This window comes from Phragmites australis, chromosome 1, assembly GCF_958298935.1.
Source record: "Phragmites australis chromosome 1, lpPhrAust1.1, whole genome shotgun sequence".
Lineage (NCBI taxonomy): Eukaryota > Viridiplantae > Streptophyta > Magnoliopsida > Poales > Poaceae > Phragmites > Phragmites australis.
The window spans coordinates 42,197,165-42,259,696 of record NC_084921.1 but is presented as its reverse complement, the minus strand read 5'-3'; the positions used below and the strand labels follow the sequence as shown (position 1 = coordinate 42,259,696).

General features: G+C 41.3%; 3 protein-coding genes and 2 pseudogenes across 3 annotated transcripts; 1 reads left to right on the top strand and 4 right to left on the bottom strand.

Moving 5' to 3' along the window:
* Window positions 1-17,674: 17,674 nt before the first annotated feature.
* Window positions 17,675-19,609, bottom strand: LOC133889599 (protein NUCLEAR FUSION DEFECTIVE 6, mitochondrial-like). Its single transcript, XM_062330060.1, has 3 exons — window positions 19,381-19,609; window positions 19,177-19,301; window positions 17,675-17,950 (listed from the first exon to the last, which is right to left on the bottom strand). The coding sequence occupies exons 1-3, from the start codon at window positions 19,545-19,547 to the stop codon at window positions 17,931-17,933; spliced, it is 312 nt and encodes a 103-aa protein (XP_062186044.1). The 5' UTR covers window positions 19,548-19,609; the 3' UTR covers window positions 17,675-17,930.
* Window positions 19,610-31,311: 11,702 nt separating this feature from the next.
* On the bottom strand, window positions 31,312-35,295 carry LOC133919983 (uncharacterized). The gene is made up of 2 exons (XM_062364592.1): window positions 35,008-35,295; window positions 31,312-34,659 (listed from the first exon to the last, which is right to left on the bottom strand). The coding sequence occupies exons 1-2, from the start codon at window positions 35,124-35,126 to the stop codon at window positions 31,593-31,595; spliced, it is 3,186 nt and encodes a 1,061-aa protein (XP_062220576.1). The 5' UTR covers window positions 35,127-35,295; the 3' UTR covers window positions 31,312-31,592.
* Window positions 35,296-35,439: 144 nt separating this feature from the next.
* On the top strand, window positions 35,440-40,444 carry LOC133919979 (protein farnesyltransferase subunit beta-like). The gene is made up of 14 exons (XM_062364578.1): window positions 35,440-35,766; window positions 36,156-36,242; window positions 36,338-36,443; window positions 37,196-37,231; window positions 37,750-37,832; window positions 37,913-37,966; window positions 38,070-38,121; window positions 38,193-38,257; window positions 38,370-38,426; window positions 38,501-38,573; window positions 38,825-38,911; window positions 38,983-39,124; window positions 39,862-39,965; window positions 40,109-40,444. The coding sequence occupies exons 1-14, from the start codon at window positions 35,495-35,497 to the stop codon at window positions 40,352-40,354; spliced, it is 1,464 nt and encodes a 487-aa protein (XP_062220562.1). The 5' UTR covers window positions 35,440-35,494; the 3' UTR covers window positions 40,355-40,444.
* Window positions 40,445-42,983: 2,539 nt separating this feature from the next.
* LOC133885010 (aluminum-activated malate transporter 4-like) lies at window positions 42,984-48,914 on the bottom strand (annotated as a pseudogene).
* A 680-nt stretch (window positions 48,915-49,594) lies between these two features.
* Window positions 49,595-57,936, bottom strand: LOC133919969 (polynucleotide 3'-phosphatase ZDP-like; annotated as a pseudogene).
* Window positions 57,937-62,532: the final 4,596 nt, after the last annotated feature.

Sequence of the window (62,532 nt, the reverse complement as noted above, 5' to 3'; positions counted from 1 at the left end):
TGTTGATTTCTCCATGATACTACAAAAGATACATCTAGCAACACTTGTTAGTATCATAATTACAACCCATAGGATATCCTCCTAAATGTGTGCATACAAGTTTTGAGTACTTGCGAGACATATGCACTTGTTATTAATAACAATGGGAAGGGTACCCTATGGATTGATTCATGGCACATAAAATATATCAATTGTGAAACTAATACCATGAAAAAAATCCTACAACTAATAAACCATATAGGTTGCTCATAAGAAACAGAGAAACACAAGCAACCTACCCTATGAGAATGTACACTAGGCATTGCAATAAATTAAAATAAGCATATGCAATCCTAGACAAGGCAAATGAGCTGCAACAATTGAAATATTTTGCATCTAGCTCCATTATCTTTTTACCTTTAGATGGGGATTTGGGGTATAGGATGATCATGATCTTCATTAAAACGCTCAATCTTATATACTTGACTTCTTTGCATGAACTTTCACTTCATTTTATGAGCCAAGTCTCTAAATCCCATAGCCATCTCGGGCTTTAAGTTTTCTTTGAAACTCAAACCGATTGAGACCCCTTCATATTGGTGATGACTTCATGCACCCAAATGGCTTGGTTTCACCCCCAATTCTTTCTCTCAACCATATGTGTAACCACCTTGCCATTGTTCTTCTTCTTGAGCTTGTAGTAGTTGCTCTTGGTCTTGGTTTTGTAGTTGGGCTTGGTGTAGATGTTGGAGGTCTTGTTGTAGAGGTTCATTGCTTTCTTCTTCTCGTTGGTCTCTTTCTTGACTTGCTTGCATTGGAATGACTTATGGCTTTCGAGATGATATTTGAAACATATCACGGTGGACCCCTCCGTAATCTTCTTCACCATGGTAGCATGGTTAACTTGAGGAGGTATGACACGATTCTTGTCATTTAAGCTTGCCAAGTACTTCTTGAGCTTTTCGACTTCTTGCTTGAGCTTATTATTTTCTTCCGAAATGAGGTCATTAGATAGTTCTACAAGAACATTCTCAACACATATCTCATTGCAAAGGGGTAAGATAGATAGATCAATTAAATCATCACAAGAAGTGCAAGCATCTACCTTAGGATGGAAATTAAATAGAGTGGCCCTTAGTTTGAGATTCAATACATTCAAATTTTGCCTTAAGCTCTTAATGCTTGTTTAGCAAATTGAATTTTCTCAATAATTGCTCATAATTAGAAAAAAAGGTAACATGAATACCATCGAGGGCATTGTGTTTCTTAAGTTCCTTAGATTGTTTCTTAAGAGCTCTTTGTTGCTCATTGATCAAATGAATTAGGATCTACCCATTTATACCCGATGCTGACTTGCTAGGAGGGAGAATTCTCATCAAATTCATCATCATTTATATTATTATTCATACCTTTGTCCATAAGATACTCGTGTGATGACTTGCGTGATGATGACCTTGAGGAAGGGCTTCTCTTAGAGGAGTAGGTGGCAAAGCTCTCATCACTTGAGCTTAAATCTTCATCTTCACTCACTCATCTTCCCATGCTTACAAATGCTTTGACTTTTCTCCTTATCTCTCTCTTGCTCTTGGTCTTCTTCTCCTTTTGATGCGATCAATAGTTTTGACCAAGTTTTTTATGGAGATTCGATGATCAATCTTGGTATTGATCTTCTTGATGTTCTTCTCCACTTGAGAGATGATCTTAGCGACTTCGGGGTTCATTTCCTCATTACTTGATGTGCTTTGCTCATCATCTTTATTGCTCTCTTCATCTTCATCTTCATTTCCATCATCTTTGTTTGAGCTTGACTCTTGCTCTTGCCTCCTTATCTTCACTTTCATGCGTGTACCTGGTGCTTGCTTGCTTGTGAGAGAAAGGATCTTGGCGTCGGATGAGAAAGAAGTTTCAACCCTTATGTTCATGGTTATCTCATAGGCAGTGATCTTGTGGAGCACTTGACTTGGAGTCATCTTCTTGATGTCGTTGTTGTTGTAGATGATGGAGACTATCAACTTGTACTTCACAAGAAGAGCTTGAAGTATTCTTCTCACCACTTGATTATCATCAATTGACATCAAAACTAACCCATTGATCTCATTGACAAGAATATTCAAACGTAAGTACATATCATTAACACTTTCATGGACAAATTGTTTGATGCTATTGAGCTTAGTAACAAGCACATGATATTTCTTATTGCGCACATTCTTTGTGCCTCCATGTATTTCAATGAGACTGGTTCAAATATCATGTGCATTGGTGAGAGAATAAACATGATTAAATACATCAACATTTAAAGATGATAAAAGGATACTCTTCGCCAGTGCATCTAATTCCTCTTTTTGTTGGTGATGCGAGGTCTCATCACTTCCTCAGTGACTCTCCAAATATCTAGACCTTTGGCTTGTAAATAACAAGACATTAGAATTTTTGAACAGAGAAAATTTGTGCCATCAAAAAGTGGAGCACTATGGGTATCCATCCCAACCCCGGACATCACAACTCTAGGATGTTAAGCCTATTAAGAGCACGAGTCTCTAATACCAATGGTGAGGAATGGTGACGTCCTAAGAGGGGGGGGGGTGAATTAGAACACTTAGAAACTATTTAGCTCTAAAAACTTTATAAGATAAATCTATTTTAATTTCTATCTAAATGTCCTCTAGGTTTATCTAGTATGTCTACTCTACACTTAAGAGGATTGTAACCTACTCTAGCAAGGTAAATTGCAAGTATGTAAATGCGGAAACATAAATAAGGTAGAGAGACAAACTTGGCACAAATGATTTTTATCCTGTGGTATCGATAGTATGAATGTCACCCATAATCCATGTTGGAGCTCTATAAAGGATATGCTCCCAGTCGTCAAGTCTCTTTCGGTCATGACTCTTGAGATACTAAATCACCAAGACAAGATATTGTCACGTCCCAAATTCCATAATCGTGTGATAAGCTTAATCATACATCATTAGCGTCATAATTATTTTTGAGGTAAATTATTTTGACGTACTAGAGCACTTTGATTGAGATCAATTGGATGAGAGAAAGAAATTCGGGAGAGAAAAGAATTGAATTCGTAGTTAAAATAGACCTCTTTCTCTCTAACATGTGGGACCCACCCGGCCCCACCATCTCTCCCTCCACTTGGGTAGTAGCCCCACCTGCTCCCTCACTCCCACTCACGTGGCTCTCTCCTCTCCCAACCAGCCAAAGCAAGGGAGCAAGACCTCACTCTCCCTCTCAATCCCTCTCTCCCTTTCTCCCTCAAATCCGCGCTCTAGGAGCCGAATCAAGGTATGCATGTGGTACCATTGCGATCACAAGCTCACAAGCATTCCATTCCTCTAATTTGTTTGCTCATTCCCGAAGGATTTGAGCCGATTTGGATATCTTTTGGTGTTAGGGTTGAAAAGTGAAGAACGCCGAAATTCTTTGATTTCCCACCGTTTTCTCCTTCTCCCGGTGATCCCCAACCTCAGCAAAGCACCTTGTGTAAGTCCTCTAGGCTTCCCATGGCTTGGATACACATTTGGTTGGTCGAAATCCGAATTTGGAGCTAGGTGGTGAAGTTTGGGTATTTTTTGATGTTTTAGATCTAATTTAAGGAATCGGATGAATTTGAGTTAGGAATAGAGTTTCTAGGTTGTTAAATGAGTTCTAGAACCCTTGAACTAGCTCAAACATGTTCCCTTTTGGTTTGGAGAAGTTTGCAATTCGTTCCGGGCATTTTTTCCCTCAAAACAGTCTAGTTCTGGAGCTTCCCCGGAGTCTCCGGGTGAGCCCCAGCCGAAAATAACCGAGAGGGTGCTGCCGGAGAGTCTCCCGGTGTCTCCGGTACCCCGGAGTATACGGCCTTCACCGGAGTATCCGGGTGCACTTTTCATCAGCGTGTGCTGATAACTTGTAAAATTCATAATTAATTCATACGAACTCCAACAATCATGAAACCAATTTTATTGATTTCATAATAAACTAGTATATCTATTAAAAATATCCCCAGATATTAAATGTCGAATTAAAGTTTTGAGGCTAATTAATTAGGTGTAAGCTTCATTAATTCACCATTAATTCTTTACAAGTCCAAAATGGATGAAACCAATTTTGCTAGTCTTCTTATGACTTGTTCTAGCTAGGAAATTTTTTTCCTACAATTTAAAGAATATTTTCATGGTATTTCATCATTTGCACTTTGTGGCTTAAATTGTTGCATTTCATTTATGCTTATCATTGCACGCGTTATGTTTCTTAGAACACGCCAATCCATCGATCCCGGAGACCGAGGTTGATCCTGAGGCGCCGCACCTTTGTGAACCAGTGCATCAAGGCAAGCAACTAACATATTTCACCCATGTCAAATTTGGAAGTCTCAATTGATGAATATACTTATGTATGTATGCATGTGTCGGGTACCCTTGGGTAGAACCTATACCGATTGCATCTTTCTACCTTGGTCAATTGTTTATGTAATTTCCTTGTAGCCTAGAGATGGTGTTATGTCTAGGTACGAGTACGATATACATGCTTAGCAATACTTAGGTCTTTCGGTAGAAGTTGAACGACCGTGTTTTCTGTTGTTCGCGAGTATAGGGATTACTATTGATTACAAATACATACTGTTAGTGAGGTGGTTGGTGAGTGATGAGTATGAGACGAGATGTGAGCGGTGTTAGGGGTGTCGTTTGCCTCGGTGGAAAGTTCAGGGGGCATGTCGGGAGAGGAAACCAGAGCACCATAGACCGCTTGTATCGTTTAAGGCCGTCCGTTGGTATTGTTGGCTTTAGCACTTACCTTACTCACCACATGCCGATCTAATGGTAAGACGAGCTGAATACCTTCGCAGCTGTGGCTTTGTGGGCATGAACATCGACGGTGTGAGCGGGCGGACTTGTAAGCGGTACTAGTTTGCTTCGGGAGTAGTTCTAGTATCACCGCGCCGAGCGATGCATGCCCACACGGTTGGGGCTGGTTGGGAAATGTTGTCACTTTAGCGGGTGACACAAGCCGTATGGTCCTCGTGTCGTGTGGGTCCAGGAGTACCCCCTGCAGGGTGTATAAACAGTTCGAACTGCCGCACTCTCGGTCATGAGCATGCTATTGTTTCATCCGTATCAGTCGTAGAGGTTCGTTGTGGATTTGTGGTTCGGGTTTGTGGTGGTGGTATGGACATGGTGGTTATGTGGGTTTGGTCAGAGTTGGTACTTGTTATACTTTTGATACACATGTTGATTACAATTACTTATGTTCAGTTGGTGATGCAGGGTAGTGTCATATATGTTGGTCAAGTTAGTTGCATACACATATGTCTAGGTTGCTTACCGCTTTAATTCACTTAACCATGTTTAATCCTTGCTACCAGTTAATGCATGATCCTTGGAGTCGAGCTATGTATATATGCTCTATATTGTGTAAGACTTGCGAGTACCTTCGTACTCAGGGTGCTGCCCTTAAGTTGATGCAGGTTCGCAGGTCGGCGAGGAAGAGGCGGTGTTTGGCTACTTTGTGCCTGCCGATCAGGGTGGCGGGCAGGAGTAGCACATTCTACTCCGAACTCAGTGTTTTGGTATGGAGCCTAAGAGCATGTGGCTCCATATCCTTTTGTTGTGCAATTTATTTTCTTCCGCTGCGTAGTCTCTTTTGTTAGTTAGGAGTTGAGGGGTTTTGTCTCCTCCTAACTCGCTTTTGTTGTAAATTATTGAAATCAGTTGCATGCTTAATATTTGTAATATAAATGTTTATTACTTGTTCTTTATTAAGCTATGTTGTGATGTACTATGTTGGAGGCATGTGTTCTGATCCTTGGGCACAAAACACGTGCCGGGACTGTCGGAATGGTATTCGGGTTAATCGTCGAGGTTGGATTATGAATAATGATCCGCCTGATGATTAATTTGAATACTGTTTGGACGGGTCCTCACAGGTATCAAGCACGATGAGCCACCAAGCTACCATGGCAAGGTCTCACCACTAGCCTCTCTTCCGGTCACTTGTCGCTGTGATCATTTTGGAGCTTGAGCCACCAAGGTAAGTGTCTCTGCGTCCCCGTACATATGTCTTGTCGCCGCTCCACACTAAGTCGGAGGGTCAACAAGATTGTCGATGAGTCACCAAGACTCTAAGATGTCGTTATACCTTTTGGTAAAAGTTAGGATCACTCCTTGATCCTCTCTCAAAGTTGCAACACTTAGCTACAACTCTCTCTAGGCATATAAGCACTAATAGCTCTCTAATCTTGTGCTTAATCGCCTTGGATGATCACTTTAAATACTTTGGTGGCTTGGATGTCTTCTCAATTGTCTATGAGGTTCTTTGGACTCCTGCAGTATGCCACACCTTCAAATGACTAAGTGGAGGGGTATTTATAGCCTCAACCACGCCAACTAGCCGTTTTCCTAACGGCTGAGAAAAATTGTTAACACCGGATGATTTGGTGAGAATAGTAGTACTAACACCGGATCATCCGGTGAGTATAAACTCAAAAACTAGACGTTGGAACTCCACTCATAGCTTCTGTGAACACCGAACAATCTGGTGTGCCTTCAAATCCATTATCGGACCTTCTGTTGAGTTATCTTGAGCCATCCGAACTATTGCAGCCTCTTTGTGTAAAATACTTTGGTGCATTCATCTCTGTGATCACCGGACTATCTGGTGAGTTGATCTTCATTCTTTAGCACTTGCAGTCACCTCTGCAAGAAATGCTCCTGTGGCATACTCCGATGTGTACAAACCAAGCACCGGACCTTTCGGTGAGTTGATCTTCTGTCTTCTACACTCACATTCTTCTCCGCAAGAAATACTCCGATGTTACCCTGTGCAGATCATCGGACTATCCAGTGAGACCCTCAGCCTTCTCCCCCTTTATCATAAATACTCTAGTGAGTTCAACACACAGAGTACCGGACTATCTGGTGAGGCTAACAATCTCTGTGCACAATGCTCCTGTGAGGAACCATCCAAACAGTATTTTAATTAATCATTATGTCGATCATTTTCTTAATCACGACTTCAACGATTAATCAGAATACTGCTATGGTAGTCCCGTCACGTATTTTTTTACCTAAGATCAGAACACATGCCTTACCAACATAACACATCACAACATAGCTTAATAAAGAGCGAGTAATTAATATTTATATTACAAGTCTTTAGTTTTGCAACCATTTGCATCAATTTACAACAAAAGATAACAACAACTACACAACAAAAACATAAACCTATACAACAAAAGAAAGTGGAAACACACGCCCTTAGGCTCCACCCCAAAAGCACGACCTCCGAGAGGAGGATGAACTACTCATACCCGTCGCCATCGCCGGTGGGCACGAAGTAGCCAAATACCACATCTTTCTCACCAGCTACACTTGAAAACACAGGCATGAGTACGAAGGTACTCGCAAGACTTAAACCATATAGAGTTTATATACATAGCTCGACTCCAAGGATTATGCATTGAGCTATTAGCAAGGAAAAAACCACATGGTTAAGTTAAACATAAGCGGTAAGCAACCTAGATATATATGTGTGAGCAACTAACTTAACCAACGATAACATAATTCTACCCAGCCATAACCAACTGAACATAAATAATTGGAAACCATTATGAACATATAAGTAACAAAGACCAATTCATCCATCTCCCATGTACTCAACCACAATCCATAATCGAAAACTCTACGACCGATGTGGATGAAACAATAACATGCTCATGACCGAGAGCGCGGTATTTTGAAATATTTTTACACCATGCAGGGGGATACTCTTGGACCCACACGACTTGAGGACCATACGGCTCATGCGACCACACAGGTCCACACAAGGGGGTGCTCATGTCAACCTTTCCCAATAAGCCCCAACCATTTGGATCGTACATCGCTCAGCGTAGAGGTACTAAAACTACTCTCGGAGCAAACTAACGCCTCTTACAAGCCCACCCGCTCACACCATCGATGTTCAGGTCAAAATGATCATAACTACAGAGGTATTCGGCTAGCCTTACCATTAGATCGACATGTGGTGAGTAAGGTAAGTGCTAAAGCCGACGACACCGACAGACGGCCTTAAACGATGCAAACGGTTTACGGTGTCTGGGTTCCTCTCCCGAACTACCCCGAAGAACTCCTCCGGAGCAGAAAACACCTCTAACATCACTCACATCTCGCCTCATACTCACCACTCATCCAACCATGATCAACAACCCGACAAGGTTAAAATTATTGTGAACAACAATTAAACATATAGCTCGCGACCTATGCATTGATAAGCACTTAAGTCAAATTTGTACTTAGATGACAACATGCTCTCAAGGCTACAAGGATGCGGGTAACCAATATCTCAAGGTAGAGCTAATGCAATCAACATAGGATCTACCTATTTATACTCGATGCTGACTCGCTAAACATGCAATATACATAAGCATAATTTATCAATTTTCAACTTCATTCAATTGAACAAAGGTGCAATATGCTTAGTTGCTTCCCTTGCTGCTCAGGTGGCTTCCTATAATTGCCCAAGAAACACTCGCATAAATCCAGAAGATTAGAGCCATCTTCAACCACGGTCGTATCACGCTTCAGCTCCTTGTTCACTAAGGAAAAACACATGCAATGATGAGCATGAGTGAAATGCAATAATGCATGCTACAATATGCATATGATGAATTTCCATAAAATATGCCATATAAAGTATAAAATCATTTTTCCTAGTTAGAACAAGTCATAAGGAGACTAGAAAAATTAGTTTCGCTAATTTTGGACTTGTATACAATTAATGGTGAATTAACGAAGCTTCAACCTAATTAATTAATCTCAGAAATTTATTTAAAAATTTAATGGCTGGGAACATTTTAACACGTAGAGAAGGTTATTATGAAGCCAACAAAATTAGTTTCATAATTTTTAGAGCTCTTATGACTTAACTATGGAATTTTACAAGCTATCAGCACAAAAGGAAAAAGTCTGATGAATAGCAAATCCGGATTATCCGAGTTGGGCCGGACACTCCGGGTTCTGGAGTCTCTGGGTGACCCTCCGGGTGGGGTTCCTATGTCATATTCGACTGAGATCACCCGGATACTCCGGGTGGCGACCCGGATACTCCGTGTAGCCCCAGAACATCTATTTTGAGGGTAGAAATTGCCCGGTTTGATTTGGGAGCCTCTCCAAGCCAAAGAGGAACATGTTTGGAAGAGTTTATGGATTTTAGAACTCACTTATCAATCTAGAAACTTGATTCCTAACTCAAAACTCATATAAATCCTCATTTTGCTCCAAAACACCAAGAACTCAAGAACTCCACTCTAACTCGAAATCGACCAACTAAAACTTGAATTCACGCCATGGGAAGCCTAAGGGACTTACCCAAGATGATTGTGGAGTTGGGTGACCATCGGGTGATGGAGGAAATCGCCCGGGAGACGAAGAAATCCGGTGTTCCTCACGTTTCAACCCTAAACACCAAAAGACACCAAAATCGGCTTGAATCCTTTAGGAAAACGAAAACGAATTAGAGGGATGGATATCTTACGAGCTCATGATCGTGTAGACACCACATGCGCACCACGACCTTACCTCTAGAGTGAGAAAATCCAAGGGAGAGTGAGAGAGCTTGAGAGGGAGTGAGAGAGAGGCAGCAATAGTTGTGCTCCTCGGGTGGGAGGCGTGGGGAGTGAGGGAGGGAGAGAGTGGGTGAGCTGCCCATTTGGAGAGAGGTGTGGGGCTGGGTGGTGGGTCCCACATGTTAGAGAAAGAGTCTGTTTCAACTGCGAATTCAATTATTTTCTCTCCCGAAATTCTTTCTCTCATCCAATTCCCTCGGAACGAAGTGCTTTAATATGCCAAAATAATTTACCACGAGCTTAATGATGACGCTAATGACGCATAATTAAGCATAATCATGCGATTATGGAATTTGAGACGTGACAGCTCCAGTGAGTGCAAACTCTTGTGCATCGGACCTTCCAGTGAGGTCAATTCTCGTGAGACTTCTCCAATTCAATCAAACTTTGTCCCGGCATGTGGTGGCTTCTTGATGTATTGCATCCATGAGACCTACTAACATGCATTTTTGACAAACATGTTAGTCTCAATGACTATATTATCATTAATCACCGAAATAACAATCATGGTCTAATATGGCCATTTTCGCTACAATGGCTCTGTACCAAAGCATCCCTGATTATTTAAGAAATATTAAACAAGTATTAAATATCACAATTATTTGACAAATATTACATAAATTATGTGCCAGAATTATTTGACAAACATTACATAAATTAAAAATAATTAAATTAACAATACAATGAATAATACATAATATGAATGACTACGACAGTAGTCAATAATACATGTGTCATTAACAAGTACAAGTGCAACAAATAAGTGCACTAGCGACTCAACGACGATGAAGCAGAACGTAATCCCCATGAGTGTATGTGTCTGGTGGGTGTGTGGCCCTCATCCCAGCAGCCTGCGTTGGCCCCTACCTCGTGTTTCATTGCTCATCATCATCATTGTCTTGCCACGTGGGACCCCCACTGAATGTGTATCCCGCTCCGCTAACTCTGCCATGCATGTACCATGAAGAAGGATCCTCATGCGGCAGTGTGGACACCCCTAGAACGTGCTCCAACGGAGTCTCGTGTGCCAAAGGCTCGCTCTGCTGGTACAACTGCGAACCCTCAGGTGCATCAAAATATTGGGGGTACTGTGAGCTGAGTAGCTCAGTGAAGCTGGCAGTCTGCATTGCAGCAGCCTAGTCAAAATCATGCGTGCCGCTCCAATTAGGCATCTGCTACGTGCAGTCAACGACGTCCTCGTGACAAGTTGATGTTGTAGGCGGAGGTGTTCGCGTAGCTTGGATAGGTTATGTCCACTGCGGGGCCTGTGAACCCAGTGTACACTGCTCGGGTGCAGGAGCTTGCGTGCACTCCTTGCGATGCTTCGAAGCGGAAGGTGCCTCTCACGACTATGCCCAAACGGGTTCATTACGGGCACTGGACGAGCATTTGCTGTGGGAGGCACGAGATGGATCCATGGCTAGTAGGTCATACCCCCTCCAACGCGGGGCATAATCACCTAGACCACGTATAGCGGACAGGAAGCAGAACCCTCTCGTCCTCATGTAGTCCCAGAGAGGGTTACAATCCCTTCACATTGATGACCTGCATGCTTCCCCACAAGCTTGCTCCACCTGCGTATGCATCTCGTACACCTCTTCGGTCTGTATAAGATGAGGGCCATATCAGTAATTCAGAGGTTTAACCAATACAAATCGTTATAAGTACCATAACAATTGACACAATATGAAGAAAGCGGGCACGATCCTCAGGGAAGTGTCTGGGGCCTGTCTCTACAAGTCTGCTGAGTAAGGTAGTACGCGTGCGTGGACGGTACTACGAAAGGTACTCCCAGTATGTGATATCATCGTATTGTCCAGTATCAATGATGACATCTACGATGGCTGACTCCGTCCACCTCTGTAGGTGCTCGACATTAACGAATGCTCAGTCCCGCATGCCTCCACCCCCTATGCGCTCCTCCTATACATGAACAAAACAATTATAATTTATTAACATGGATCACCAAAGGTACTAATGCTACCTACAATAACATATTTATCGTGCGCCCGATCGGCGTCTCGCGGGGGAGGTACTGGCACCACCTGTTGTTACCTGAACTGCCTCTGGACACGCTCAGGAAAATATGCTTTCACGTTGTTTATGTACAATAAGAAGCATTTGGTCATCCATAAGTCCGAGTCATGCCAATAATATGATGTGATGAGCCCTCCAATCGCAATTTCGATCACTCGTGCCATACGTCATGGTTCCCACTCCACGAGATCGGTGCTAAGGATGTCCAAATCACTGATCACCCTGAAGTAGCTACCATGGTCTTACTGCTGACTCCATCTCAACCTGATATGCATCCACCGATACCCCATCGTAGACCTCATGTCATCTGCAATGCCATCGGAGATGGGGATTGGATAGTAGCTCTTGAGCACCCAAGGTCGACAAACCAGGAGATACTCTCAACTGCATAGCTGTAAGAGGTGTAGGAAGTCTGTAACTGATCCCCTCTTTTTTGATCGCTGGGTTGCATCAGACAATCCTCTGTATGTGGCAGTCAGCATAACAGATCTCCAAGTGTAAGATGTCGGCTTATAAGGATGTGACGTGAGCTGACTCGCTAACCATGCAATATGGGGGATGACATAATCACATGTCGTATTGCAGAACATGATGTCTCCCAGCGGGACGTACAAGTACACCTCATGGTGCTGTAAAACTGTAGCCTCGTCCGCATCCAGTGGGCATGGACCAAACTGTGATAGCCCATGAATCCAGGACATGGAGAGGCTAACATTCTTCTTGTCATATTGCACACCAAACCTACAAGATACAGATGGTCAATGAAGCTTGAATAGCACTATAATACTTGAAGTTCATTACATAGCAAATAATTACATGCGCTCAACCTAACTTTTCTACTGCTCCTTTGCTGGTTGCGAAACTACTAATGGGGTGCCCCTTATTGGCAACCTGGTCAGCATGGCCACGTCCCTCAATGCTACAGTCATCTCGTCAGAAGGATAATGGAATGTGTGCATCTCAGGACGCCACCGATCGACGAGAAATGTGAGCAATGTCTTCTCAATTGGTGTGAGAGGTGCCTTGCCACCACTCGCCATGGGAACTCTGGCCATCATGAGAGCGAAAAGTAGTAGTCCTGCCAGTGCAAGTGGCTCGTGGAATCGAGGGTCTAACTCCTTCATCGTTTGGACACTCCGAGCTCGCAACGGAAGCAACTGCAAAAGGTATCTAATATATGTACTGAGTTAGTAGCAAATTATCGTGGTAATTAAAAATCACATATAATCATGGTACCTGCTGCCTTGTGAAAATCATCCGTCCCTATGGTTCTCATCGTACCGCGGCTGAAGAAGCTCGGGAAGACCTCCATGTGCCATGACAATTATTTTAAGCTACATGGTTCGATAAGTATGTGAATAGAAAATTAGAATATATTACAAGCTTCATGGTTCAATAAGTATGTGAATAACAAATTAAAATATATTACAAGCTTCATGGTTCAATAAATAGGTGAATAACAAGCTTCATGGTTCAAAAAAAAATCGTATGTGATGCCAGTACCAAACCGATATATTATAAAATAAGTAGTACAATTAATAGGTGAATAACAATTTAGAATACAAACCATGACTGTGAATAACTTCAAACAACAAACTAAAATGCAACAACTCTAATACACTATAGATTGATAGTGACCTGATAGTTTATTGCTGGGTCAGACATGTCCTTATGTCATGGCTAGTTTGTTTGCAAAGTTTGCACTTGCGTAGGCTGCCAACAGCATCTGCTTCATCCATGTCACCTTGCAACCTCGTGGCTCTAGGCTTTTCAGGATCCGTCGATCGCTTTGTAGCTACTTCTGATGTTGAAGGACCACATGTTTGAAAACTATGTGCTCCTCAATGCATCGATCGTGAAGTACTACGCTACATACTGTGATCCGTCATTGTCACCCATGTCCATGCAAGCGGCTAAGACATGCGAGCACGTGATATGATGCAATTTTGGCTTATTGTATGTGCACTTCACCTCGTGAGGCCCAAGTTGATATTGCTGAATGGTGTCCCCTACGCTATACCCTGAAGCATACCTACGGCAGAATAGGACTTCGAATTCATTATTGGTTAGATCGTAGATCCTCGTCCGATGAAAGTGTGCCTTGTTCCTACTTCTGGATATGATTTCCTCCACCCTAGGTGCAAACTGCGTGCTACAATTCATAGCAGCATTACCATAATCTCAAAAGTAGTCTGTCATTTTATAGAATGTGAGCTCAATGATGGCACACAACAGGAGGCCTTGTACTCCCTTTAGGACATTGTTGAACGTCTCCGCTATGTTTGTTTCCATGATGGTGTACCTAATATGGGATACAATCATTTTAGAAGGCCTATTTGCATAACCTGGCACCGTGAGTGTCATGGATTAGGGACCAATGCTTAGCTGGCTTTCCCGCTATCCACTGGCTAAGCGTAGCACATGAACGGCTAACGATAGTTTGTCCCCCAACCATTTGCGTTCGTAGATGCTCCTCCTGTGCTTGTTGATCTGCCATCATCTTATGAGTGGTCTCATTTAAAACTCTCTATATCTCGTTGAACTTTACTAGTTGGTTCTGCAGACACAACCCTTTGACTATCTTTACAAGAGACTTGCTCCGGTACCTTGTGCACAAGTTCGTTCCCAAGTGTCGCATGCACCATCTTCTCTCCATATCAAGCCATACGATGGAGTAGTTTGTGCTATCATACAACACATGCAATGCATACAGAAGGCCCTTGTTGTGGTATGAGATGATGCAAAATCATTCCCTGTTTTCCACGACACGTGTCCTCACCAAAGTGAGGAACCACAACCAGCTATCATTGTTCTCACTCTCAACCATTAAAAAGGTGAGAGAAATGATCTGATTATTTGCATCCGCCGCTATCGTTGTTGTAAGGGTATCATGGTACTTACTGCTAAAAAATGCGGCATCCACACATACAACTAGCCTGCAATGTCTAAAAGCTTCGATGCATTGTCCAAATGAGCAAAATAACCTAATGAGGTATCAGTCGATGTTTCTGTATGACCCATCCTTTAGCTTGATTGGCTCATCCGCTATGACCCACTGAGTCCCTAGATTCATTATGACAATCTTCTATAGTAGTTTCGGAGCATAGTTGTAAGACCCCTCGAAGGTTCCAAACAGCATCTTCAATGCCTTCTGCTTCACTCGCCATGCGGTGTGATAATTGATCAGCATATCCGTCTTAGTCTGCACCTCCTCTATAATAGATTTTGGTGACAAACAAATGTTCATACCAACAAGAGTGATGAGGAGTTGGGTTATGAACCTCGCATCAACGACGTGACTCACATTCCTAAAAGCCTCTTCGTTGCATGTATTTGGAGTGTTTACTGATCACAAAATAGTTCTCATATTTTAGCATATGTGCTCATACGAAGTAAGGACAATTCGGGTGCTTGATATACCTGACCTCATACTCTGTAAGGTTAGATCAGACACACTTGTGGTCCCTTCTTATCATTACAACATAGTTGCTAATAAAGTGGATGATCTCTCCCTGCTACGAAACTGTTGTACGACCTGAATGTCGCTATTCCAATATCCCCAGTTAGATAAGGTGTTATACTCAATGATGGCATAATCTAGCAACCCAGCACTACGAAAGTACTGGATCGCAAGCACCGGATCATCGTTGTCAGTAGCTTCTTCATCCCCGTTACCACCAGCTTCATCATCCATGCATCCTCATCTACCTCAAAAGGGTCCAGTCTAGCTCCCTCTCTACCGGAACTACCCTCCATCCTCTTTATGCATCACCTGCTAACCAGATCCTTCCATGGTAGTTACTTCATTATCTTGCACCAGTCGTAGCACTATGTTTATGTACACCCCTATATCAAAGTTCTTCTCTAATACCTTACGTGAGTACAAAGCCTATGTATTGTTTCTTCTCATCTCGAACAACGTATGGATAACGACCGAGCTATTTGGAATAAGCTGTGGCCGCACACCCTACAGGACAACAATATGGGATTGCTAGTTCACACGCAAAAGGTTCATACCATGTGATTTCAGGCCATCCGGGTCATTAGGTATCTCAACTGAACTTTCTATGTGCTGACAGTTCTGAATTATTACGAGTCTCTCGTGCAAAACTGCGGGATATTCTACATAATAAATATGAAAAGTCATACTATATCTGCTAAACAAAGGTACATCTAATAAAATAACTATTTAGATGTATATACGATATACAACTAATTACACCCCTCGATAAATAATAAATAAATTAATAATGCAAATTAAATAGTATTATACTTAACAATGCTAAATATTTAAGTAATTAACAATATTAATTAAATCATCAATATTGAATTCAAATGAAATAATTAATAATTAATATTGAATTAAGATATTAATTAAACTAACATGAAAGTTATATTGACCAAATATTCAATCTGATTATAAATTGACTTCAAAACTATTTTAAAAGCTAGTTTTGCTAGATTTCTTTATACCACATTTACTCTTTTAGAAGTCAGAAGCATCATCATACCGTTCTCAACTCAGGTGATCATCTCATTTTTACGGTGAATACTACTATGCCTATAGTTCGTAGCAAAATTTCAATACTTATATTTGACAATGCACCATTGACTTATTCATAGATTTCTTTATGCTTAGTGAGCTAAAGAGAGAAAAGGACCAGTCTACGATGTGTAGAAGACACTGAAAATATTATTCTATTTAACTTCATAGCTACTTTTTTTCTTTAACCAAGGGCAGGAGTTCTTGTGCACATCACTATTTTAATAGATTAAATTAAAATACAAATTAAACATGCGCACATCACTATTAATTAAAAAGTTTAATTTGACAATTTTTTTAGTTCAGTGTGATTTTTATCAAATCTTTCTCTCCAACCTAAGTTTTTTAATCTTTCTAAAAAATTATTTTTATCCTTTACCCTTTCTTTTTTCCTTTCTTTTTCTCTCTTTCCTCTCGTTGCACCGACACGATACTTACCCCTATAGAGAGTATGCATGCACTAGGTCACCACCCTACGCCACCACCAGCACAAAGTGTCATCACTAGGCAAGCATGTTATTAAACTAATTAAAATAATCTAATTACACTGACTAACTAAATTCGCGCGAATTACTATTATACAATCTACTTACTCTGAATAAACAAATAATTACTATTATACAAATTCACGCTAATTACTATTATACATATTCACGCTAATTACTATTACAATGACTAAGCAAATAATCAAATTTATATAATCAAACTAAAAAATAATTATAGAAATGTAATTAAACGGATTAAATAATCTACTTACTCTAATTACTATTACTGCTATAAGTATTAATTAAATACATAATTTAAGTACTTTTTATAACTCATGCTACTGCTCCTCATCGTCTCAGGCTGATTCTCCTCTCCTCGCGCTGCTGCTACTCCTCATCTCATGCTGCGTTGTTGCTTCTTCTCTCCTCTTCTCCCTTACTAGCGTTGCTCGTCTGCTCTCTGATCGCGCTGCAGCTCCTTATAGCGAAACACGGCAACACGCTCGCATTTCATAGCAAAACATAGCAGCACATGGATTAAAAAAAGCGGCAAAAACGAAACGATGCGACACGACACAACCGGCTGCACCGAAAGCACCAACCCAACACGATGTGAGCAGTACTAGCCTGTATTCGGCACCTGAGATACGAAATACAAAAGTTTTTAGTACCTCAAGTACTAGAATCGATTTTTCGATGATTAAGATACCGAATATAGATGCTAGATTTGCAAATACACCGATATATTATTTATTTTAGCAATATGATGACCAGGGGCGGATCCAGCCCAATGCCAAGGGGGGTGCTGGGCCTCTTGTTATTGGATCAAATTCATAGTTTATAGGCTAAAATGATGTATTTTTTCTGGATTTTTCATTTCTTTCTCTGGGCTTTCTGGGCTTGTGGGCTAAAATGATGCATTTTTTTCTGAATTTTACTCTACTTCCTCTGGGCTTCCTGGGCTGGGCCCATGCTGCAGCCCCCCTAGCACGGGCCCTGGATCCGCCCCTGATGATGACGTTCTTTGCCTATTTTTGAATTTTTGCCATTGATATAGGATGTCGTACAATAATCCCATGCCACACAGAAAACAAGAAAATTGATAACATCACTTGGAGAATAAGATAACTGGCACATGAGACCATAAGTTTTAGGTTGCGGAATTTTAGACAGATTCCATCAGCAAAAGTTGCAAGGCATGTAACAAGTGTTATTGGAATCTTCCGGTGGAAAGGCTTAAAAGAAGTCTGGTGTGATGGGAACACCATTCCTGCTATAGAGGTGTAGCAAATCCTGAGAAAGTAAACCAGAAAAACAATAGATCAGAACAACATAGCAAAACAAAAGGGGTGAATGAAAACATTGTGAGAAATACACAGAAGAAGCAGTGCCCAAGCAGGTGTCGCATTACCGAAATGCTATGGTCTAGTGTAGAACTAAAACTGCAGCTTCTAAGCAACAAAAGGGGAGTGCTTGCTGACGATATTAGGCATTCGCACATACATAACAATTCATATACTATTGAGTACTCCATATAACTTGCATCTGTATAATATAGGCTTATTTATCAGCAGAACGGATCCATTAGGCAAGCATAAGGAATTTCATCGAGTGATCCAGACAACAAAATAACCAACTCCCCAACACTACTAACAGCCTATAACAGCAAATTGGTCTGAAGTATTGCAGGCACCTTGAACGCCCCTGGATGTACAATTTGTACATCACTTACTTTCAGGATCTCAACAACATTCTTAAATAAAATAGTTAAGGTACTGTTGAAAACAACCAGGTGAAGAAATGTAACAATGCACGAATAACTCTTTAACAAAAGGATAAAGATGTCAACAAATGCTTGCGAATTGAATACTGTCACGGAAAAAATATTTTGTTTCAGAAACTACTGCAATAAAGAATATAGCAACGATCTGTACTTAGGAAAACGTTGTTGACAGGATGCCAAAAGGGTAGTAGCCAACACAAACAGTAACATGTCGATCAGTCTGACAAGTGCATCCTAATCATACTGGCAATAATGTTTGGTAGGATATGACATACAGAGAACTAAAAAGGAATGCAAATTATATCTAAATTTTTCAAGTCCATCCACCAAAGATGACACAAGTAGGTAACAAATCAAGCATTTTGATCCAAATTTGAGACACTGGCACACACATAGCATTAGCCACTAGCTTAGATTAATACCGTACTTCTAAGTCAGGCATAATTACATTCATATTTGAAGTGCCCTTGGTTTGTTTTTCAAAAAAAGAAAAGAAAAGAAAGAAACGCCCTTGGTTTTTAGCCTAGACTCAATAACCATCCAGTATCACCCAAAGGTGCAATGCAGGTAAGCTAAATGATTACTCACATAGCATAACTACGTTCAATAGATGTAAAGCGATATCAGAATCTGATCTGATTCAGGAGAGCGTTCATTCTAATTTCCCACCCTAGGTAGCAATGGCATGGATCATTCACGGCACATAGATGGCGCCAACGGAGTTAAATCAATTTACCTTCGGAGAGCCAGCCCCAAGAGCCTGGGTTAAGTCCGAGCATGGAGGTGAGCAGCGCCGACGCCGTGGCGCTGTGCATCGGCATAAGCGAACCCTGCACGCCGCCGAGCACCGCCACCGGCACCCTGGACACGAAGATCACAACGAGTCTGAGCCAAGGAAAACCAAAAATTCTCCACGAGAGAATCAGAAGCGCCAGGCTACCTCGAGATCGCGAGTCGCCGGCGAGAGGCGCGCGGCAAAGACGCGGCCGCCGCTAGCCCCGGAGAGCGAGCCACAGCCTGGCGGGAGAGCGTAGAGGAAAGAGTCGACGGAGAACCGGAGCGCAGCGCCGCGAGGGCTCGCCGCGCGCCGCCAGCCGCCGTCGCCATCGCTGCTGTGGTTGTCCTCTAAAACCCTTCTCGGTCTTTTTGCAGATTTGAGCAGATGCCGAGGGGCTGTGGACCAGGTCTATAACATAAGACTGTACCCAACAATATTTCCTTCGTTTCATTCCCTTTTCGATTCCCTTCCTTATTTTTATTCTCTTTATTTCTTCTCATCTCCAACAGCTTCCCTTCGAGCGGAATCACGAAGGAAAAAGAGAAAGAATCCCGGACTGGAGGGAATGACCCTGAGAATCCCTTCGCGACGGGAACTGTAAAGGGAATCCGTTGGAACGTTAAAGGGAACGAAAATCCCATCGTGAAGGGATTTTGATCCCTGAAGAGAATCCGTTAGACACAGTCTAAGCTGTGGACGTCTTGCCGTCTGCAGGTAGCGACTGAAGTCGTCCCGGCGACAAGACTTCAAATCTGCTAAACCTTACGTGGGCTTCTAAAATTTGGACCTTACACGGAAGCATAGCTTATTCGTATTCATATGATTTGATAATGCCACAAATTTCCATTCGAGCGTGCACGTTCGGAATATGGGAGCTTCGTGGAAATCCTATAAATTCAAGCAAACTGCATGTGAAATCCATGTGTCTAAAGAGGTTAAGGTGCCGTTTGGCTTGGAAAAATCAGCCACCAAAAATAAACCACAAGGGATCTAAAAATATTTCTACAATGAATCAAAATTAGTTTATACAATTGTTTGACTAATAAAATAGATTTTGATTCTCGAGATGATACAAATTGTAAATGAGAAGGGAGTGATTTAAAAGCGAGAGAAATCATATTTTGCATATTTATCTTTCATAGTGTAAAGAATAGAAATATTTTCCCGTTTCGGATTCAAATAAGTGGCCAAAAACACTACTTGGCAACGATTATATTGAAACCTGATACGACCCCTTAACATATATTAAGCCAGAATCAATCTTAATATATAGAGACATCATTAATGATAATAAAACAACATATTTAGTTTTAACGTAAGAGTCGTTATTAAAAAAGGATCTTTGAGGATCAAATAGCAAATAAAAACTCGCAACTAGCGTAATCCTTCTTTATTTTGGGCAACTCCATAAGCGATCAACGGAGAGCGCCATCCTCATACTCTTCCCCGACTGAGCATCATGGAATTTATAACAAGTGTGAGTATATATCATACTCCGCAAGTTGTGAAAAAAATACAAATGAGACTTAACACAATAATAAGACAATAGCGGCATATTTGCAGAAAGCAAAATTTATTTGATAAGCTATAATTAAAAGCGAGTTAACTTAATGAACAATAAATAAATACCAACTAGAATTCTAACCTGATCTAACCATGGGTTCCAACCACCTAAAACCTGAGGTTTCAACCACCTCATCCAAACTAGTGTTCCAACCACCCTAAACCACAATTCCCACCACCATTATTATCCAAAAAATCAATTACCAATGAGTTCTAATTATGTGCGGAACTCCTCACTGCTCTTGAACGTGAGCACGACTGATTAATCAATTTTACACTATATAGATGTTATACACTTTACTCATAAGTTGTGATTTCTCGTTTTGCCTGTGTCGACCAAATACTTATACACTTTCAGAGTGTGCAGCTAGGAATCTCTAGAAGTCCTTTATAAAACCCCGCCCAACATATGCATGCATGCTAAGGTTTCACCCGTGTGGGAGTACACTCTATACTTCAGAGCCCGCCTCTTGCATCCGATAGTTACAGGAAGTACACCCTTCCATTCCTATACCACCATCTGATCTACACTATGTTAGAAGAAAACCAATTAATTGTCTAGACTAATCCCATACTTGTCATGTGGTTGTACTATTAAGCTCGATCTGATCGCACCATAAATCGGTCCTTTAGTGATTTGAGCAGGACTACCATATCCCAAGATCTCGTGCAACCTGCACCGATCTCCACAACCCACTTGCTCAAACCTAAGTCCTTGTTGCTACAAAAATTATCTCAAATTTTTATCTCGGTTGCATAATACCATTATCACATTTCATTGGATGATCAACTTTACAAAAAAAAAAATCCCAAAAGCTAGGCTAAGCATATTCTACCCTTTCCATATCAAAACCATGGCGATAAGAAAAATTAAGATATAACCTATTTTGGGATTCCTGACAAGATTATTAACATGCAATTTTACAAAAAAAAAAGTAAAATAGGTACAAAATGCATCAAGACAACTTGACTTCTTAGAGCTTAGTGGGTCCTCAAATTCCTCGTCTTGAAATCCTCCTAGTTCCTCCTATGGGAGGTTGGCATCTAAACATGAAATAAAATAAGGCAAATAAACACCAAGATAAAAAATTAAATACCACTCAAAATAGCTTAATTAAATAAATTAAGATTTTAAGATGATTTTTTTATGGAACTGATCATATCAGACCTACAACGATTAAGATATGGCTTGGAAAGATTAAAATATGGCAAAAGGATAAAGACAACAGATTATACAATGAATAATAATTTTCTAATTTTTTTCGGAGTGGTTTAGAGTTTTCTAGGACTTTTCTAAAATTAATAGCATTTATTAGGAATTATTTGGAGTTAAAGGGAATTAAAAGTGCATTAAAAATTATTTAAATATATTAAAAAATATTTTACTATGGAAAAACATATTTATGGTATTAGCAAAACATTAAAAAATAAGAATTATTGCTATTATAGAAAACCCTATTTAGGATTAACTGAATTATTTTTCTAAAAAAAGATATTTATTGCATCAGCTGACGTCATGGGCAGGAGAAAGAAAAGAACATGCTGACTAGGCTCTGACAGGGTTGACACATCGGGTGAAAGAGGTGATGCGGCGATGACATGACTATGATGTGGATCCGTTGACTCGGATTATGTGTAATTAAATTTAGAGCATCGGTTCAAAATCTAACGGCTGAGATCTAACCATCCGAAGGGGCACACAATGTTCTATTCTAGTCCTCTAGTGTAAGATTTGATGAATGAGTGTGACCTACTTTAGCTCCGGCAAAAAACGATGTTGGCATGGAGCTCCCTCGGCGACGCAGGCTCGAAAGATTGCCGGAATCAAGCTCCGGTGCTCGGATTTTGATGGTGAGTGATGGAGTAGCACCAGGTGGCAACGAAGAACTAGTCTGAAGGGGCTTGGAACATCGGGGTGGTTCATAGAGCCTCGACGGTGGCGCAGGCGCGGTGTGCAGGCTCTTGAGCGGCGCTTTTACGACAACGAGTTGGGGAATTGAGCGGTGTTTTGTGGGGTTACTCACAGGGGTCTTAGGGGTGGGAGCGAGGCCGACTAGGTTTTATGGCGGCGCACGTCCTCTCTTCGGCGGTTTCCCGTCTGAAATCATCGCGAAATTGATCTCGATGTGATGGTGCGCTCATGCGGTTTCAAATTGGGGCGTTAACTCGTCGATTTATTGCCTTAAACTCATGCATGATCTGTTGAGAAACTGCTGCTACCGAGCGTAGTCCAGTGATTCCATGAGAAAATGGTTGCAAAATAGAGACATAATGTAGGGGAAATGTTGTCTATTCTTTATTCATCTGTGTTTACAATGAAGGGTTACATCTGTATATAGTGCCAAAAACCCTTAAGAGATAGAATCGAATCTTTTCAAGAGATTGAGACGGACCCATATTCGGTTGTAAAACTCTAGGTTTCCTAATACCCCCCTTGGACACTTCTCGTGAAATGCAAATGTCTTATCAAAACTCCCTAAAAATCCAATGGGAAAAATTGGGAGCATAGCTCACGATATGGTTACACGAATTGCCACATTAAAACCTTAACATGAAAAACTTTAGGAAAACTCATCTAAAGGGAAAAGAGTATAATCTACCCAAAATGCATCATATAATCTTCATGATTAACTTTAGACACTTAATCTTCTTGACTAAGATTTAATTCTTCATATCGGTATTATGTAAAAATTCTCTTCCTGAAATGTGCAACTCTCTAAGCCTCATCATCCCAATGTCATGAACATATCTTTTAAAACTAGATGCGTGCAGAGACTTAGTGAATAAATCTGCAAGATTTTCACATGACTTGGTATGCATTACCTTTATTTCATTAATTTTATGCAATTCATGAGCATAAAAGAACTTGGGGTTGATATGCTTCGTTAAGTTTCTTTTCACATATCCCAATTGCACTTGTGCAATACATGTTGTATTATCTTCATGGATAATGGTGGTGATGTTCGTAGTGTTCAAACCACATGACTGCTGAATATGATTGATCACTCTTCTAAGCCATGCGTATTCCCGTGCAACTTCATAAAGCTATTATTTTCGAGTAGTTCGTCGAAGTCGATACACAACTTTGGTTTGACAATTTCCAGGAAATTGCAATTCCACCACATAGGAAAATATAGCCAGTCTATGATTTCGCTGTAACAGATCTGACAGATACTCAACATCTGCGCATCAATCAGACTTAGGTCTTGATTCTTTCTATAGAACAGACCCAGATCTTTGCTACTTTGCAAGTACGCAGAATTTCCTTCAAGCCCTTCCAATATCTTCTAGTGAGCACTACACTGTATTAGGAATTTTGGTCACAATACAACCTCCCCCTCTTCTCTAGGTTTATAAGGATCTTGATCTGCTTGCAATGAACTTTCGATCATAGGGGTTTTAGCGGGAAATGATTTTCAAAACCAAACCGCTCTAACACCTTCTGAGTGTAGTTTGACTGATGTACTAAAATTCCATCTGTCATACGCTCTAGCTGCATGCCCAAGCAAAATTTGGTTTTACCCAAATCTTTCATTTCAAATTCATACTTCAAGTACATGCTTACTTCTTCTATTTCTTCTTCTATACTGGTGATAATTCAGATCATCTTCATATGCAAAAATCCATTCTAGGACATGACTGTTTCAACCATATAACGACTTCTTCAATTGTACGCTATAAAGGTGCCTATTTCTTCTATCTTGATTCGACAATGGTACTCATTCAGGTACCTTTATATAAATGTTCGGATCAAGGCTCCTATAAAGATATGCGGTCACAACATCCATCAACTTCATTTGCAACTCCAGGTTAACTGCCATCGAGATTAAATATCTAAAGGTAATCCACCCATCACTGGGGAATAAGTTTCTTCATAATCAATGTCTGGTCGTTGAATGAAACCTTGTGCCAGTAGTCGTGCTTTGTACCTCACAATTTCATTCTTTTCATTACTCTTACAAACAAAAATTCACTTGTATCCTACTAGTTTGATGTGGGAAGGTGTGTGGTATACTTACCAAAAAACCTCTATTTTGTTCAGAGACAACAATTTAGCTGTTATTGCCTTCTGCCAGTCTTCCCAATCTGACCACATTCTATATGCAGTGAGCGATGCAGGCTTAGGGTCATGATCTAGAACTATGGTAATATTATTTGCAAAGTATATATTAACTATTGTGGTTGATCTGTTACAGGATTCCCCCTGAATTCACATAGTATATATCAACTATTATTGTAATATTATTGCTATTTCATCATGGGTTGAACTTTCATGTGCTTCTTCATCTTGCTCTTCATAATTTCTTTCAGGTGCACTTCCAATTGCTTCTTCATTATTTCTAACTATTTGGAGTAAGGCCCTTTAGTTTACCAACGTCAATTTCTATTTCAGCGCGCGCACATTTTTGTTGGTTTCTTCCTACGTGGGAAGATTCAAATCCGGTATGGCTACTTCCTGAGGTTCCATACCATCGCCAGGTCTCAACTAGCTTCCCTTCTTTTTCTTTTGGGGCATTTTAGTGATTGGTTGTGGTAATTTTCGCCAGACGTCTCTGGCTATTTGGGACTTGAGAAGCCGAATTTCTTGTCCTTTATTTATTTTTCGGAGCTCCTAGGACAAGATGAGGGGTACCTTCTTTTGGTACTTCCACCCTCTCCGGTGCGTTACGTGCAGGCACATGCGACTTAGTCACGCTCTTCAAATCACAAAAATGATCAGGCATATCGTTTGCTAATTTCTACAAAACGATAATTTTCTTTACTTCATCATTTTCTTCACTAGTGCTAGGATCATGTGTCGCAATTCATTCGACCTGCCAAGTAATTTCCTAACATTCTTCACCCAAGGGTATATTTTCTCCCTCTAATGATGGAAAATTATTTTCGTCAAAAATGCAATCAGCGAAGCGGGCCGTATGCAGATTTCCACTTGTTGGTTCTCAATATCGGATTATGGATGCAGTCTCATAACCGATATATATTCCAACTTTTCTCAAAGGTCCCATAGCGGTTCGCTGTGACGGCGATATCGACACATAAACCATATATCCAGGTTTGCATAAATGGAAAATTTTCGGAGTTATCCCTTGCACTAGTAGCACAGTTGAATGGATGTTATAGGGGGATGGACTATAATTAGTGAGAGCTGTTGCATGTAAGACTGCATGTCCCCCAACGTGTAGCAGGCAAATTGCAGTACTGCAACAAAGGTCTAGCAATGAATTTTATTCTTTTTATCAGTGCTTCGGCTAGTCAATTCTAAGTGTGGATATGCAGTACAGAATGTTCAACTTTAATTCCCATACTAGTGCAATAATCATCGAACGCTTTAGAAGTAAATTATCTAGTGTTGTCCATTCTAATGAACTTCACTCGATGGTCAAGAAAATATTCCTGATCTGTATGATCAGCGAGATCAACTTCGCAAAGACGTGGTTGCGGGTAGATAATAGACATACATGCGACCACTTCGAGAATGCGTCTATTAATACCATAAAGTACCGGAATAGGCCAAAAAACGACTGAATAGGACCACAAATATCCCTTTGGATTCAGTCCAGGAATGCAATTATTTCTTCTTGTACCTTCAAAGTAGACGGTCTTCTTATTGATTTCCCAGTAGCACATACATTGCATACAAAATCTTCCAGATACGGGAAATTCTTCATATTTATGACATGATCTTGTTTCTCAACATTGTAAGACCAGGGTGATCTAATGCCATAGGGAAAATAATTATGCACTACAAGTGAACACTTTATGTGCTTTAATGCAAGTGTAGTACAAACCACTGCTCATAGAGGAAAGTTTTTCTAGTATTCTTACTTCACTAGCATGCTTAGTGATGAGTAGGTGTTCCCTACCATCTTCTTCACCAGTTGCTACATGAAAATTGTGTTAGCGCGGATATCTTTAAAACTTAAGAGATTTCTTGTAGATTCAGGGTATAACAATGCTTCTATAGGTAGTATGACTGTAGCTCTTTCAGAACCTACTATACATTTATCACTACTAGTAACAGTCATCAACTTTCCAAAGTTATTTTCGATAGACTGAAAATACACATTTTTCTCTTAAAATTGTGTTTGTGGTTCCACTATCCACAATACACTTCCTCCATGTGGGTGCCACACATATTTTGTTCAATACCCAAAAATATTGTTTGCAGCTAGGTTTGCTCTTCTAGAACTTTCATTCATTCATTCAATCCTTCTAAATTCAGCAACTAAATAAATGGCTAATTACTCTAATTTTAGATAGAGTCTGTGAAATATTTGGCCACTTTTCCTATAATGCCTTTCTTTTCCGTTTCATCCTTCATGGCATCTTCTATGGTAGTGGAGGAGGGCAAAGTAGAGGCATTTGCATTCTTCATTGGAGGTCTTTTACTGCCAGTGTAGGTGCATCATCAACTTCCATATGAGATGCTTCCCTTTCTATTGTGGTTACTTTGTCCTCTTCCATTCCCACTGTAATAGTGATGTGTGCTTCTGTTTGCCCCTCCTCCTTTTTCTAATATGCTTCCACAACATGCTTTGGTGCTTTGTAGATTCTGGTTCTGCTCACCATATGGCTTGACTTCTTTTATTATCTTGCAATTATCATCACCAGGCTTGACTTTGTATGCCACTACTTCCTTCCTCCCTTCATTCGCTTCTTATTGTGGTTCTTGCTTGCTATGAAAGAGCTGTGAATGACTTCTAGGCCACTGCTCTTTCCTTGGGGCTAGAAGTTCTTGTTCATGACTTCATCATAAACTTCATGAAGCTGCAACACGTCAGTCAGTTCTGAACACTTCTTGTATTTTGATTGACGGTGATTACGTTCGGATTCTGCCGCATTCGGGTGAAAAGTGAAGAGAGTCCTTTCAATTTTCTCCTCTTCTGTGGTCTCTTTCCCATAGAGACATAGAATTGTGCAAATGCAGTATAGCATGGAGTTGTACTCTCTGAAAAGCTTTTAGTCACAGAAGCGGAGCCAGACACATCCATACTCTGCAAGAGGCTTGATGATGTACTTAAGGTGTTCAAAACGCTCCTACTGTGCGTCCTATAGAGCCATAGTGTTGGTCATTGCCATATACCCATCCTTCAAAATGGGGAAGAGATGGTGGCTGAGAAAAATGAAGCGTCTGATCATTCTCATCCTCCGTGAGAACCATTGCACTATGTGTTCATAGGCCAATGGCAGCGCAGAGCTTTTATTGCTCCAAGTACAATCTAGACATCCGACTCCCAAGTGAGATAGTTGCAACTGTCTGCACTCAGCTCAGCGAACTCCTTGTTCATGATGCCAGTCGTCTTCATATTCAAATGACGCAAGTATTACTACCAGTACAGTTGCATCATGTTGCTAAATTGGATTGCTGCAAAATTTCTGATATTTTCTATGCTATTATATGAATATTACTAAATTTAAACATATAACAGGCAATTTAACTAGTATCAATAACATAGAAATAAATATCACATAACAGATGCAAAATATAAATTCTAGAGGTACTTTTCTGCAGGATAAAGTATTCTCGGGGTTTTCTGCAAAGTCCTAGGGTTTATACGCAAAATTCTAGAATTCGTGTAATTTTCAGAAACCATAGGGTCTAATTCGCAAAATTAGGGCCTCTAAATTTTTTTCAGAACAATCAGGGGCCTAAATTCAAAAGACAGGGACTATGCTTAATTACCAGGAAACCCTGGGGGCTAAATGCAAAAATTAGATTTTTTTTTTCTTTTCCTTTTCTTTTCTTCCACCGGAATTTCCTTCTACCAGGCCGGCCAGCTTACCTTTTTGGGTCGACACAGCCCATTCGGCCCGCCATCCTCTTCTATTAGAGGGGTGGTCGACGACGCTCTTGCAAGAGCGGCACGCTGCAGGGCCAGTGGCGGCGTGCGGCGTGCTTTGAGCTACGGCAGCGCTCGGCCTGCTTCGAGCGATGGCGGCGGCATGCTGTAGTACCAGAGGCGACGGGCGACACGCTTCAAGCTGGGCGGCTGCAGGACCTGGGCGGCACTAGCAGCCCATGGAGGCTTCACGGCAGCATCGGGTGTGCCTGCGGTGCGGGGCAGCGCCGGCAGTAGCTGCTTCGGGCGGCACCAGCGGTGGTTGCTTTGGGCAGTAGCACATGGTGGCGGCCGGAGCGAGTGGCGGGACACGGCAGCGAGGTGGCGACCGCTTCGGGTGGCGGAGCGATTCGATGGTGCGGCTTCTATGCCGGCAGTGGTGCTGCTTTGGCAGTGATTCGGCGGCGCGGCATCTTCAACATGGTGGTGGCGCCCGGAGCTACAAGGCCGCTAGTTTCATGCCAGCGGTGTGCTTTTCCTCCCTTTTTTTCTTTCTTTCAATCTTGTGGTGGTGGCCTTCGAGCCACCGTGTATAGGGATGGTTTTCGGCTTTCGGTTGACGGCGAGGCCGCCAACTTCATGCCGGTGATGTGTTGTGCACCCCCTTTCCCCTTTTTTACGATTTGTGCAGGGGTAGTAGCCGGTTTCCAGGTCAGTGGCGAGGTGGAGGGGGTGGCCACAGGTTCCGGGCCGATGGTGAGGTGGCAGCTGCGAGCCCACCATATCTGTTACTCGATGCTATAGATCTATTTTATACTGTTCATTGCTACGGGATATTATTCATGCGTATGCGCTATACTGTTCATGTGATACGTTCTATACAATTCATATATGTATTTAGTTGTGAAAAACAGTAGCATCGAGAAAACGTACCAGACGATCTCGTACCTTTCAATCCTTGCGAGTGATTCGTACCGCGTAGGGCATATAGGCTAGACCATGACCTGCCCACTCGATGCAGTGCAGATCTGTTCCACTAACTTGGTCTCTGGCAGAGATTCGTGCTGATAACGTGTTGAGAAACTACTGTTATCGAGCGTAGTCTAGTGATTCCACGAGAAAACGATTGCAAAATAGAGACACAATGTAGAAAAAAGGTTGTCTATTCTTTATCATCTGTGTTTACAATGATAGGTTACCCATGTATATATAGTGCCAAAAACTCTTAAGAGATAGAATCGAATCTTTCAAGAGATCGAGACGGGCCCACATTCGATTGTGAAACTCTATATTTCTTAATATGATCAACGGGAATTAGGAGATGCATCGGTGCGAAATATGGAAGGGATCAAGTGGTAGGAGATAGCGCTGACCGGTGGGCCTAGCTTGACAACGAGGGAGAGAGAGAGCAGCGGGCGTGTCGGGGTGGTGTTATGGACCGCAGCCAGCTCAGCCCAAACAGAGAGAGACGGGCTGGGAAAAAGAAAAGTTGGGCCAGAGAAGTGATTGGGCCACGGAGAGAGAGGGGTGACCATCTGTGGGAAGAGTTCGGCCCGAAAGGGTTTTTATTCCTTTTTCTTATTTTATTACCTTCTATTTTTTTTATCTTATGTTCTAATAACCCTTTGCCCAGCAAATTAATTATTTTAATTGATTTATTTTCTTCTGAATTTTTACATTAGGCAGAAACTATGAAAATGGGCTGTTACAGATTCCACTAATTCCCCTTCGTCGTTTGTTTTTGGTGGCTTGATTTTTCTGTAGCTTCTTCATCTAAGCGAGTCAAACAAAAAAGAGTTAATTGCATAAAACTATAAGTATTATATTATTTATAATATAAAACTATAAGTATTGTGACTAGTAACACAAACTATAAGTATTATGCACTAATTTCATATAAAATCTGATTTTAATTAGATTTACCTAATAAATGATCTTATATTTCTCTAAAAATCCTATAACTTTTGTACGTATTGCATAATACATATGTAATTCATTTTAATTAGATACATCCAAAAAAGTTGTGTAAAATTTAAACTAAAATTCTTCAAAAAAGTTACTTTTATAACTCTAAAAATTATTAGGGTCCTAAATAAAATTTTAAAAAACTAATTTCTAAAATTATTTTGAGCCCTAGATTATGGGTTGAAAAAGTAAGTTACTTTATACTTTTTAAAAATAACTCACTTTTTCATCATATAATATAGGGCTGAAATTTTTTTTTAAAATTAGTTCATCATATAAGAATAATATTAGTAAATTTTTCCATATTTTTGAGATTTTATTTGAGGCTAACTACTGTTAGGGGTTATAAAAATAGACTTCTCGAAGAATTTTAGTTTAAATCCTACGCATGTTTTTAGACAAATCTAATTAAAATAGATTGAGCATGGATTATAAAAAAACGTTAAAAAAACTCTAGAATTTTTAAAGAATTTTTTAAGATAAATCTAATTAAAATTAGGTTTTATATAAAATTAATATAAAATACTTGTAGTTTTATATTACTAAGCATAATACTTATAATTTTATGTTACAAATAGCATAATACATATAGTTTTATACAATTTACTTAAAAAAAAATAGAGTTTCTTTGGAAACTACGCTCCAGAGCCAAAGATAACCTAAGCCAGAGCTGAAGCCAAACAGGCTTATAGGATCACGCTTTTACTAGCCGAGCAGTGGGTACAGAAAGCAGTCAGAAAGCTATGTAGTCAGCTGAATCAAAGTTTACATACAATACAAGGGATCAAAACTAAGCACATTTACTGTTTATTTTGCTGTGGCCAGTAACAAAACAGGGGCATCAGCAGTGAAACAGCGCTTCTGGCTTAAACGCATGAACTGCAAAGTAGAACGCTAAAAGGGCATATAGTGTTACACAGCAGACAACATACAAAATGTCCCTCACATGAAACTAGTGGCTATCTAAATGTTAGATAGGCAATAGCCTACCTTTAGCATATAAACAACCTATTGTGGTTTTGCACCGATCAAAATTGACAACAATGTGGACTTGCAATATCTTGATTACCAATAGTCTTTGCAAGAGCACACACCATTTTCAAAATGGTGGAACCTCTTTGCATCCCTTGCAATGATCAGACGGCCAACAAGTTTTGAGATTATCTTAAAAGCTGTATGACAATCTCCACAGGAGCGAAGATTCTTTATAACCCGAATAGGTGAACGGGCAGCACTAGTTATAAGACCGTAACTGATAGCCAGCCTCTCGCTATGCGCTAGCAAAGCATCCTCTTTAGTCTCTTGATCAACATCGTGAAGCACGAATCGAGTATCAGCAATATACCCAGCTTCCTTCATATGAGCCGCTAAGTACCTCAGCTCTTCATAGATCTTAGGAGTATCAGGATGGGATCGATCTCCCGCTCTATATTCGTGGACCTTGCTCCTAGCTTCAGCAGCACTAGCCTTTTTCCTTTCTTTCTCCTTTGCAAGGTCCGAAGCATTGACAGGGAAAAGACCCATTTTAGACTGTTCATTCAGCCTCGAAGAATCCAAGCGCACTATGATTTGAGCGCAACGGTCTCCAAGCTCTAAAAAGCCATTAAGCCGACACATATTCATCAAACTTTCCCAGACATCAACGCTTGGTTCCACGGGCATCCGTTCCACAAATTCACGAGCTTCGGCAACGTAGCCAGACTGCCCAAGCATACTAACAATGCTGGCATAATGTTCCATGGTTGGAGTTATACCAAAATCCTTCTGCATTGATTCAAAATGCAACATTCCCTCATCAACAGAGCCCAAAGTTCCACAGGCCAACAAAATATGCTTAAACATGCCAGGATCCGGCTTATCCCCTGTCTGCTTAAACTGATCGAAAAAATCAGTTGCTTCTTCACCAAGACCATTATGCACAAAACCTGAGATCATAGTGTTCCAAGAAGTCAAATTATGATGATCCATAGTACTGAAAAGCTTCTTTGCATCTTCCATTGAACCACATTTAGCATACATCTCCAAAATTTTGTTTTGAACATCTGTGTCAACAGCAAGTGGTGATTCAGATATTTGACTATGTATTACTCTTGCTTCTGCAAGAGCAGTTGCATCACCACATGCTTGCATCAATATAAAGAATTGAGGAGCTTGTACTACAGTTCCCTTCCTCTGTAGCATAGCCAGAACTTCCAGAGCTTCATTTACATTGCCATCTTCACATAACTTCTCCAGTTCTTCAACAGTACCTTTGCATTTGGTTATTTCATTAGGTACTTCAGAAGGCGATCCATCATTTGAAGGGTTGCCAGGTGGTGACTGATAATATATGCCATCTTGATGTGGTGCAGTGTTCAAGTGATTCCCAAATGATGAAGCAGGTTGAATATCTGAATGGTTTTCTTGATAAATTCCATGAGGATGGTGTTGCACATCCGCATTTTGATTCATGGAATATCCCTGATGATTACTATGTGCGTCAGCTTTGCCAGTGACATAAGGGCTCTGATATGCTTGTGAAGCAATATATCCAAAATTACTATTGTTGCCTTGCTGAAACCCTGCAACGTGTTCCTTATGGAAACCAGTTGGATTTGCATACTGGGAGGCAGGATTTCCAGGCCTATCTGGATAACTGCCTCCAGATCTATGATTAACATATTTCTGTTGCTGAAAGACTTGCTGATCATTTCCAACTGAGCTTGGAAATGATTGCCCTGAAGGACCGTATCTGTACTGCCCAGTAGTTGCTGCCTCTCCTTTATGGATCTTCTGGTTAGTTTGGGTGTTATATCCAGAGCTATATGTATCATATACGTTAGGATGATCATATGTTTGCCCTTTACCATATCCAGAAAGGCCATTACTAGCTTCCGTGCCATTGTATTGCTGACGAGCATTTGGAAGATCCCCACTAAGACTTTGCTGGTTGTATTTGGTTATTTCATTAGGTAATTCAGAAGGTGGTCCATCATTTGAAGGGTTGCCAGGTGGTGACTGATAAGATATGCCATCTTGATGTGGTGCAGTGTTCAAGTGATTCCCAAATGATGCAGCTGGTTGAATATGTGAATGTTTTTCTTGATAAATTCCACGAGGATGGTGTTGCACATCTGTATTTTGATTCATGGAATATCCTTGATGATTACTATGTGTGTCAGCTTTGCCAGTGACATAAGGGCTTTGATATGCTTGTGAAGCAATATATCCAAAACTACCATTGTTGCCTTGCTGAAACCCTGCAACGTGTTCCTTATGGAAACCAGTTGGATTTGCATACTGGGAGGCAGGATTTCCAGGCCTATCTGGATAACTGCCTCCAGATCTATGATCAACATATTTCTGTTGCTGAAAGACTTGCTGATCATTTCCAACTGAGCTTGGAAATGATTGCCCTGAAGGACCGTATCTGTACTGCCCAGTAGTTGCTGCCTCTCCTTTATGGATCTTCTGGTTAGTTTGGGTGTTATATCCAGAGCTATATGTATCATATTCGTTAGGATGATCATTTGTTTGCCCTTTACCATATCCAGAAAGGCCATTACTAGCTTCCGTGCCATTGTACTGCTGACGAGCATTTGGAAGATCCCCACTAAAGCTTTGCTGGTTGTATGCACTACTACTTCCATAAGGTTGCCTTGCCTTATATCCAGGTGTCTCGTTATTCACTCTTGCACTAGAATATGGCTGATGACTGTTTGGAAAGCCATATGATCCACCACTTCCGCAAGGTTGCTCAGAATTGCCTCCATGACGCGTGTTGGCACTGCCACTAACATTCAAACCCCAGTTTCTATCAACGCCTGTTGAGGAACCAACTGAAGGGAGATCCCTTTGCATTTTGTGGTTGGAGTGATTTGAATAGGGGTCTCCGTGAGGTTGCTCCAAATTACCTCCATAGCGTGTGTTGGCACTGCCAACAACACTCACACCCCTATTTCTTCCAACACCTGTTGAGGAACCAACTGAAGGGTGATCCCGTTGTAGTTTGTGGTTGAAGTGATTTGAATGGGGGTCTCTGTAGCTCCCTGTGTCCAACTCGTGGTGATAGTCATCAGTCCGTTCAGATGCAAGACTGCCAGCATCTCGATGTGGAAGCAAAGACAGCAGACAACCTCTTTCAGCTGGAAGACTGCACAATAAAAATAAACAGGGCAAGTGAATTTCAACAAGAAGCATGTGTTCAGGATGACGCTAAGTTGAACAATTGGAGGAGTGAGATTATTCTGCTCAGCTATGTGGATACTAATATCCGTTCCATATTTTTCATTGTGTTATAATTGGAAACCACAAGCAATCCGATTTCCCAAAAACCATAGCCTTCCTCTGGTTTTTGTTCTTAGTACATCGGAGCAAATGTTTAGAGAACCGAACCGAATCGCTAGATGAGATCACCTAACGCGACAGAACACACATCATTGGCGAAAGGAACATCGATTCATCGAAGGGATTAACGAGCCGTCGAGTTAGCGCAAGGTACCTGAGCGGCGAGTCCACGCGCCGGTAAAGGGGCACGGGCGCGGCCGATGACGCGACCACGCCACGAGGGGAGTAGCGGGCGGCGAGGAGCGCCCTGCGCGCTCCTACCATGGCAGCCATCTCCCTACCTCCCTCTCCCTCTGAACCTCTCTCGGCGTGCTCCTCCTGCTCCCCTGTGTTCTCCTCGCTGAAACCCTCGCGATGGCGGAAGCGGCGGCTGAGCACTCCAGCAGCCTCGCGGAAACGCTGCCCCGCGTTGCGTGGCTGGGGACCTAGGGTGGACGGGTGGTGCGGTGCCGTTGGGTCCGACGGCATTCGCTCGGGCCGGGTAACATAGCCTCGATCGGTTGGCTGGGCCGGCCCAACGGGCTCCCTGCCAGCTGGGTTGGAGTCACCACTTTTCCCGTCCGCGGCTTCGAGATTCCGGGGCCGCACACGTCGGAAACGCCACAGCATCAAAGCGGCCGTGACCCGCACGGGCACGGCGTATGGTTCCGTCTTTCGCTAGGGTCCGGCCGCAGCAAGCGAGAGCGCAGCCAAGCAGCGGCGGCCCGCCTCCGACTCCGCCCCCGGCCGCCTCGCCAATGGAGTCCTCGCAGCCGCCGGCGCCTCCCACTGGGGGCGACCCAGCTGCAGATCACGAGGCCGCGGAGCTGCCCCGGCTCACTGTGACGCAGGTGGAGCAGATGAAGGTGGAGGCCAACGTGGCCGACTTCTACCGCGCCCTCTTCGGGGCCACGCCCAACACGAAATCCCTCCTGTGAGCATCCCCCAGAGCAAGCTCGTTTTCTTAACTCTGCTTAGGAGTTTCTCCCCTGCTATTGGCAGTGCTTGAGTTGAGTGGCGGATCTCGACGCATGAACATGGGCTGATTGCCTTATTTGGGTTTGGGGATTATAGAATTTGATAGACTTTAGCTTGAAACAGTGAGTTCACCTATAATTTTACCTTTAGCACCAGCACTGTTGAGGAATGCAGGGTTCCTGGTTTGGTTGCTAAAATGGTTGGTCACAGAAGCTTAATACTGCCAGTTAGTTGTTGTGCGGTAGCTTCTTTGAGTATTCCCAAACAGTCGCTTGAGAGTTGAGATTACGATGTTCGCCACCTCCTCATCCTGAGCTTTGGTTGTTGGGTTGTTTTCTGCTGCAGGCTAGAGCTGTGGCGTGATCAGCATATCGAGTATCTGACAAAAGGGCTGAGGCATCTCGGGCCAAACTTTCATGTGCTTGATGCCAAGTAATGCTTGTCCATGTTTTGTTTTGCGGCACATCCTGTTTGAATCTGTATCACTAATGCATATTTGCTCTGGTATTTGTTTTTAATTGTTCCAGTCGGCCTTGGCTGTGCTACTGGATGGTTCATCCACTTGCTTTGTTGGACGAAGTACTTGACGATGATCTCGAAGATGATATTGTGGACTTCTTAGCTCGATGTCAGGTTTGTTAATCAGCTAAGATGTAATTGTCTGTTGATTTTGCAGCGATTTGCAGTTTAACGCTCTTAATTTTTATGCTTAAAGATATTTATTGAAAGCTCTTTCACGCCCCTTTACTGAGATGAGAGCATGATGGAATGGATAGATTTGCTTGACCCAATTGCTTAAGATATGTGAGTAGATGTCTGAGTAGATCTTCTCAGTCTACATGTAGTTTTGCAGATATAGCATACGTAGGCACTAATAGATCACTTGTCACAACAATTTAGTCAGCTTGCATGGCATAGTAAATGTTAAGAATAAATGGTTGGATGCTTCAGTTGAACTATAATACATATTTCTTTCATACAAGGACGGCACAGACACCCAGGGGCGGACCGACGTTGAGCTTTAGGGGTGCACAGGACACCCGGTGATTTTTGTTTTTCAGTGATACATCGTGTGTACCAGGTCTCTAGGACACCCTCTAACTTAACAAATAGAATACCCGAATCTCTAGACTAATAAGTGGGACACCCGGTTATTTTTGTTCTGGGTCCGCCACTGCAGACACCCTCGCTTTATTATGTGTCACTTGGTTACGTATCTTAGTTTATGGGTCAGTGTGAATTTGCTTATGGATAATTGACAAGCGGATTTTGTTCTACAAAACATATTTACTGAAGTTAACTATTTTATTTACGTGTCATGTTAGAAATATTCATTGCCATTTGGTCTCTTTATATGATGTTGGTCTTTATCATTACTGTTTCAGGACAAAGATGGTGGATATGGTGGCGGACCTGGACAGGTTTGTTCCACCATCAATTTTTTTTAGTTCCTTACTTTTGGATTGGATAATAGCTTTTAGTTGCCTAATGTTCTGCATTAATTTTTTAAATGAGGATTTATGCAATGCATACATCAGACTTAACATGTCCTGTGAATGCAGGGGACAAAGATATTTGTTCTCTCATTCACATTAAATGTCTTTTAAAATGGACTATTTGGCCAATCTAGGTTGCCCTTAACATGTTCGTCAGAATAAACACAATAACATCATGAAAGTCTCTGAATATCCATTTATAGGTAATATCTATCTATATTTGGCTAACCTATGAGTAATGTATTTATATAACTGAGGAATATGTTTAGCTGAAAATTATAAATTATTGGGATGATTTGATTTTGCCTTTTTCAACCCCGTATGTACAAGTTCAGTGTACACAATAAATCTTGTTTGTTGTTTGATCTACTGAGCTTGAGTTCGTTTTTAGTGGCTCATTCAAGAGAACTTACACCATTCTTTTGCTTACCTTTTTTTGGCAGTTGCCTCATCTTGCTACAACATATGCTGCAGTAAATACGCTTGTGACTATAGGGAGTGAAAGAGCACTGTCATCGATAAATAGGTAACTCTTATGGTTGCTCTTAGACAAGATGTGCTTTACATCCGAGTCATTTGGTTAGCAATTTCTACCTTGTCTGTCAGGAACAACCTGCACAAGTTTATGGTTCGGGTGAAAGATACATCAGGTGCTTTCAGGTATGCAATTTATGAGTAGTAAATAATGGGAGGTAAAAGGTCATTTTTCATATTTTCCTTCTGCCCTGCTGTCTGACACTTGTTTTATTATTCTTTGCACCAGAATGCATGAAGGTGGTGAAATTGATGTCCGTGCTTGCTATACTGCAGTATCAGTGAGTTTCTTGCGGCCCTTCACGAGTTCATGTTTTCCTTGCAATACTCTAATATCTCTTGTTGAAATCAGGTTGCCAGCCTTGTGAACATTCTCGATGACGAACTGGCAAAAGGGGTTGGGGATTACATAGCCAGGTTTGCTGTGGTTGATGTGATTGCCAATTTTTCAACTGCAAAATGTATTGTTGCTTGGTTGCAGTTATTGTCTATAGAACTATTTGCCAATTCATATACTATATGCCTCCAGGTGTCAAACTTATGAGGGTGGTATTGCTGGGGAACCTTATGCTGAAGCTCACGGTGGGTACGTTTCTAATGTTTCTGTGAATGTTCTGAATTTATCTGTGTAGAACTTGAAGTAATAGTTGCTTTGTTAAGGTACACCTTTTGTGGGTTGGCTGCATTGATCCTGCTTAATGAGACAAAGAAACTCGACTTGCCTAGCTTGATAGTAAGACAACCTCTAACCTCATTACCCATTATTTATTCATTTTTACTGCTATTCTGATGCATGTTTTGTGTTTACTTTGGCTTCATTGTGTTTAGCAACAGGCATATTTGAAGTTGCACTCGTTTTTCATTTAGTTAGTCCATTGGTTTTTAATTGTACGGCATGTAGTCAATACATGTGTGGTTTGTTGTTGCAGCATTGTTTTTATTACAATACCGTTTGAGGTTTTACTGACTATCATCACAATTTAGGACTGGGTGGCTTTTCGCCAAGGGGTGGAATGTGGATTTCAAGGACGAACCAATAAATTGGTTGACGGTTGCTACTCCTTTTGGCAGGTAATTGCAATCACTGTATTCGGTTGTCTTTGGCGAATACTCTGTTTCTTATGACAGACGCCTATTACCAGGGAGCTGCTGTTGCTTTAACACAGAAGCTAATGATGATTGTCGATGAACAATTGAACTCATCATGTTCCAGCAAAAGACCGTCAGGCAAGGATGCTTGTGGCACCAGCTCATCTGGGAAGCCCTCAGAAAAATCTTCCACTGGTAAGAATTTACACTTGGTATTTTTCTTATGAAGTGGAAATTATTCAGCATATTGTTTAACTTTTACTTAAACAACTTTCGTCGTCCTTGTAACAGAAGTTTCTGCTCCAAATATCTTGTTGAATTAATAACGTGTTTGAATTCCTTATATATGTGTGCACTTGATATAATGCAGTGATGTGCTCATATATCTTGTTTTCAAATTGTATAGCAGGTACAGAAATATGTTAAAGTGAACCTGGTCTGATTGTGATTGTCCTTTGGAACTGTTCAATGAGTTGGAGTTAAATACTTCATATTTAGTAGCAGTTGTTTTGGAACTTTTTGTAGTGTTAGGAGTAAGGATATCAGGGTTATCTTCTTAACAATTTGTATGTCTGGTATCACTTGGTCTGCTTTTGTGTTCTAAAAAATAAAAATGGGCAGTAAGCCGTACACAAGAAACGGGTTCCTGTAGCTTACCGTATAAACCAATTAGGTTGCATGATCGGCCAATCGGGCCGGTTAGACCATATAATTGGGTTGGTTAGGCCATATAACTACTAGGTGGGTGACTGACTTTCAGAACCTTGATCTACTTATTGTGGATTTAATGTCAGTGCCTCTAATTTCTTACACAACTTTATCATGCTCATAGCCTAGATTTTTGTACCTATTATATTGATTTACAGGTTATGAGAGATGATCCTGATTTATGTCACCGTACTCATGTATTTTGTTTCCTTTTTCTGGAACAGCGGATTTCGCAAAGTTTGGATTTGATTTTATAATGCAGAGCAACCAAATTGGCCCACTGTTTCACAACATTGCCCTGCAGCAATACATCTTGGTTTGTGCTCAGGTGACAATAATTTTAAATTTGCTTCGACGTGCAGACTTTCTTCTCATTAGAATTTAAAAATTTTCAATATCATATGATCATATACATTTTTGTTGTTGTCAAGATCTCGAGTAATTATTCAAATTACAACTTCTGTAACACAGGTACTAGAGGGAGGATTGAGGGATAAGCCTGGAAAAAACAGAGATTACTATCACTCATGCTACTGCCTCAGTGGCCTCTCAGTTAGCCAGTACAGTGCCACGACTGATTCCAATTTATGCCCCTTACCGCAGCATGTGCTCGGCCCATACTCTAATTTGCTGGAGCCGATCCATCCACTCTACAATGTTGTACTGGACAAATACCATACGGCCTATGAGTTCTTTTCCAAAAGTGATCAAATGTAGGATTTATTACAAGCTCAGTTGGCTAGGGCGTTCTGTGAGATTGCACTGTATGCACGGATAACAGTATTATATAAAATTTGTTATATATATATTACCTTAGTGGTATTCTATCAGGCAGTTGTGTTTGGTAGTTGGTGAGGCACATTGTTTGGGTAGTAAGATCTCTTGGTTTTGATGATCGCATCTCAGAATTTTGTTATTGACGTTGCTGAGTGTTGTGAAAAATTGCCACCAAAAGGCAAGGTTGGATGCGACATTACCTATGTTCTGCGTGCTGGAATCAAGCAATGTTGTGGATTTTCCGTACAAAAGGTTTAGCCTAGATATACTCTTTGGTATAAAATTGGTAATCAAAATGCTTGTTTAGATACTTTGCCTAACCGTGTCATAACATAGAGGTTAGGCAAGCGACCGACAATGGATGCGAACAGAGGAATTTTTTTAATAATAGTATTTTATTGAAAAATTATAAAAATAATAAATAACTTTGTAAAATTGAATAACATATTGTCGTCAGATTAGTTTTCACGACAATAAATATGATGACAGTTGTGGCAGTTTCCTTGTCGTCATATGGTATGGCAACATTGCTTTTAAGGCTTTGGGCGCGCGGCCACGCATTGCATCGCTCCCGCCCTTGTCCAGGTGCCGCATCACCCCTGCGGCGCGCCTCACCGGCAGCCTGCGCAGCTGTGCATCGGCGCTGCGCCACCGCTCGACTGGGGAAGGAAGGAAGGAGCCGGAGCAGGAGGAGAGAAGGAGGAGGAAGAAAGAAGAAGGAAGGAGATGTAATTTTTTTGGTTATTTATATTTGTAGAAATTTTGGAAACTAGTTATAAATAGTCTAAGAAATTTAGAGTATATTAGAAATTTTAGAAATTAGTTTAGAACAATTTATAAAATTGAGAGTACTTTAGAAATTTTAGAAATTAGTATAGTTGTAGTTAAATATGTAGCATGATTTATGAAATATTTTAGACATTTGTGTGTTAGTTTCGAATGAGTGTGATAAATTTTAGCAAATATAGTACTAGTAAATATTTGAATTGAAACGTGTATAGGTAAAGTGTTGCATGATTTAGGAATAATTTTTTAAGAAATATTAGCAATAATTCTTGGAATGTCATCGTGATGTTGGTAGAAGTGTAGCTTAATTTAAATAAATTGTTACAAAATATTAGCAATAATTCTTGAAATGTAAGTGTGGTGTATGAATAATTAAACCGTAGGATGTCAAGGAATTAACAGACAATAATATGATTTTATAGTAAATAAATGTTAGCAATAATTAAATGTTGATTTAGGAATATTTTTAATAATATTAGTAGCAATAAAGTTTAGAATGTCGAATTAACAGACAATAGTATGATTTTGCATTAGGATGTCGGGAGGAGTGATTTTAGTGTGTATTATGTTGAATTGTATGTTGAACAATGCGACAATGGGGTAGATTTAAGTAATTTTCGGGGTTTGACTGTTACTCTAAATAACACAGGTGAAAGCGGCCTAGTCAAGTGATAGGGATGCCGCATGATGTGTTGGGAATTAGCACTTCGGAGCAGTGTCTGTCATTCAAGGTTATGTTGCCTAAGTTATTTTAGACTGAGTGAAAGTAGACTTTACAGGAATATGAAAATACACCTCAATAGAGGCAATTTGTGATGTTAGGATTGCAATGGGGTTTTGTCCATGCCATGCTTGCAGAAATGACAACTTTAGATTATGAAGCAGGCCTGTTACATACTGTTGGTGAAAATGTTATCAATGAGGAGGTGCAGGAGAGTATGGTTCCGGAGGTTCTCCTGTGGATTAGTGCAGCGGTTGAGGTACAGACGGCAAGAGAAGAACGTAACGACAGGGAAGATAATCAGACCGAGATGCGTGCTGATCAGGGTGAGCAGGACGAGGCACTTGTGGACCAGATGGAGGCAAATGACAACAAGTTCCCCAAATTTGTGGACTCAGGTGCATGAATTCTGGAGGAATGGTCAAATTTTGCATTGGAGCAGTTGACGGTGGACGATGGACACGAGTCGTCATGGGCATATGATTTGATCGTGGTGACCAAAGGTCAGATATTTTGATGATAAAGTCCATCTATACCATGCAGTAAAGAGATGGTGTTTCTCAGAGAAGAGAGAGCTCAAGGTGGTAATTTCTAATCCTCGGACATATGACCTCCCCTCCGGCGATCTAGGGTTTTCACTATGGGATTTCCAAGTTCTTCACCTTTTGAACTCATCTCTTGGATGGATTCTCCGACCCTCCTTCTGAATTGTTTGACTTCGGGATCAACTGTTGGACCTAAAGGTAAACCTAAAGACCGTTTCTTCCTGATCTCTCAATGTTTATCTCTAGAGTCGATTTCCTTTGGTAAAGATGCTTTATATCCTTCCTGGAATCATATATTTCAAGGGTTTACAACTGCCTTGGACAAATTCCTCAAATCCTAGAGATTTTCCTCGGAGTCGGGCAACCCGGAGTGTCCAGGTTGACCCGGATACTACGGTTTGTCCAGTTCTTGTTCATCTAGTTTTTGTTCCTCAAATCAATTCTTGCACAATCTTTCTTGTATCTCAAGCATATCTATCTCAGAAAAGATCAAGATGGGTCATGGCAAGTTTGACTCTCAAACCTATCAAAGGAGAACAAAAGCTAAGTTCAATTCGCAAGCTCAAAGCAACGTTCCTCCGCATCAAGCTAGGTCTAGAGGCAGTGGCAGCGGTGGTGGTCAAGGCCGTATCCGCAAAGTTGTTCAGAAAGTGCGGGCCTCTTCAAGTGGCATCCACATTTATGAGGTGGCTCAAACAATTAATGTGCCTTATGGTGGTGCTTTGCCACCAAGGGGAGGAAGGGGTGTAGCAGGGATAGAAAGAGACAAAGGCAAAATAGTTGCATCTAACTGAAGGGCACAAGATGAGGAAATAGAAGAGGATGTGGATGAACAGGAAGAAAGTCCTGTCTTGGGACCATTAAAGCTTCATAGACCCTACAGAACAATCACTTTATCTCAGATGCTCAGAAGAATGGTAGATTACATGAAAATGTCTGGTAGGGTCAAGAAGGAAAGATATGAAGATCCCTTTGAATATGAGAAGAGGATGACAGATCATCGCTTTTAAATGACTTTCAAGTAGATTTCTATGAAAGTATGATTCTTAAGAAGAAGAAGAAACTGATCACTCATATGCAATGGATTGATTGAGACTATATGGCCAACAAGGATGATCCTACATTCAATGAGGTCATAGCAGCTCTTAAGAACAAAAGGGTCAAAAGAATCATGGGTTTGAAGTATGATTGGAGTGTTGAGGTCATAGCCCAATTTTATGCCACACTCTACTATGATCATGAGGAGAATCAAACGATGCATTGGATGATAGAAGGAGAAAGATATCAAATCAAGTATAGAAAATTTGGTTGCTTGTTTAGATTTGATGTTCGTGACACTAGCAAGACCAAAATCTATATTGAGCAACAACTCTCTTCTGAAGAAATAGATTTCATATATGACAATTAAGGTGAAGTGACTTTTGGCACAACCAAAAGCATAAGGTCTTTCTACAAAATGCCTCAACTTCTTGTTCCATGCTACTTCAACTCCTAAAAGTGGTGATGCCGCTACTGTCTAAGGTATAACAAGAAATCTGCTTGGTAGGATGTCCAATGAGAATGATCCTTTCAGTATAATGAATTTTCTTTAGAAAGAAATACATACTACTTCCCACACACCTATGGAAGTTGCACCTATACTCCGTATATTATGTTCATGATCAAGAAAGTCACAAAGAAGAATTTCTTCAAGGAAGTAAAACATGATCCTTATAGGGTAAGATTGGTAGGCTCAAAATCAACTTCATCTATGCCACCTTCTCCTCCAAGGTCAGCTCCTAGCGTAGCACAAAAGGCAGCACCGAGGTGTGCATCTTCTTCCCATGGCTCACCATCCTTTATCAAGAACGCTCTCAAGGCTATTTTCAATGTTTGCACCCATAATGCTATGAAAATAAAGGAACACAAAAACAAGACAGATTTGAGATTGAGGAAGATTGAGCAGAGACAAAAGGCAATTTATGCTAATTTGAGGATTGAGCCTCCTTGCTCTCCGGTTGCCTCCGAAGAAGAAGTAAGCAAGCCTGAAGTTTTTAAGAACCTATGGACTTGGTATGATGAGACCCAGGCTACTGCAAATGGTGCTGAAACTTCTCTTGCTCAAGAGGGTGATGAGGAAGGGGACTTGGGTGGTGCCGAGGAAATCTCTCATGATGATGATGGTAGCGGCAATGGAAATGGCGATGGAGAGATCTTTATCTTTGCTTCTCTTTTCTTTTTGGTGCTTGATGCCAAAGGGGGAGAGGATATCCTTATCTTTCTATTGTCTATTCTCTACCTAAATCCGGAGTCTCCAGGTTCACCTGGAGTATCCGGGTTCTGGGCAGTGTCATATCTTGTTCTTGCAATTCAAACTCTTTTATCTTTCGATTGTTGGACATGTAAGATTTATTATAATATGTGATGAACTGTGTGTGGTATGCTAGTTGTCAAATTTAAATATGTAAGAACTTAATTTGTTAGTGTAAGATCGTTATGACATTCTATAGTGTAACATTTGTTTCTCTCTTTCTTTTGTGATATACCATGTCATATGCATCATGATATTATTTATTCACTCACACTCTTTCACCCTCACGAATGCTAAGATATAGGGTGAGCTCTTGCAAAAATCTTTTATATATGTGCTTTTGATGTCAAAATCAATTTTAGTCAATGCACACATTAAGGGGGAGCTCACCACATATCTTAGGATTCAAAAATCTTTACTTCAAATATCTTTTATAAGCTTTAATCGTGTTATTACCAATCACCAAAAAGGGAAAGATTGAAAGTGCATATAGGCCCCCTGTGTAATTTTTGGATAATTGATGACAAACAATTAAGTGACTAATGAGTTTATTGAGGTTATGAACAGGTTTTAGTTTCATTGAAGTGTTAAAAGGTATTGGCATCTCTCAAAAAGAAAAGAGAAGCGGCATGTAGTCACTCAATAGATTTTTTTTTTTTGAAATTAAGTATATGTGTGATGTACTATAAAGAGGGATGCATATAAACTATCTTGAAGATATCTCGGTGCTCAAAGTACCCATTTAGACCAAAGATGAGAGACACAAGTTATCCCACAAACACTGGGATATTCTAAGCCTATGTCTATACCCGGATGTTTCGAACTGACCCAGATACTTCGAGTTGCCAGATGTTCCAAGTTTAGCTCCGAGCTGAGGTGCTCGGTTTGGAGTTGAAGTCCAACCTGGAGGTTTCGGATTGCCGGAGTCTCCAAATGTAGCTCCAGCAGAGGGTGATCGGTTAGAATTAAAATGTTTTACCTAGAGTCTCTGAGTTGATCCAGATACTCCAGGATCCGGTGTTTTGTCCAGACTCTCCGAATGTGGATCCGATCGAGGCTTTTGGTTTAGCATTCAAGCACCAACCCGGAGCCTCCGGGTTGAACCTGAATACTCTGAGTCAATACAAAAGGTATTGTAATGACTAGTTTTGGGGGCTGAGTTTAAATATTCCCTCCTTTATTTGCTGTTGAACCAACTTGAGACAAAAGCATTCAAAGCCTCTTTAGAGACTTTCCACTCATCTAGTGCATTAAATCTTGCAATGATTTGAGAGTTGGATTGGGAAAGTGAGATTGAGTGTTATTGAGCATAAATTCATCATTTGGGCACTTGAGTTCATCATCAAACCATTGATTCACGTTCATTACTCTTGGAGCTCCGAGCTCCTAGACGGTTAGGCATCACCTGGAAAGTACATAAGCTTGCGGAGTGCCCTAGAAAGTTTGTGAAGGACATCCTCGCCTCCGCAAGGAAAGAGGAAAGTCGAGTAAGCCCCGAGCTCGATCTTCGTGATCGCTCGGTGATGATAAGAGTTGAAAGAGACACAACTCTTTGTGAGCACCTCAACGGAGACGTAGGATCATTGGATATGAACTTCGGGAAACAAATTCATGTCTTATTTTGCTTACTTTGGTGTTCTAGTTTATTTTGGGTGATTTGCCCTAATCTACGTGATTGTATGTTTCTAGCTGCAGGTGATATATTGAAAAGCTTCCAATACATCCTTAGGAACCTGTGGTAACCCTAGATTCAACTATACTTGCTTAGATTTTCCAAAAATTTTCTTTTCCTATTCTAGCTGAACTATCCGGGTTAAGCCTGGAACCTCGGAACCCTAGAGTCTCTGGTTTGACCCAGAGTATCCGGATTTTGTAATCCGCTGCAAAGTTTTAATTTTTAGAAAACGCTTATTCACCCCCCCCCCTAGGTGACATCACGTACATTCAATTGGTATCAGAGTCTAACCTTCTATCAGGTTTAACCGCTTGGAGGATTCAAAGATATCGGCGTCTGGAGAGAAATGTCTGACAAGTCCAAAAAGTCCCAAGGATGATCTTCGACATCCGGTAACAATAAGGGCAAGTGAGTCGCAATTGAATTCAATTATGATAAATTAAATACTTCTAATTCTTATATATCCGTGTCATCCGAGCGTGCACATTATTTTGATGATACACATTATCCTAACTGGAGGCACAAAATGAAATTATATTTAATCTCTCTTTATCCAAGTATTTAGAAAATTGTGTGTACAGGTTTTGAGTTATCGAATGAAGACAAAAAACTCACTGAAGCAAGAGCAAAATCTCCACCACGGTGTACAAGCCACAAGTGTATTACTTGGCACTTTAAGTTCCGAGGAGTTCAACAAGATAGATAGGTTTGAGGAGACCAATGTAATATGGGATACACTCCAAGTAGCACATGAAGGCATTATAAGTATGAGAGAATAAAGATAGAGTTGTTTGAAGAAAAATTGAGAAAATTTATTATGGAAGATGATAAAAACCGAGAAGCAATGTATGACTACATTTCGCCGAGTTCGCCTGCGTCCATGCGCATGTGGACATGGTGGTTACATAAGTTGGCCAACTCGGTAGCTGCACAGAGGAAACAGAGTGAGCTTCGCTTACCAGCGAGTCAAACCTGGCTGGTGCGTTCAGTGTGGCTCGGCATTTATTGATCGCTGGCTTATCAGGCAGCTCGCCGTCGATCACCAATTCATCATCTCTCAGATAGCTCTTGATACAGTCTGACAGATCAATTAGGAATCTTATTAAGATGATCAGGACCTTCACGTCACATCTTGTAGATTAGTAGCAACGTTTAAGGTGTAATACAACGCAGTGTTGGTCAGAGAGATGGGGCACGGGGCCGGCGCACACCTTCGAGCGAGTCGGCGACGGCAGCGAAGCTGCCGACGAGCTCCTGGTGGAGCTGCTCGCCCGCCCACGCCGGGAAGACGAGGGCGTTGACGAGGAGCGCGAGGACGCCGCCGATGGCGATGGAGTAGAGGCGGTCGAGCGCGGTGGCGATGGGGTTGGGTTGCCCATGCGGTCGGCTGACACGATGATGATGCAGTAGGTGAAGAGGATGACGCGGAAGCCGTACTCGCAAGGCGCCAGCGCCGGCAGCTGCTTCGTGAACGACATCACGGCTCCTGCACGAAAAATTATGGTCTTTCACTTGCGTGTTCAAGTGCCAGCCTCAGGGCTTTTGCTGTTAAATAGCTAGTGCTTCGCAAGCACGTACCAACTAGAAAGATGCTTAGGCCAATGACGTACGGCTCGGCCACACTGCCGCTGCTGAGAGCTATCCGGATCACCACGATAGCGACCACCCCGGCTATCATTGCTCTCGACAGCCCGGTTGAACCGGAACGTGGCGCCTGCAACAGCACAACTCAGCGGCACACCAAATGCGCACACGTTGTATGCATCTCAACTCGTACCGAGCGTTAACAAATCAACCACGACGTACTAGCAAGTACGAACCAACAGTGTACTCGAACACGATGGCGACGGTGAGGATGGACCAGATGACGTTGGTGCCGAACAGCCGGAAGGGCTCCCTGACGAGGATCAGCAGCGACACCAGCAGCATGGCGAGGCCGACCTTGAAGGCGAAGGCCGCCCGGTCCGCGTCCCCCCGGTGGAAAGCCCACGCCTCCGCGGCCCATCCACACCGCGGAAACCATGCCGCTCCGCCGCTCTTGGACGACGGCCTCCACCTCCTCTTGGCGAAACCGGGGAGCACGGCGTTCGGGGACAGGCACACGTCGATGGTGACATTGGCATTGGCATTGCCGTTGCCTCTGTTCATTCTCGTTTTGTACCAGGAGTGGAGGGAAATGGCTGGAGTGGGGTGGGCGTTTTAAAGGGGCTAGATGGCCGCCGGTGGTGAGCTCGCGTTGGTGGGCGTGGGATGAGATAAAGCAGACTAGCAGATGAGTAAAGAGTCATTCGCTGATAATACGAGTGGACGTAGAGCCTAATAATTCTCAGGTGCTCTGCAGTGCGAGACAAACGTAGGCCCCATTTTGCTGCTCATTCCTCCATGTGCCAGTAACCCTCAAGAATTTGAATCTGACGATCAACACCAACGGCACGAACAAATTCCAGCATGTTTCGGAGTAATGCCGGAGGTATCTCAGCACTCGGGGGATCAAGGAGGTGCATAGAGCCACCAGACGTTGTTTCCTGTCATTTGTCATTTTTTGTGAGACCTACTTGTCCACTAATATCTCATGCTTTAGATACTTCTACGGAAAATACTACACTTTGGGGACATGATGAACAAGGAACAAGATTACGTGCATTAGAGACACTAGTGGCAATAATATGAGCCACTGGCCACTGGGAGGTTGTTTGCCGAATTTGGAAGTCGTAACGGCGTATGGTGTCTCCCATACCATCCAATAATAGAATTATCCTATCTCAACACCTTGGTGATTTTTCCGCGGGGAGTTGGAGCCACAAATTTGGTACCAAGCACCATCCCAAATGGCCCAATTGCCAGGAAATGCCATCCCTGTTGCAGCTCATTATCGATCTATCTATCCAACTCTGCTCACACCATAGCCACTAGCGACAGGGACACTGGAATAGTAACCGGCCCCTCGAGGTCTCCGGGGAGGCATTGATTCAAATCCCGACTGCGACGACGCGATCTATAGTCGGCGACAAACAGGCATATGCTTGCTGATTCTGCAAAGGGTATGGCCTGCTTTAGCGGAATAGATTGGTTGCTCGTCTAATCTGAGCGTGATCGTATTACCATCACTATGTCTGATCGACAATCAAACAGTGGAAGAGACTAACCTAATTGCATCAAAAGCTAATACGTTCTAGAGACTTGATAATTATCTCAGCAATTTAGTGTTACATTTCCACCCCAGGGTAAATGCGATATTATTAGCCGGTTTAAACAGTGATACTGTATATTCCCACATCAGAATAACTATAATATTCTTAGCTTCCAGCACTACAAAACTATGTATCATAACCATCTTACTTGCCTCCTGATGAACCTGGTCACAGAGCTCCTAGGGACCGAAGTATTCCTCAGGAACATGAAACTTTAGACCGATGGCCTATGATAGGAAATAATAGATGTCACTGAAGGCTTCTACTTATCCCAAATACGAGAAATGAAAAGGATAATAAATAACGATTAAGACCAACTAAAAGTTGCCTATAAGTAGCATAGTATTTATAGTACAATAATGAAAACTATTAAAAAATCAAACAAACTTTTGATGGAACTTAGAATGGTCCAATATCAGCACAGGAACCCAGTGCTCCCTCCAGCTTGATGGTTGAGATTGTATATGAGATAATCCATTTTCATTGGTAATATCTAAAAGTTTAAATCCTGCTCTGCATGGGTATATCCAGATCTAGTTTCTTATTTACTACTTTGCCTATGCCTTGTAAACCAGGTTGTTATATTTTTCTCTGAATGACAAGTAAAATTGTGAGAGGCGTTTCAAATTGTTTCAATTGAATGAAGAAAAATGTTTGCTGATTGCTCATTCATTGAAGCTAAAGGGACAAAGGTTTTGTCATACCTTAGCAAATTCTTTGTCTGCATCACTATGATCGTTCTCTCTCCCAGCGGCATCACCAACATAGAAAGATCTTAAAGAATATGGCAAATATCAGAAGGGGAGCTTGTGGATAACTTTGCATCAAGTACAAAAAAAGAAGCAAGTCGTGTTTCCTGAGTTTCTTGCAACGATTAACTTAAGTGACCAAAAGCTTGATCTACAAGGCCAAGGAAGGAATGCTAGTCACCTCTTTTCTTAAAATAAAAAACAAATGCCTGCCATATTTAGACTTGATCAAGCCTAACACAATAACAAATGGGTAGTAAAATGGTTTGGAGCCCTTTTTTTCTGTGTGGGTTCAGCACTCAGACCTCCCGTCTATAATACAGATTTCCATGTGCTCAGACAAAAGGTTTAAGCCATTAAGATAGGTGAGGTCATCAACATATGAATCACATGACCATATTACAAACTGTAAGTGCTGTTGACATACATAGTAGCAAGTTGAGCATGTCCTATTGTACTGTCAACTAGAGAACTACAGGGGCCTAGCTGCAAAGAAGCAACAGTCCTCAATGAAAGCAATGCGGAATTGGTAATTTTTCTTTTTGAAGCTCGACACCTATAGCAACATCTGAAATACCCAACAGCGGTTCCATCCCTTATCATCTAACACTAGTTATTTTGAATATATAGGACAGAAAACTCTGAAGAAATTACTAAGGCTTGACATACAATCCGTGCCTGAAAACACACTGCTCAAGATTTTTTTTAAAAAAACATGTGTATTTGTGTATGAACACACCACTGCAATCACGCTAGCATGTCAGCCCTTATCCCGTGTGGCAACTACCTCCATATTAGCAAACGGAACGGGGTAAGCTTGTGAGACAGACGAGTCAGCTCATTGGATACGATGGCAATGCTTAAAAGTGTATTTTTGTGAAATGTCATGCAAAGAGAAATGAAGTTCTTTAAAATGGTTGATTAAAGTGTGATTTTGTCACAGTTTTACCAAAGGTAGCGTGGTTTTGTAAATCTGAAAATTCGTCCTACATTAGAGTGCTTACTGATCCATGTCGATTTTGATTCCAGAATTGAAATGCTGAGCCATCAACCACCACATTCCAGGATTTGGTTTGCGGTATGGATCACCGGGAGTACCTTTTCCTTTCCCTAAACCACAAGCAATGAAAACCTGCAGGTGCAAATCAAATTAATCCATCACAGAACTACCTGGAAAGGCAAACACACTACAAGTGACAAGTCCTATTTGAGCAAATTCATACTATGGGGACCCCCGACCAGAGAGTTTGTATTTTGGGTGGTGGGGGTGAGGGGCCAACAAAATAAAAACAAAGGGCATAAGAAGAACTCCCAGATAATACTGAATATCAGTGCTTTTGGTGTATGTAAGTTGCATCAGATACCTTACTGTCTCTCAAGGATTTGCAATGTCAGGCCAGCTATGCCCACCACTGTTTGTAGCTCAATTCTAATAAGGTAAAATTCATTTTTTACCATCGAAAAGATCACGACTTTCGGAATATATCAGTATTAGTAAAATTTACTTGACCTATGTTTTGCCACAAATAGGACTACTGTATCCAGTGATAACGAATTGAATGCTCGCAAGTTTTTTTTTTTTTGAAATATCATAAACATTTTACACAACCCAAAGTCCAGAGCACAAGTCTCATGATTCTGACCATAGTGAGTATCAGTAGAAAAAATATATATTTTCAAGGTTCTTAGTTTTGCGTGTCATAAATAATAGCAGATTAGCAGATTAAGGGCCCCTTTGGTGTTGAGGTGGATTACAATAATCTCGTTGGCAGGAACTGCTTTTCACAATCTTAGTGTTTGGCTAACTGCTTGTTTTTAATCTAGGTTGCAAACATAGATATTAATGGGTTCCCAATGACACAATAAATGTGAGAAACAACTCTAGTATAACCGAACTTATCTGACTTAATTTGACTTTCCAAACAAACCACAAATATTTTACAACCACTTTTCAACAGCACCTTAAAAATAAGCGCAGCACTCCACACACAGCAACCACAAACCGGCCCTAAATAGATCTAAGTGATTTAAGTTATATCACAATGCCCATTTGAGTTATCAGAGTATCAAAATAACTGATTTTTTTTTTGTTCTTTATTTAAATGGCTGCTCAGAACACCCAGATAAATTTTGAGACAGAACCCAGATGAAGAAGATAAGATTACAGAATACCTGAATAGGGACTTTAACGCACTCAATAAAATTGTCAAGGCGTCCAACTTTGGAGTTAACAGCCTCCTGCCGCTTATTCTTCCAGCGCTCAATGTTTGACTCATTGGTGAATATGACCTAAAAACAGCAGACAAATTGAGTTGATATAATTCCCAAAAAGATGATGTCACTGAAATCAAAGCAATGCATAATTAACTACTACTACATTACGATTTATGTCCCAAGTTACATTTTCTTACTTACTTCAAAGTGCAAAGGTATAAAAACTGAAAAAAAAAACTGTGATGGAACTAAAAGAATTGGTGAAAAGAAAGCAACTAACCAGCTTATAACCATCACTGTACAGCCTTTGCAACTTTTCTGGAATTGATTTATGCTGTAAAGACCACTTGTCTGCACCAATGCTGCACTTGCAGTAGGTTGGAAATTACCAGTTGTGTTCTTATTATAGCAACAGCATTCAGAACAGATAGTATTGCGAATCAGAAACTCTATTTGTAAGAAATCGTCAACTCAAGAGAACAATATGCCATAAATGGGACCTTAATCATTATGCTGAAGGCCATCAAAAGGTCGAGCAAAATATTTTTCATGGCTGACCTCTAGGTTGGTTTATTGTCAATAATTTCTTAGATATGTTAACTGATAGTTGGTACCTTTGCTTGTAAAAAAGGTCTTGCTTATTAGTCAAGGACAACAAAGCAAAAGGCCGACAAATGAAGAAAACCTGAAATCTCCTAGAGACCAAGGCTCTTCAAACTTAGCATATGATGTTTACAGGTTTTCCTAGCGATACGTAGTAGTGAGAAATCATACATCAATGCATGCTTTGCATTGAATTCAAGATAATGTAATTTTCCACTAAAATGGTGTTTGCATTTTTTGCAAATATATAATGCTACACGTTTGGTTATAGCAGGATTTAGAACACAATAGTCCTAAGTCCAAACTAATAAATAGATGACAGGGTATGAGAATGCCGTTTTATCCAACTGCTATAAGAACTTCAAACCGACTACCATTATTCGTACAGCTGAACTTTGTAATTTAAAGCCTTTATTTTGTAGTAATTTAAATGCATCTCAATAATGGAAATAGTACTCATAGCAGAAGCATCTAGAATACCATTTAGAATGAAACAATCTTGTATATATTCTATAACACAATACCTCCTCACTGAGGTATTAGCAAGTCACCCGTCAAAATCAAACGCAGCAATCTTAGCTGAAGTATGAAGGCCATCTTCCTGAACATTACAATTGGAAGAAAGTTATTTCTGATAATTTGTAGGAACAGTATATGACATAGATATCAACACACCTGCTCACGAAAGATGACTGTATCAACAACCTTCCAATGAGCGGGAAGGGTAGCACCCTACATCAACAGACACCAGGAAGGTGCATATGTAGCAAAACAGTAGAATAACATGCTTGCACAAAAACAAACATGGCAAGATATTGGGAGCAGAATCACTTTGCAGAAATAGCAGCCAAAAGATGGGACTAGCTAAGAACAATAAGGCTACCTTGTAATCTTTCTTGATATCAGAAACCGAAAAGGATATCAATGGACCAATTCCTTTGTTCACTGCAGACAACTGTTAGGAGAAACAAAAGAAGAATAGTGATCAGATGTTGAGTTTTCTGACAACTTTTTTTAGCAATTGTTTTGCTGATTCGCTATAGCAAGAGTGAAAAGTATTTACAAGGTTGCCTGGCTGAGTGCTAGGCCAGGAGCGAACTATTCTAATGACAATCGGAGATACTGTATTCTGTCTGACAACAGAAGGGAAAAACGTAGAACTAAAGTTCTGAACAAATAAAAAATCTAAACGCTGTGATGGACAAGCAGAGGAACTTGAAAGTAGAGATCACCCTTTACCTCAACAATTTTAAATGTTTTGTGTGCATTCTCTATAGTTATTATCAAAGGTTTAGGTAGAGTCCAAAGCATGTAAGATCACACATCACCTTTACTTCTTCCAGGTTCTTTTCAGCACCACCTTCTTTTGAGCCCCCCATGCTGTCAACCTAGATGAGATCAAGTAATGAGTTACAGACAAGTTACATCGGCACCAAAAATGTAGTAGTGCTGGAGTCAACTACAAAATGCACATGTTGAATCAAAGGCTTACCATTTCTTTCTTCATGTTTGACTCAATTGACTGATCAGCCACATTGCCATCTCTCTTGTGATTCTGCAAATGAAATCAGTGAACCAAACTAAGATTTACTAATGAAAAAAAACTCTCATATAAGATATCACAAGTGACACAAATAAAAAACCATATATTTAGGGAAATTTAAACAGGTAGCTAAGTGGCAGCATCATTTTATTACTCCAACGGTTTTAATTAACAAAATAACATAAATAAATTATGTAATCGCCTTATCAGAATTTACTTCACCCGGACAAACTGAGACCCGTCAAGGGTTGCTGTACATTTGATGTGCTTTTCTTCTTATTATTACAAAAGATACGCAGCTCTCTTGCGTATTCGAGAAAAAAAAAATTGCTCTTCTTTTGTTCACCATAAAAGTGACCACCTTTGTTCCGTATTTAAAAATCATCAACCAGCAATTTATAGCAAGAATGCCACTTAGTTTATACAAGCTGTATGAGTGGCCCAACTTTTACCTCCAACTCCTGCAACTTCTCGCGGTCATGATTCTGCACCTCCCCCAAAATCTACACATTAGTCTCCATAAAGAGAACAAAATTAAAAAAAAAAGATTGCAATATATCAAAGCACAAACCTTAATAGAATCAAACCCCTTCAGATTCTCCACAGGAAATACTGGGTATGATGTTGCAGGGAAGCATGCAACATGGTACCATTTGGTACTGTCAAAGCCACGGGGGTCATGAGCAGAGGCGCCAAGGCGGAGTGCACCTTTAGCAATATTCTCTCTGCAGCCCTTGCAGATGGAACGGCCAGACTTTGAATACTCAACAGAGACGCTTGCCTTTTCAGACACCCCCTCTGCATGGGAAGGCATGTGAGCCTTTACTTTCTTTGGACTTGGCTCATCCAATAGACCGACTGCAGCCTTGTCTTGTTTGTGATTCTGAAAATGAATTGTTCTGATTATTAGACTGGGAATCAGGCCAAGAGTTTCCAAAGAACTTTAAATAACTTATTGGGAAATGATAATTTATTGAATCTTTTTACTTCTTTGATCCTCACCTGGCACATAATGTGATGGACAAGTAGAGTGATTTGAAAGTAGACATGACCTTTTTATATTTAGATTTTTACTTTTACGTTTAGCGAGAGTTCAAGGAATATGTGATTCACCTTTACTTCTTCCAGATTATTTTCATATTCTTCTTTAGAATCCCCCATGCTGTGAGTCTAGAGGAAATCAAGTAATGCAGAAAAGTTACATTGACAAGTGCTTTTGGCGCTAGAGTCAACTGCAAAGTGCTCAACTGCTCATGCTGAATTAAAGCCTAACCATTTCTTTCTTCAGAGTTGGCTCATTCAACTGATCAGCCCCATTGCCATCTCTCTTGTGATTCTGAAAATGAATACAGTGAATTTAACTAAGAAACCACATATAAGTATATAACATACCACAAGTCACCAAAATAAAAACCAAATAAATGGGAAATTTCAAATAGGCTGTTTAGCAATGGCATCGCTTCATAACTCCAACGGTTTCAATTGACGAAACAATGTAATTTCCTTTCATCTTCCTTTGTTCACCAAAAAATGGACGACATCTTTCCGTACTTACAAAAACTACAAACTAGTAAGTAGAAACAACCAATACTTCATAGCAAGAATGGCACTTGATTTAAACTAGCTGTATGAGTGACCAAACTGTTACCTCCAACTCACGCAACTTCTCATGGTCATGATCCTGCACACACCCAAATGCACAAATTAGTCTACATTACAGAGAACAAAATGAAAATTTTGCAATATATAAAAGCACAAACCTCGATGGAATCAAACCCCTTCAGATTCTCCACCGGAAATACTGGGTATGATGATGAAGGGAAGCACACAGCATGGTACCACTTGGTGTTGTCAAAGCCACGGGGGTCATGAACAGAGGTACCGAGGCGGAGGGCTCCTTTGGCAATATTCTCACTGCAGCCCTTACAGATAGAGCGCCCAGACTTTGCGTACTCAACAGAGACGCTTGCCCTATCTGACACCCCCTCTGCAGGGGAGGACACCTGAGTTTTTACTTTCTTTGGACTTGGCTCCTCCAATGGACCAACTGCAGTTTGGTCTGTATTATGATTCTGAAAATGGGTTGCTCTCATTATTAAACTGGGAACTCTAAATAATTTAAATAGTCATTAAAAATTTATCCCAAATTCTTTTAACTTCTTGTATCCTCACTTCACATATATGTTGATTCACTAATTAAATAACCAGAACAACAAACAAAACAAGCAATAACTCCAAGTGCTTCCATTAATAAAAATAAATAACTGTGGCACGTGTCTTTGTAGTTTTTATGCACCTTGCATACACCTATCCAACCATACACACATCGTCCTACAAGCAGGGGTGGTGGGGAGTGGAAAAATGTTGGGGGAGCAAAACCTCTGGGGAAAAAATCAATTCTATTTATGGCATTCCATTATTCACCATAAATTTTACCAAAACTATTCTACATTACCCAAAATTAGCATCCAGATGGCAGAAAGTTAGAAATCTGCAGCAGAAATGCGAATAACCATTTCAACAAGTGAATGATGCACCTTCTCCAGCTCTCGCAGCTCCTCACGATCGTCGTCCTGCAGTCCCAGAACCCCACACATTAGCCGAAAAAAAAAAACAATACAGTACGAGATTGCGAACGGCATGAAAGCGAACACCCAATGCGCGAACCTTAATGGAGTCGAACCCCTTGATGCTCTCGAAGGGGCCAAGAGGGTGCGACGCCGTTGGGAAGCAGGCGACGTGGTACCATTTGGTGCTGTCGAAGCCGCGGGGGTCGCGCGCAGAGGCGCAGAGGCGGAGCGCGCCGGAGGCGATGGCCGCGCTGCACCCCTTGCAGGTGGAGCGGCCGGACTTGGCGTACTCGACGGAGAGGGTCGCCTTGGCTCCCGCCGGCGGCGAGGTCAACATGGCGACGCGGGCGGCGGCGGGGAGGAGGAGGAGGCTGGGGTTCTGCGCGAGGGAGGAGAAGGGTACGAGCATGCGAGGTGGGGGAGCGGGGATATGGAGGAGGGGAGAGGGGGTGGGGTGGGGCGGTGGCTAGGGTTTCGTGCGGCGGGTGCGGGTGGTCGGCGCTGGAATCGACGACGTGGTGGCCGGTGGGAAGCGATTGATCGAAGGGCGGGAAGAAACAGGGAGGTGCCCAGGTTGGGCAGCGAGCCGTGGTTGAGTCGTTGCTGCAGTCTGGTCTCTGTGTAGTCTGTGTTGGTAACAGGCCAACTGGTTGAGTCGGAGAGGGAGAAGGGACCGCCTCTACAAGACGACCTACGTCTAGCTTCAGCGTAGGTCAACCCTACGTGGCCCAGAGAGGCCCATCAAGATGCGTCGCTTAGCACCCATGGGAAGGTAAGTTTTTTTATTTCGTTTTTATTTTTTCTAATTTATTACTAATTTATTGGTTTTACTTGTTTATGATTTTGTGTTTTATATGCATACAAAATTTAAAGTTTGATTCAATAGTTTTCCAAACTTATCAATAATTTTGGAGCACTGGTTCACCATTTTTCAAATAAACAGTATATTATTTATGTGAAACCTAGTTCAACAGTTTTTAACACTAATCCAATACTTTTATGTGAAATTGTTGAGACGGTATATTCAAAACATTAAAATAGTGCACTTAAAATACTGATTTATTATATTGTATCTCATTTTGTTGTATTAATTCTCAACAACAGGATGGTTCAAATTAATTCAGAAATGGAGTTACGGTTTAAAATAAAAGTGCATTTTAAGTTTGGGATTCAAACTAATTAACCACCCACCCCATCCATTCCCTTTCCCACATGGCTGGTTAGTTGTTTATTTGTGTTTTGAAGATTTGTTATTTTAACTCATATGTCATTAACACGTGTGGTTTTATGTGTATGTGAAAGAGGATTAGTATTTTATTAAAATGAGACTAAATTAGTGGTAACCAGACAAATTCTCACTAGCCCACAAACTAGGAAAGATTGGGCCAATATGGGAGGTGGGTGCTCAGGCCCAGATCGAGCAGCCCAGATCGTGGGTGTCAATCTGGGACAATTTAACCAAGCTCATTCGTTAGATTAACTAGAGTTTATAGAAAATTAGCTTATAGCTTATGAATTATTAAAAGCTGGCTAGTAGAAAGCTGGTTAGTAAAAAGTTAGAGGCTATTTAGATCCTTAGATTATAAGTTGGTTTATTGTTAGTTTTATATGTTATTTTAATTGTCTATAGCACCCTTAGTTAACATGCAAACATATACAGGTGAGGATGGTGAAGGGCAAAAGGATCTTTTTAATATGCATTAGTTGAAATAAGTTGGCTCTCCCTAGCTTATGAGATTATAGAAAGCTATGTGATTGGATTATTCTAAGCTAGACAAAAAGCTAAGCTGTTTGGATCAGTAAGAGCTTTTAAAAATAATTTTCTAGAGCTTTTAAAAATAGTTTTCTATAAGCTATAGTTGATTCAAATAGACCCTCAGTTGATTCAAATAGACCCTCAGTGATACGGATCTGGGCCTACGAAACAAGCATCTGGGCTAAAAAGTGTTAACAGCCATTCTACACACAGACCACATCACCACATTGCCCCCGTACAAGTGAATGCTATCAGCGTCACAACTGACGACCGCATTAACCTTGATCTTAAATTGAAAAAAACGGCATTAACCTTCCCGACAACCATACGAATGAACGATGGCAGTTCACGGGCCAAAGCCACTGTGAAGTACTAAGCCAGTAACTGCACGCCGCGAGTGAGAACCTTTCACTTTCCAGTTCTATAGCCTCCCGGGCCAAACAGTAACAATGGCCATTTGATTTGTACGTTGGTCAGCACACAACACACAGATATGCCCATGTCGCTGTCGGTCACAGCGCTTTAAGTTGCTTCTTCAAACAGCCTAGCCTAAATTCGTCACCCTAAAATTGACGTGTCTGGCAAAGTGAGCCTAACTCAGGTGGTTAGTATCTCTGTAGTAGAATTTATTTATCTGGATTCGAGTTATAGATTCGATACAGTGCTCGTATTTTTTAAATTAAATTTCGAGAGAAACAGTATATGCACGTGAGATTATATCTCTAATTATATTTAGATATGTGTTAGGATTCACCCACGTATATGGATGTGAGTGTGTATGTGAGTTCGACTTTGTACTTTAAAAAATTGACGTGTCTCAATCCTCACTGATAGTCAAATCGATGATCGCAGAATCTCGAGTGCACAAGCACAAGACGAGCCAATAATTCCACCGCCTTGTGGCCTCTTGCAGGGCGCGATGCTGCGACGTTCTTGTTGTTTGTCGCCTGTCCGAGGAAGGGGACCCAAATAAATTCCCAGGGGTTGTTGATTATATGTCACTCGAGAGTGACCAGGCCGGGGCATGTCAGCAAGGTTGCTTGCATGCAGGGCCAATCCATCGCTTTTGTTTCTTTCGTGCATCTTGCCACCCTTTCTTAAATCCTTTCACCCACAGCTCCACCTCTCATGCATGGCCAGCGCAGCCACAGCACCAATGGATCACACTTCCTCACAGCCCCTCCCCGACGTCGGCAGCTTCTCCTACAGCTGGCCGACGAGCAAACCAAAACCGCAGCTCGAGGAGCGCATGGACCATGGAGACAACGCCGCCTTCATTGAAACGGATCCCGCGTCGCAAAGCAGCTTCGCCTTTCGGTTGCCAGCCTCCGAGCAGACCGCGGCGATGGCCGACGCGGACCAGATGTTCCTCAACGGCCTGCTCCTTCCGCTGCAACTTGTGAGCCAAGAAGGCTCAAGGCGAGGAAGACAGGAACGCCAGCCGTAAGGAGCCGGTGCTCACACGGTCACTCTCGCTGGGCTCGTCCCAGAGGATGATTGTCTCCGCGAGTAAGCGGCACTGGCCGACCCGGCCGGCGTCGCTGAACTCTTCACCTTCGGGCCCCCGTGGTGGCGCGGTGACCCCCGCGAGATCGTCGAGCGTGTCCGTCTTCAGGGCGAGCAAGCTCAGGCTGCCGTCTTTTGGGAGGTCATGCAGGAAGCAGCACAAGTGGATTTCATCCAAGTACTTGAGGTTCTTGGTGCCTTTGTATCAGACGATAGTGAAATGCGTCTTGAGGAGAAACGCGATGGAGAAGTCAAACGATGTTTCTCACCGTGCTGAGTTCTGGAACGGCAAGGTATCTGATTTAGGCAAAGAGAATGCTGTCAGGGACGCTATTCTCCATTGTAAGAGATCCCTGTAGGTCATAAACGCCGAAGCATTTGAAAGGCATGTTAAGCTCTAGTCTTATTCTTTTTTCTTAATGCTTGTTAAACTTGAGTCCGGGATTAGCATTTAGTATGCTAGAGCATAGATGTCCGATCAAAGGAGCATGCATCTGCTGCGTCAGACCATCATCTGTCCCCCAATCTGGAGCAAAAATGAGTCTGACAAAAAAACATCTCAATGCAACAAAAACACAATAAAATGAGATGTCCATTGCTAAAAACCACAAAAATTTCTGCGACCAAAACGACAATCGCAAAGAGTTCAAATATTTTGCTACATGGAGGCCAGCCAGTATGATGGCGTGAGACAACAAATGTTCGCATGATTCGTTTCAGCTCGATCTAAATTGCAAGATCAGACTGGGGTATGACGGACTCAATGTTGTCTGCGATACATGAAAGTAGTATCCCACGAAACATGAAAATAGTATCCCACGAAACGTCCTTTAGATAGGCCAACAAAAAGTTGCCGTAAACATTCTGAATCTGAACCAAATAACCAATCTACTTCCCAGAAGTCTGTAAAGCACGACAGGCAAACTCCGACCAAACACTTGTTCAAGCATGTAGTAAACTAGTAACACTTCTGCTGTTTTGATAATACCAACCGAAATGACATAAAAATCATTAAGCTCCAAACACGTTAAGTACCAAAAGAACACATAGACCATCACTTATCAATGAATTTAGCTCCTAGGCCAACCCGGTGTCCAATCTCTGAGAAATTAAAGACAATAGCATCGACCTCGAATGGTTATGCCGGAAAAGAACAGCAATTGAAACTGTGCTATATTTTACCTGTTACCATTGAACTGGAAATGGTACTAAAGCCCAATAAAGTTTATGTGTTCTATTTTACCGTTACAATTGCAACTGCCCAAACAAAATTCCAGATTACACTAAACCATGTGAACACATCAGGCCAATCCCATCAGGTATATTTTCAACAAACGGCATAAATAACAGAACCGTCCTATGCAAGAAAAACACACGGCAGTATATAGCAAAATGCCAAGAATTGCTGAAAATGGCCCCAAAACAAGCATCTTTAACTTCCAAGTATTGCTGCTAGCCAGCGTAGCATGTACTTCTATAATATATTCATATTGTACCATGATTATAAATGTTATGAGAACCTCGACATCCAAAAAAATGCACAGCATGGCTCAATCCTTGTGTGAAGGGTTAATAAGTATTGCTCAATCTTTAACTTCAAGTATTGCTGCTAGCTAGCATAGCATGTACTTCTATAATATATTCATATTGCACCATGATTATAAATGTTATGAGAACCTAGACATCCAAAAAAAAATGCACAACATGGCTCAATCCTTGTGTAAAGGGTTAATAAGTATTGCTCAATCTTTAACTTCAAGTATTGCTGCTAGCTAGCATAGCATGTACTTCTATATATATTCATATTGCACCATGATTATAAATGTTATGATAACCTCGACATCCAAAAAAATGCACAACATGGCTCAATCCTTGTGTGAAGGGTTAATAAGCACGAGAGGTCAACCCTCTGATGGGGCTTCTCGTGACGTTAATAGTGTTCATGATGATAATCTAGCCATGGTTTGAA

Bases quoted from the DNA above. Each gene is read 5' to 3' on its own strand.
- LOC133889599 (XM_062330060.1), bottom strand. From the start codon at position 19,547: ATGGCGACGGCGGCTGGCGGCGCGCGGCGAGCCCTCGCGGCGCTGCGC. The intron at 19,302-19,380 runs GTAGCCTGGCGC...CTTCGTGTCCAG, and splicing joins CGGCGACTCGCGATCTCGAG to GGTGCCGGTGGCGGTGCTCG. The intron at 17,951-19,176 runs GTAAATTGATTT...TTACTTTCTCAG, and splicing joins TTGGGGCTGGCTCTCCGAAG to GATTTGCTACACCTCTATAG.
- LOC133919983 (XM_062364592.1), bottom strand. From the start codon at position 35,126: ATGGCTGCCATGGTAGGAGCGCGCAGGGCGCTCCTCGCCGCCCGCTAC. The intron at 34,660-35,007 runs GTACCTTGCGCT...TTTATTGTGCAG, and splicing joins CGCGTGGACTCGCCGCTCAG to TCTTCCAGCTGAAAGAGGTT.
- LOC133919979 (XM_062364578.1), top strand. From the start codon at position 35,495: ATGGTTCCGTCTTTCGCTAGGGTCCGGCCGCAGCAAGCGAGAGCGCAG. The intron at 37,232-37,749 runs GTTTGTTCCACC...TTTTTTTGGCAG, and splicing joins ATGGTGGCGGACCTGGACAG to TTGCCTCATCTTGCTACAAC. The intron at 37,833-37,912 runs GTAACTCTTATG...CTTGTCTGTCAG, and splicing joins GCACTGTCATCGATAAATAG to GAACAACCTGCACAAGTTTA.